At 39.5% G+C, this 72,089-nt stretch overlaps 2 protein-coding genes across 2 annotated transcripts; one reads left to right on the top strand and one right to left on the bottom strand.

The window, feature by feature from the left end:
• The first annotated feature begins 5,559 nt into the window (after positions 1-5,559).
• LOC121739180 (TAR DNA-binding protein 43-like) lies at positions 5,560-6,860 on the top strand. Its single transcript, XM_042131529.1, has one exon. The coding sequence runs from the start codon at positions 5,760-5,762 to the stop codon at positions 6,657-6,659; it is 900 nt and encodes a 299-aa protein (XP_041987463.1). The 5' UTR covers positions 5,560-5,759; the 3' UTR covers positions 6,660-6,860.
• Positions 6,861-29,675: 22,815 nt separating this feature from the next.
• LOC121738347 (serine/threonine-protein kinase dyf-5) lies at positions 29,676-71,568 on the bottom strand. Its single transcript, XM_042130329.1, has 6 exons — positions 71,500-71,568; positions 70,352-71,194; positions 67,965-68,033; positions 49,181-49,297; positions 43,054-43,286; positions 29,676-29,832 (listed from the first exon to the last, which is right to left on the bottom strand). Exons 2-6 carry the CDS (start codon positions 71,188-71,190, stop codon positions 29,771-29,773), a joined length of 1,320 nt encoding a protein of 439 aa, XP_041986263.1. The 5' UTR covers positions 71,191-71,194; positions 71,500-71,568; the 3' UTR covers positions 29,676-29,770.
• Between the last annotated feature and the right edge of the window lie 521 nt (positions 71,569-72,089).

Here is a 72,089-nt window from a genome sequence, read left to right as displayed (position 1 = left end):
TTATTATGTATCTATCTATGTTTACATTGTACAATTTTTAGTTACAGCATTGTAAATTTTATTTTAAAAGATTATTTTTTTTCTCACTTTTTTTGGTAAAAAGTGGACCCCGTGCGAGTTTCTTACGCCGGTTCTTCTCGTCGGCTTAGTTCCCGAACCGGTGGTAGGCACCATGTATTCTGAAAATATGTTTTACTAGCTGTTGCCCGCGACTTCGTCCGCGTGGACTTTAGTTTATAGCGCGCGGTGTCAACAAAATTTGTGTCAAATTTAAAAACTTTTTAAAACCCTGGTAAGTGGTACCCCTCTTAGGGCCGCGCTACACTGGAATGGCAGCGCTGAAAGTGCTCGCCTCGCCGCTGCCATTCCGGTGTAGCGCGGCCCTTAATTAATCAAAATACCCAAAAACAGCTGTGCAGTGTGCACATAATCTATACTAATATTATAAATGCGAAAGTATCTCTGTCTGTCTGTCAGTCTCGCTTTCACGCCAAACGCCAAAACTACCGAACCGATTGTAATGAAATTTTGTATACAGATAGTCTAAAGCCTGAGAAAGGACAAAGGCTACTTTTTTACTGGAAAAAGGGGTTGTAAGGATCGTAAATTTGTTCAAAAAATTCATAATAGATGGCGCCGTGCGTCTTCTACATCGCGCTGACGCTTGCTCAAAAGTCTTTCTATAAGAGGTGGTATCATCTTACATTTAAGTCTCGATTTTTTTCGATTGTCATATCTATTCTACGGTATTAAATAACTCAGTACTTTATCTGTGCAGGCAGTGACGTAACCTTAAGACCAAATTTCACCAACGACTGTTAAAGTTAATGCTCGAATTAGTATCACGTTAGCTGTTTCGTTTTTCATATGAATGAAAGAGAAGACAGGACATTTTAACAAGCTGTTAACACTAACAGACATTGGTGAAATTGGGGCTAACCCTATCAATGATAAATAGTTTATGGGTAAAGTTGTGTAATTGGGGGGCTAAATAAGGTTTAAAATTTGGCATAAAATATAAAGTTTAATATAAAAAATGAAGTACTTATTGTGTGCACACTGCACAGCTGTATTGATTTAAGGGGTACCAGGGTTTTTTTTAATAAAAGCTTTTGACACCAATTTTGTTGACATCACGCGCTATAAACTGAAGTCCACGCGGACGAAGTCGCGGGCAACAGCTAGTTTATAATATATAATAAAGTAGGTATGATTAGTTCTGTTACAATAATGAAGTAAAAAATAAAACGCCATCTGTTTTCATATATTAGAATTAAAATGTTGATTGCATTGGTATATTTTCTGGATGGAATATAGGCCAACACGGTACACTCGAACTCCTTAGAAATGCAGTAGGAGTTCTATAAGATAAGATAGATTGATTATTATTATACCAAGTGATAATATTATTAAACATAATATTCTAACGTATTAAAAACTATAAACAAAAACATAATAACTAATAAGTATGATTAGTTCTATGTTACATTGAAGTAAAAAATAAAACGCCATCTGTTGAATCGTATTAGAACTAAAATGTTCAGTGCATCGATATATTTCTGGATTTTTTATAATATTATACATAAAATATATTTAAGATTTTTGAAATATTATTTTAATACACATCCAAGACCCAGGAACATTGAAAACTTTTTGTTCCGCCTGCGGGACTCGAACCCAGGACCCCCGGGATGAGCGCTGGCCACGCGCAATGCGAATTAATTTTCATCGATATTTTCATGGAAATAAGATATTTTCCCACATCAAAATGTAGCCTATGTCCTTTCTCAGACTCTAGAATAACTGTGTACAAAATTTCATTGCAATCAGTTCAGTAGTTTTGGCGTGAAAGCGAGACAGACAGACAGACAGACAGACAGACAGAGATACTTTCGCATTTATAATATTAGTATAGATTTTAGATTTGTTCAGAAATAATGCAATTTTGATTTTGATTTTTTAAAACACCAACTGTAAGTATAGAATACCTTAAGGACAGCTAAAAAGAGTAAAATTATTATTTTTAAACAAAAAATTAAAACCGACTTCCAATGTAATGACAATAGTAATATTATACTTAAATGAACTAAAAAGTATTAAATAATTCTTATTCTGTACTCAGTATTAATTCTGTTCTCAATTTTCATTATTTTGCAATCCGTACCAGCTAACCTAATCGCCAGTTCTCTGACAGAATAGGTATAACTGCAACTTATATACAGTTTAGGACTGGTACCGACTTCAAAATTATGAAGATTGAGTACAGAATAAGGATTATTTAATACTTTTTAGTTCATTTAAGTATAATCTTAAATGAACTAAAAAGCAATAATTGCTTATAATTGCTTATTTTTAATAATTGCTTCAGTAACAAGTGCAACAGTATGTCAAACTTACTGGTACAAATAAAGTTGGGATAGCTCCATTAACCAAAATAGTATTTATTCTAATTTTTCTTTAAAAAATCTAAAAATAAATTAAAAAAGTTTGTTACATATTGTTGATTTTTTCTTGGGATTCCAACCAACACGCCCAATTAATTTCAGCCATTTTCCTCTTATTAGAGGATCTTGAGGGAATCTGTAAAACAAATGATTATGATATATAAATATAAACCTTCCTCTAGTTTTAGAGTCACTCTATATTATAGTAGTTATATTATATTAGCTATTATATTAGCTATATTATACTTTACTATATTATATTAGTTAAAATAAGATAATATGTCCTTTTTAGTCCGGCCGCACATTATCCGAATTTCTGATCACAAAAATTCGGACGCCCCGCCCCGCTCATACATTTTGACACGTCAGAAATTCTTTTAGTATGATGGGTCTACAACAAAATGTATGAACTGAGTGCATTCAGCCGGGCGTCCGAATTTTTCTTATCAGAAATTTCGGATAATGTGCGGCCGGGCTTAAGGTGATAAGTATAAAGGTAAATGATTTTTATTTTAGATTTATGTTATTGTAAAATATCGATAAATTTGATTCAAGCACTAGCGTATATGTAAAAAATTTTGATGAAAAATTTTTCTTCAAAATTTGTGTAATATAAGAACAATAGTACCTTTAGTTACGCAAAATATGAAAGTAAAAGGCAGGATTCACAATATTTTATTTGAAATAGAGAACTAAAGACAGAATATAACAAAAATAAACACATCGTAGCAATTAGGACACGAAGATTAATTACCTGTGAAATGTATATTTTTCAGGATTATTCTTATGATTTACACTGCAAACAAAAGTTGCCGACCGGCCAGTTGCCACTCGACCGCCGCTGCGTTAGTTTGTGTGTACTTGCAGTTATGAGTTTCTCAAATACTAGAGCAGCAATAGCAACGTCTTACAAAATATTCTCAGAAATGCGTAACCACTTGATAGCTCAAAAGACAATGTCAATTCATAATGTTATTGTGTCATTATGTAGGTCAGATATGCCTGCAGACATCTTCGAAGTGGCAACGCGTTGCTGCCGTAAACTGCCAATCTAGTAAGATTCTGCACAGTTCATCGAAACTTTCGACACTCATTCTAAAGTAACTAAAAAATTTTTTTGGGTATGCTCTCAATTTCATAAAACTAGTATAAAATTTCCCGAGAGTCAGCCGATCGCTCCATAGTGGATGCACCCAATATTCCATTTTTCGACGCTTTCTTCGGTTTTTTATAGCGAGTGCAACGACCACAGCCTTCTCGACCAAATCCATGTTGATGACTGTCAAGAAAAAAACTGAAAAAAGTCGGGTTGCTGTCGCTCTCGTGCGTGCACCCCGGCGACATGGCAATTATTTTTTCGAAAGAGACAAATAAATCGCCGAGCAACTAAGTTGCCCGTGCGCGCATGGTCTAAAGGAATTAGTTGCCCACAAAATAGTATTATTATTCGCCAAGAGACGTCAGGAAGAGTCATATTTTTCAGATTATCGATAAAACACGAATAAAAAGACATTTTATAAAAATGATTCCTAGCTAGATCGATTTATCGCCCCCGAAAACCCCTGTATACTAAATTTCAAGAAAATCGTTGGAGCCAATTCCGAGAAAAGCGTGTAATGTTATGTCCTACTTACTAGGACATAACAAGCAGTCGGTCTGCATATTTCATGTAATAAAAGTGTTAATAAAGGTTTTTAGTGAACATTTAATGCTAGATATTGTTGAGTTTTGTGGTTCTGCTAAATAATAAACCATAAGAATGGTTAAAGAATGCCTCAAACACGTAGATTTAACATTAAATATGTAAGTTTTGAACAACGTTTTTTGGGCTTTTCAATCAGTATTTTTGTAAGCTAAAAAGATAACTTATAAGTTTATTAATCCCTTATTCGTGTTATATAAGGCATTAGTGCTAAAAATGTCACATCAATTAATAATTTAGCAATAAAAATTGCATAGCATTTTACGTGTGTTTACTGATTCTCATCACTTGAACTATAGTTAATCGATATCATGAACTAATTTACTTTCTCTCCTGTGTCATATTGTGCTTCGAAATAATCGACAAATAGAAATATTCAAGAAAATAAACGAACACTACTTGTATGAAAATAAGCACAAAATGGCCACGCGATGACGGGCTAGACTACATCTATACTATAATACTTTATCTATGGTGTGGGGTATCTATGGATAGAGATTTTTTTTAAATTTATTCATGACTATGGATACAGGTTCTTCAGTCGTACACGGTACATTATAATAATAGTGTAATGAACTTAAATTAGAATACAATGAATTCAATATAAACTGAAAGATACATTTCACATACAAATTACTCACGGAGACACAAACCCTCAGACTATTATGGGGATACTACGTATCACAAACCTAACCTAATTTAACATAAACCTTATTAGGTCATTTTGATTTCAAATCAAAATGACTTTAATGATAAGGTTAGGCAAAGGTTACGTAAGTTAAAGCAAAAAAGTCAAAAGGCCTATCTATTTCCAAAATGATTTCTGGCAACTTAAAAACATTGCTTAAAAATTACATACTCTTTGCGTAGGTATCTCTACATACTTAAAAAAAAAGTAGGTAGTCACTTGTCAGTGTTACGTCTTGCGTCAATTTCACTGACTTCTGAGATCTGTGGTCAATTTTATCTCTAGACTCTACGCTACGCAGTGATGCCAGATTGGGGGGAATCCCCCCAAATTTGGGTGTTTTTTTAGGTGATGGGGGGAAAATTGGGGGGAACAATTTTTTGGGGGGATTGTTGGAGGAAAAAATCTGGGAACAGACGGCGAAATCTATGTACTATGGTCCCGTTTTTACCCTTTGGTTACGACTTACGGAACCATAAAAATGATCAAGGAGCTCGCAAAGATGCTGATTCTGTAAAGATTGGACGCTATTGCAGAAATAGTGTACATTCATCGTATCCATTTGTGAAATTCCCATTCATAATGAACAAAAATTTTCTTTTATAATTTGTGGGGGGATTTTCCTTGAAATCCCGAATTTTGGGGGGATTTCGGGGAACACTTGGGGAGAAACCGAGTTGGCCGTCTGGCAACACTGACGCTACGTCAGACATGAGACGTCAGTCGTCACTCGTCACAAATGCAAATTGCAATTTGCAAAGTTCGTCAAATGACCATAACGAGAACTATTAATATAATCTTTATTCTTTGTTGAGTTGAACTTCGATATATATAAAAATATTACGGCGTCGAGTTATGTTCTAGTGCCTAAAATAATGTAGACGAAGATGAGGCATGTGATGTTGACAGCGGTCTGGTGAACGAAATGTCGATAGAGTACGTAGTGGTAAGCGAGGGCGAGCAGGATGAGCCCATCGAGCTTCCCACAGAGGAGGACGGGTCGTTGCTGCTGAGTACGATCTCCGCGCAGTTCGCCGGCGCCAGCGGCCTGAAGTATCGCGCCGGAGGTCGCCTCCGCGGGCTGCGACTCGCGGACGACAGAGTTCTGCCACCCGCAGAAGGGTGGTCGGCATACAGATATTTCTGCGCGTTCCCGCGCGTGGACACGCGGTGCGTGTCGCCCCGACCCCGTTGCTCCGACCTCATAGTGTTGGGGCTACCGTGGAAGACGGGCGAGGATGCTGTCCGCGATTACTTCGCGGCATTCGGTGAACTGCTGATGGTGCAAGTCAAGCGAGATTCCAAAACTGGCCTGTCGAAAGGATTCGGTTTCATAAAATTTGCCGACTACGAGGCACAAATCCGCGCCCTGGGTAGACGGCACATGATCGACGGGCGCTGGTGCGACGTGCGGATCCCCAACAGCAAGGACGGCGGCTCGGCGGCGCACCGCAAGGTGTTTGTCGGCCGCTGCACGGAGAGTCTCACAGCCGAAGATCTTAGAGAATATTTTGGTGCATTCGGTCAAGTGACAGATGTGTTTGTGCCCAAGCCTTTTCGAGCGTTCAGTTTTGTGACGTTTTTGGATCCGGAAGTCGCCCAATCCTTGTGTGGACAGGATCACATTATAAAGGGAGTGTCTGTGAATATCTCCACGGCATCCCCTAAACAGGAGCGCGGGGCTCGGTCTCAGCTCCTGGGCTGGGGAGTGCTGGAGGGGGGTGCTCCCCGGGTGTACAGCTGGCCACCCGATGCCTGGCAGCACTCGGCACACTCACACTCGGCCGCTCTGCCGGAAGCTAAGCCCTACCTCAAGTATGAGTGACATGCCTTTGCTCCTATTGTTGGAAATTGACAAATTTTTATCAAAAAAGAATGTGTAAATAATAATATAATACAGTATAAAAGTTGTTTATATGTGTGAAATTTTTATTGTGTCCGCCCATATTAGATAAATTTGTTATTTTAAAAATGTAATGTCCACAAATATCTATATTTGACATCTACTTTAAGAATTTAAAATGTCTTGTTTGTATGACTCTTGAAAATATTTTGTTAATCATAACAATATTTTAAATATAAAAATAATGATACTAAAATATACAGACTCTGGTAACTTTATTCCTCTAAAGTTGAGATACAAACACACCTTCAGCATAGTTAATGGAATCAGGCGTTACTTTATGGAAATCCATAGCTTAAAATTTAGTTTGTTAATATTATTTTTAGCGATATTCCGCAAAATAAATTTCCACCTTAAAGTAAATGAGCGAGTGTACACCTAAAGCACCTCCCGCCTCCCACACTGAATATGCATACAGTCGCAAGCAAGAACCTGCAAACACCACCACCACACAAGCAATAATGTTGGCAAATCCTTTGTTCGTAGAGTCGACATCCTGAGGATGCTCCGGTGTTGGGGCGAAACGCACGTCGAGGTTTTCAACCTGCATGGTGGTGAGGGGCCTTGCTCGGATTTGCTAACATTATTGCTTGTGCGGTGGTGGTGTTTGCAGGTTCTTGCATGCAAGTGTACGCATAGGCAGTGTGGGAGGAGAGAGGTGCTGTACGCATGCCTATGCATTAGTGTCCGACCGAAACTGATTTTACAGCCGAAACCGAAACCGAACCCGAACCTCGGCCTTACTCTTAGTTTCGGCCGAAACCGAAACTTGATAAAACATTTAAAGTTACGATTATTTACTGAAAGGGCATTGGGCAACTTTGTATGGACCTGTGGCGTCATTTTTTTTTTCCAGCGGCCAGGGATAAAACCATAACTATTTTGTAGCACTACATTAGAGAAACATATACTTAATACTTATTACTTAGTAATAAAAATTGTTCCAAGTAATATCGGAGCTGAGCTACGATTATTTTAGTATATTTATTTCCCTCAGGGTGACAACGACAACTTCCCAAAACGACAACTTCCGAAAATGCCACAGATTACTAGTATATATTTGGAAAATGCCAATTTCCGAGAACGTGTATTCTAAACTCGTCAACTTCCGAAAATGGCAAATTCCTGAAATGGCAAATTCCTAAAATGTCAAATTCCTAAAATGTCAAATTCCTAAATTGACAAGATTCCGAAAAAATAAATTCCTGAAATGACAAATTCCGAAATTTATTTTTGCATCTTATGTTCACAAAATCAATAGTAATTAACGTTACTTTATGGAGCTATCCTTAACAAACAGGCGTAGAAAGGGTGTATTAATCTGTTGGATATATATTTCTCACTAACTATTGCGAACGACTTCGTCCGCGTCAAATATGAAAAATTTTTCATACATATTTTCACTTTATTTTCAGATACTAAATGTAATCAAAGGGCAAAATGCTATCTTGTGTTATAAGATTTTGTAAAAAATATACAAATAAATCAAATAAATCTTCAGGGATTACCTTTCACAGGTAACTATCATAGTTGTTCACAATAGATGAATAATTTTTCCCTGACTACAGCAAAGCAAAAAGTAAGAGTTATGTGTCTCACAGGCTATGTATGTATGTACTTATATGTTACCGTTAATTTGAGTAAGCCAGTTAGAGTGCAGATTAACGCGATATTCTGCAGATTATCTGGGTGAGTCAGTTAAAGTGCAAAAATTGATTATATTCTTATATTACTAGATAATCTGCAGAATATCTAGGTAATCTGCAGACTACTGACCATGCATACGGTAAATTGCATAAAACAGGTTCTCGTTTAAATAAATCATATTATTTAGTTGTAGGTATAGGAATTATTGAATTTAATTTTTAAGGACATTAACAAAGGAATAAAATATTAAAATTTAAGTAACTAAAATATTACTGCTCTGATAAAATGTAACAGATCAAATTAACTAGAAAAAAACCAATAATAAACAATTAAAACAGTCTAATGTTAGCCATACACGCAACGGTCTACCGGAGAGGTCTACCTGTGCATATGTGGTATGCCTGCGCAAGTAAATCGGAATGTGTGTGGGAATAGACCTGTGCAGATGCTTGGTCCTGCGCATTCGACCAGCGCAAAATCGAGAATCAATTCTTTCGAGTGACACCTACGCAGGCATACCTGCAGGTGACCTCTCCGGTAGACCGTAGCGTGTGTGGTAGCCATAAGGTGTTAACCTTATGGCTACCACACTGGCTGGCTGGCTGGCTATGCTTGAGTCAAAAAATTTTATACGTGGGGGAGCCATGCTGCCGCACGAATGCCGGCTCGACCGGAGAAATACCACGTTCTCACAGAAAACCGGCGTGAAACAGTGCTTGCGCTGTGTTTCGCCGAGTGAGTGAGTTTACCGGAGGCCCAATCCCCTACCCTAATCTCTTCCCTACCCTCCCTTATTCCCTTCCCTTCCCATCCCTACCCTCCCCTATTACCCTATTCCCTCTCAAAAGGCCGGCAACGCACCTGCAGCTCTTATGATGCTGCGAGTGTCCATGGGCGACGGAAGTTGCTTTCCATCAGGTGACCCGTTTGCTCGTTTGTCCCCTTATTTCATAAAAAAAAGGACATAAACGAAGGAAGAGTTTAGCTTAGATTGTGAAAGAGTGACGTTAATGTGTTTTATATTAATTTTCTAAGATTGTTCTGGGTTTTTAATGTGTTTTATTGGTAGAATATTAATCATTAGATGTTTATTATCATTTATCATGCACAAATGTAGGCCAGTGAAACAACTTCCAGAAACGCGCCTTTTGTGTTCCCTCCTAAACTCCATCATTTTACTGAATCGACCAATTTGAGTCCTTGACTGCATTTACTTTTACTTTGACTTTGACTAGACTTTGGACTTTACCAAATAGAAAATCGATGCTAAAAATTGTTACAAGAACATAGTTTTCCCGCCACTTATTTGACACTATTATATATTAAATATAATAAATATATATATTAAAGGATAAAATATTCAATATTAACTTCAATGTTGTTGTTGTTAATGTTACTCCACTGATAAAATATAACCGACCAAATCGTGGAACATAGGAACAGAGGGGTGCAGTCCCAGCGAAGGAGCGTAACAAAAGTGTTTAGTTCACTGTCTTCTGCAATTCAACGATGTACCATTCGTTACCATGCAAACTAGTTAGTTTGCATGGTAACTAATTTTTGTACTTTACCTAGTTAGGTAAAGTACAAAAATTAGCTTTTTTGATTTAAATTTCACACGTTACTGGATGGTATCAGGAAATCTGCAGATTACCTAGTTAATTTGAACATTAACGTATTCCGCATTCTAACGGTAACATAATATTATATACCTATACAATGCATTCGACACCGCTTCACACTGACCTCACCCGCGCACGCCCTTTGCAGGTACTATTAAATACCAGTTAATTGTAAGTTGTAGTTTATGTTTAATTAATATTATTATAAAAAACAATAAACTTAATAACAAAAAAATCTTAATTTGTAATAGACTTTTTTGCAGTCAGTACTTGCGGGCGTTTGATCTTTCGGGGAGTTACGCTTGCGTTCGGTATGACCGAATGTCATAGGCCTGCATCCTTGTCACTCTTGTTACAAATAATATTGGCATCTCGCACTTAACTACGTAGATATACTTTTAGTTTCTGTGTGTAAGTAATGTTTTGAGTGTATTGTTTTAGGATTGCTTTTCAAATGACATTTCTTAGAGTACACCACTTCTACCTCAGTTTAAATAGAATTCTTTGTTTTCAAAGGGCCGGCCGGATGCAATATTAGGCAATTATAATTATTGTTCTTGTGTATTAATGTGTTGTGGGTAAAATGACTCTAGGGTGTTGTTCCCATAATATAATGTCGATTATTTCCACTATTTAGCGAATTTTGCAGTACGCAAAGTAGTATGATGCCCGACGCCACCTGCTTTCGGCAGAATTTTCAGTCCAGCTTTTAATCTACTTCCCGACTCATTATAGAAGTACCTACAGCTGCAGGAATGTTTTATAGAATACTAGCTGTCCCGGTGAACTTCGTGTCACTTTAAAACCCTTCCTGGACTTCTACGAATATTTTAAGACTAAAATCAGCCCAATCCATTCAGCCATTTTCGTGTTTTAGCGCGACTAACACATTTAAAAATCCATTTTTATTTTTTACTAGTTATCCCGGTGAACTTCGTGTCATTTTAAAACCTTCCCTGGACTTCTACGAATATTTTAAGACTAAAATCAGCCCAACCCGTTCAGTCGTTTTCGAGTTTTAGCGCGACTAACACATTTGAAAATCCATTTTTACATATAAGTCTAGCTGTCCCGGTGAGGCCGGTGAACTTCGTGTCACTTTAAAACCTTCCCTGGACTTCTACGAATATTTTAAGTGAAAAATTGGCTTTCAAATATTTTTTTTCTGTAATTTTTGAAAAAAAATTATATAATAATATATAAATAATATAGTAATATATAATAATATATGTAAGAGATAATAAATAAATTTAAAATTAATTGTACCGGAAGTACTGTACAGACTTCAGCTGTCAGCTGTCAACTTGACAACTTGTCATTTGTCAACGTCATTATAACTGTCAGTGGTGCGTTTGTTCATAAGCAGGGTTGCCAGATTGGGCGACAAGTAGCCAATTGGGCTATTTTGCGGTCCTCCGCGGCTACAAAAAATTTGGAATGGCGACTTATCGCCTGTTGGGCGACACGGTTTTTTACTTATCGCCTATTGGGCTACTGCCTACTATTGTATTTTCGTGAACGCGGCCATAATATCAACGAACGCAGCGATGCGTTGTCTATGCGCGGCCACTTTCACTCATAATCTGTGGTTCGCCGCGTGGGTGGCTGTTGAATATCATTCTGTTCAGGAGCAGAGAGAGCTCCGGTAGGAGTGTTAGTGTTCTGTGAGAGAGAGGCAGTAGATATCATAGATAATCTATACTAATATTATAAATGCGAAAGTATCTCTGTCTGTCTGTCTGTCTCGCTTCACGCCAAAACTACCGAACCGATTGTAATGAAATTTTGTATACAGATAGTCTAAAGCCTGAGAAAGGACATAGGCTACTTTTTTACTGGAAAAAAGGGTTGTAAGAGGGTGAAAATACGAAAATTTGTTCAAATTAAGTTAGTTCCAAAAATTCATACTAGATGGCGCCTTACGTCTCTTACATCGCGCTAACGCTTGCCCAACATCTTTCTATAAGAGGTGGTATCATCGTGAATTTGAGTTTCGATTTTTTTCGATTGTTATTTCTTTTTTACATTATTTAATAAGTCAGTACTTTATATTATATTATATATACAGTGACGTAACCTTAAACCTATCAATGATAAATAGTTTATAGTTATGTTGTGTAATTGGAGGGCTAAAATTTGGCATAATATATTATAAAGTTTAATTTAAAAAAATGAAATATTATGTGCACACTGCACAGCTGTTTTGATTTAAGGGGTACCAGGGTTTTTTTATAAAAGCTTTTGACACCAATTTTGTTGACATCACGCGCTATAAACTGAAGTCCACGCGGACGAAGTCGCGGGCAACAGCTAGTACATATATATACTGAGTAGATATGTTGGATCGTAATTTGCTCGACACCATCCAACTTTTTGCAGCAGATGACGATTAATATGCATAAAACATTTTTTATTTGTAAATACATAATTTTAAAATAAATACTATGAATTATAGATTTTCATTGCTAAATTTCACTTTTATAGTTGGGAAAAAAACCCCAAAAAATAAAAACAACTCGTTACCACTAATGCAAATTTACAAGTATCCAATTAAACCAAGAATCTTATGTTATATTATATAAGCTTCTTGAATTAAACGAAGCAAGTCTCCTTAAAATATTGATAAAATTACATGTAAATACATAACTCTAATGTAATAGAACAGTAGCATATAATATTATTCATACGTTTAATTACCGTGTTTCTTTTTTATTGGGCTACTTTGGGCTATCTTTTTATCGCGAAGTGGCGATTTGATCGGTCTTTGATCTGGCAACCCTGTTCATAAGTCGAGATTTCACTTGCTCTGAGAACATCGCCTGCGCCGGGTGTGCGCACTGACTGTGTTAAAAGTGTTCAAACTTCAATATGTCTGACACCGATGGCGACCGTGCGGATGTTCATCCATTTGAATCTACGACAGCAGCGGTGGGATTGATCTCAAATTCATCCCACGTGCCTACCGCAATGGCTACTACTCAAAATGAAGAATATTTTCGGCCTGAACGCGAAAATCAAGGTGACAATATGGCGGGCCCCTCAACATCGGAGAACAAAGGAAATACGGTCCCTTCATCTGAAAACTGGGCGGTGTTCTTCCAAAATATGATGGCGGGCTTCCAAAACTCCATGTCGTCTCCAACAAGCGCCGTAGAATATAGAAAACTAAAAGCTAGCGAAATTTATCTACCCTCTTTTGATCCGGACGAGTGTCAATTTACTGCGGCACAATGGTGCGACGAGATCGAGAACCACAAACAGCGCAACTCGTGGACGGACTACGAAACCAGGAATGCGGCTTTTATTCGCCTGCAGGGCCGTGCCAAGAAATGGGCAGCACGTTCGTATCCGCTGTGCAAGACTTGGGAAGAATTAAAGGAGCGGCTCACACAGCAGTTCATTTCGACAAGGAGATTCTACGACTTGTTTCGCGACATGGTGGAGTACACGAGCGACCAGGCGGCGACGTACATCGAGCATTCAACTAACAAGATGGCGCTGATAGACAGGTTGGATACCGGTTGGGGTGAGTCTAACAAAATTGAGGTGGTGATCTCCGGCATCACAGACGCTCAGGTACGCACTGATTTACTTAAAAACACGCCAACCAATTTTGTGGCATTTGATAGACATTTAAATACGTACCCTAGAATTAAGAATTTAAAACGTCAATCCGTTATGACGCGAATTGATAATGAAATTCCCAAGCGTTCTAGACTAACGGCCGTTCCCAATATTTGAACTATCTCTGGTTTTGACCTACTAGAGATAGTAATAGCTCACAATTGACATCTATATAATATTATAAATGCGAAAGTATCTCTTGTCTGTCTGTCCCGCTTTCACGCCAAAACTACCGAACCGATTGTAATGAAATTTTGTATACAGATAGTCTAAAGCTTGAGGAAGGACATAGGCTACTTTTTTACTGGAAAAAAGGGTTGTAAGGGGGTGAAAATGCGTAAATTTGTTCAAATTAAGTTAGTTCCAAAAATACATAATAGATGGCGCCGTGCGTCTCCTACATCGCGGTGACGCTTGCCCAGACTTCTTTCTATAAGAGGTGGTATCATTTTACGTTCGGGTCTCGATTTTTTTTCGATTGTTATTACTTTTTTTACGTTAACTCAGTACTTTATCTATGCAGTGACGTAACCTTAAAAGTTAAATATAAATAGATGATATAAATAGTTCCTATCAATGATATAAATAGTTTATGGGTAAAGTTGTGTAACTATGGGCCTAAATAAGCTTAAAAATTTGGCATAAAATATAAAGTTTAAATTTAAAAAATTGAAATATGATGTACACACTGCACAGCTGTTTTGATTTAAGGGGTACCAGGGTTTTTTTTATAAAAGCAACAGCTAGTAAAATATATGTCTCTAATGTCTAATGTGAGCTATTCCTATCTCTAGTAGGGCCAAACCAGAGATAGATCAAATATTGGGAAACGCCCTAAGCGAGCCACTTACTGAGCGTCGCTGTCATTATTGTAATAAGACCGGCCATTTGAAGCGACTTGCGATTGTTTACAGTTGCGTAATAAAAATAAGCGTGAGGAACCCGATTCTTGCATTTCAGTCGATAAGTCTAGTAATAAGCAAAATGTTACTCAATGTTCTTATTGTCATAAGACTGGACATTCTGAATCTACTTGCTTTACTAAACAGCGCGAGAAAAATTTTAAAGATTCTAAATTACAGACTAAATCGGTTAACATTTGTTCATATTCCAATTAAATGACTCTTTGATTTAAATAGGCAGGTAGAGCGTCTAATGTCTGTTTTAACTAATTGTTTACTGTTGCTGAGAATCATGAAAACAAACCCTGGAAATCTGTTATCGGTGAAGTTCAACTAGCTTTAAATAGTACTATTTCTAAAAGCACTGGCAAGTTATTTGGATATAATAAATCGTAGAGTCCCATGATACAAACGAAAATTATTTATCTGGAATAAGACAAACGGCTAAGTGTAGGATGGACGAGCAAGCGTCAAAAGATAAAAAGCGTTATCACTCTAGTAAAGCTGTTATTTATCCTTTTGTTTTTGATGATCTAGTTTTAGTTTAGAGAATAATTAATGAGCTAAGTGAAAAATTTTGCGCCCATGTTAAATTACTAAGGTTTGTCCAAATAAGCGCTACACGGTTGAACCATTATCTGGAGGACGGGCACAATACGCGTGCCATGAATGATTGTCAGAATGTCTTGATCTCATAGAACTCATAGTAGATTAGTTTTGTTTTTCTTATTGTATCTTAATCCTTTGTTCATTTAACATTATGAATTGTAACGGTAATCCCTTAATAAAAGACGTAAGTCCGTTGCTGATTTATAAAATGTTTTATTTAAACTGAAAGCTGCTACGCTTTGTTGATGGAGTACTGAAAGCTCAATTGCTTTGTCTGGTCGATGTGTTGAAAGCTACCACGCTTTGCAGTGCAGTTGGGCTTGGGGTTGAAAGCTACAACGCTTTAAAGAAAAGTGGATTGAAAGCTCTTGTCTGACGCTTTGTCCTTCTGATTTGCTGAAAGCTACTACGCTTTGCAGTGAAATTGATAGTTGGGACTGAAAGCTACAACGCTTTATAGAAAAGTGGACTGAAAGCTCTTATCTGACGCTTTGTCCTTCTGATTTGCTGAAAGCTACTACGCTTTGCGGTGAAATTGAGTTTGAGAATATTTGATACTCATAGTTGATGCTGAAAGCTACAACGCTTTGCTTATGTGTTACGAGCAGGTGATGTTATAAGCTCCGAGGCTTTGCTAGATGCTAAAACTAAAACTTGATGAAAGCTTTTACGCTTTGATCTGTGTGCGTATGTGTGTAAGTGTGTGCTATGTGCGCTTTGCTTTCTCAGCATATCAAACGTTGATGGGAAACGCGAGAGCGCGTTTATGCGCAGAATGGCCGTGTAAGAGATAATAAATAAATTTAAAATTAATTGTACCGGAAGTACTGTACAGACTTCAGCTGTCAGCTGTCAACTTGACAACTTGTCATTTGTCAACGTCATTATAACTGTCAGTGGTGCGTTTGTTCATAAGTCGAGATTTCACTTGCTCTGAGAACATCGCCTGCACCGGGTGTGCGCACTGACTGTGTTAAAAGTGTTCAAACTTCAATATGTCTGACACCGATGGCGACCGTGCGGATGTTCATCCATTTGAATCTGCGACATATATATATATAAAGACCGAAAAGGCTCAGTGAGCGAAAAAATGGCTCGAGAAAAGCCATGACGCGTTCTGAGCATTTAAAAACAGCCACGACGCGAATCCGTGTTGTGGCCCTAATGAAAACGGCCACGACGATTCTGAAACCAGGTTATTTACTCAGGAGTAATTTTATAGCGCCCAAGAGTGTGCGCAATACACAAGAGCACTCTGATTTCAATGAAACTACACAAGAGCACTCTGGTTTATGTATTAAACAAAGCTAAAAGACAAAAAGGAAATTTTCAAAAAATTCTCACACACTCGGCAAAAGCTCATAACTTTTTTAATTTTTAATTTAGGGTAAAAAGTTCAATCAACATATTTGTAGGCCGCAAGATTATTTTCAAACAAATTATGTTTTCAGAAATTTTTTGTAAGACGTATAGTTTCCGAAATATCGCGAAAATAGTGTTGTCACCCGTTTTTCAAGATGGCGGCTGGGGGACAAGAGTGGCGACCCCACAAACTTGAGGTTAAGCTTCTATTGACCCTCCCTACATGTCCCAAAAATAAAATTGCGTCCTCTAATAAATGCAATATTCTGTCCTTAAATTGTAACATTTCAATGGACTAAACGTCTACATGAGGCCTACCACCGGTTCTTTTTACTTATGACTTATGAGTTATCGGGGTCGCAAACCGGGATACCGAATATCGAAAATACCGGGATACCGAGCCAAATTTAGGTCTAAGTAATACCGGTATTTATTTTACAAAAACCGGGATATTCAGTATTTTCGGTTTTGGTAAAATAAATAAAAAACAAAATATGCTAATAGAATACAAATTACGCTCTTTTTATATCAGCCACACTTTATACTACGACGTCCCTAAATGCCGAAATGTTCACGTGTCTATCTTTATAGTCTCAAGAGTTATGTTCTTGTACAGTAACTTAGGATTCAGGAAACAACTCATGAACTCATATAAAGTTGAAATTATATATTTCAATTTTGCATATTATTTATTTAAAAGCGATGCCAAAATTAAAAATTCAGAAGATCCTTTCAGTGACTTCGGAACCAACAAACAACTTTGAATGAAAACTCATGACAAATACAAATGGCTGCATTAATTTATGCAACGCCAAAATTCTCAAATACCTTTATTTAAAGACTCGGAAGTTCTGTTGACTTTGGATCCAGAAGCGCCTTAGCTTTATTTAATTCAACTTCTAATTTTTAATTCAAGTTTCTTAAAACAACATCATTGTCACAACATACTTATTATTTCGAAAAAAAAATTTAGGAGTTCTTTCGATACCTCATGGTATTTTCACGACTTTGTTGGCAATACCATCAAGGTCAGATTATATTATACAAGGTCAGATAATACCATAAAGGCAGATTTTGAGCAGAACGGGCAATTTTTCGATGCCGTTGGTCGAAAGGACTTCGTTTGCGTCGCGAGTACAGGGCGATTGTAGTACATAGGCTGCCTATGTTTCTCGTCCGGCTTTGCTCGTCCGGCTATGCTCGTCCGTGTGGCACCGGGTCGGGTTTTCGGTTGTCTCGCAGGTGAGTAACTCCGACTGTTGAGGCCACAGTAGCTTCTCGTTTTAGAAATGTGGCCAGTGGCTGCAGTTTTGGTACGCTGCTAGCTAGCTTGTCGTAAGCGTAGTCCGACCACTTACTTATCAAAACACTCGGCAGTTTGGTGACGATTGACGTCAGTAATTCAGGGCTGCATAGGTAATCGTGCTGATTGAGTGTGTTCAGCGTCGCAACACAATTATTCACTTTCATGGAAAAGTTAATAAATTCATTGTGATAATTATTCGAGAGTGGCGATAGTTTTCTCATTTGTGCAGTGAGCTGTTGGACGATTAAGTCTGGGTGTCCAAATCTGAGCTCTAGCGCCTCCATTACAATAGCTGGCGAGGTGCCGCCGATTAGCAAGTCGGTGACGGCTTCCTTGGCCTCGCCTCAGAGCGCTCTGCGTAGTCGCCATAAGTTCTCGGAGTCGCTGAAATGGCATACCTGTGTAGATTCCTCGTAGGAACTTTTGAAGTGTAGCCATTCGTTACATTCACCGCTGAAGATCGGTAATTCTCGTGGTGTGCCTAGGCGTGAGAGTAGTCGTTCGTCTTGATGTTGTTGTGACGAGATCATGATGTCTTTCAACGTGTGAGCGAGTTGAATAATTCCTCCGGCGTCTGGAGCAGTAGCCCGACTAGGTGCGCATGCGTTTGCGCTAGGTGCCGGCGCCACCTCCCCTGCCGTTGCTGCCGTTGCTGCCGCCAACGGCTGTTCAGTACGTTCCAGCCAACTCTCAACGTTGCATTGACTCCCGTCGATGCTAGCAGGCTCACTACATCTGGTGGAACTCTCGACCAAGGCTAAGTCACATTCGAGCCTCTTGTCGATTAGTTCCATGGCTATTTTAGCCTTTTCTTCGGCTGCCGCTAGTTCCAACTGTTTTCGCCTCAGTAGAGACGATGACGATATTGACACATTAGACTCACTTTTCACATTGTCCGACTTAGATATTTTACGCGATTCTGATTGTTTGTGACACTCTCGCGACAACACGTGCTCCGACGCGCTTTCGAACTTTTCTAACAATTTAGCGCGGGATCTAGTTGTACGATGCATTATACTAGTTCAAGATCCGACTCGTATGGACCAGAAATTATAGGGAATTTAATAAAACCACGAGTTAGAAAATCTATGGTGCGTCGGAGCGTTCAATAAGTTGAGTGTCACTTCGCGTGCGACTTGCGTGCGGCTTTGGTTGCGACTAGGTTGCGACTGTGGGTCCCGGCCCGCAGGGAGTCGGGCTAAGGGCCTGAACCTTTTCCTGTGGGAACGCTCTTTCAGCACCTAATCTTTATTTATCGAAAGCACACAAATCACAAAGTGTTAGCAGTATTTTAAAACCAATACAAAGAGCTTATTATGAAACTTAAGTATAGACCATACATTCAGCAGTCAACACTGTTTCTTACACAGAACTAATTCTAATAAATTATCATAACTTATGGCCTATGGTGTAGTGCGTCGCCTACAGTGATGAATGACTTTGCCCAGGAAGTCAGCACTTCAAAGGAGCCCCTTCCTTTGCAGTGCTGACCGACCGCGCGCAGAAGAGAACGGGAGGCGCTCGACCCCTTGAGACGCCCGAAAAGAAGAGGGAGTGTCTTAGTCGGGATACTCGGGGTGGCAGTGTGGGGACACCGCCGCCCATTGCACCGAGTTTCAGAAAGAGCCGTAATGCGCATGGTGCTCCTGCACATCGCGGCCTCCGTGAGGGCTTTTCTAGGCCACCCCGCTAGACGACCTAGAAATGCCTGCATGTTTTGATGAGTCTGCGAAACGCGGACAACCGTTGGTAGAGTTGGGGTGGGTTGATCGTGCCCATAACTATGCCTAAACGGGGAGTGAAGCACCATGGGGTTTTAGTGGGTATTTCCTCGGAGAGTGCCATACATACCCTGGCCGATGCCCCAAGGATGCGCAAAGCATTTCCCCATGTAAAACAGGGCATACCTTGGTATAAATATTACTTTTTGGTAGTATTTGCTTGGATTAGGTACTTCATAAATAAAAAACTTAAAATCGACATAATATGTTTCTATATTTTCGAAAATTTCTCTCGATTTGACATGGGAACCATCATTATATCACCACTTTTGTGAGCGTGGTGCCAAATTCGACTTATAACTTATACCCTACAAACTAGTAGCTTTTTAAAGGTAAAATAATTCTTAAAATCAGTTATTTTTTTTATTTTAGAAGATAAATTGATTTAGGCATACTTATTTAGGTTAGGAGCCTACTTACTATTCCTCCGCAAACTAATTTTATTGTACTTAATTTGTTAACTTTAGGTTAATCCCAGAAATACCGAAAATACCGGTATACCGGTATTGGTCTGGAGCCAATACCGAAAATACCGGTTTTGCTTAAATGGTTCGGTATTGCGACTTATGAACTTATGACACAGTATAATTTGCCATAGATTACACTTTATAACATCTGGTTTATTTAATATGAAATCTTATCTTATTTATATATCTTTAAATATCTTTAAACGAGCAATTCTTGTATATATAATATATATTAGCTATTTGATCGAGCTTTGCTCGGTATTCGATAAAACACGAATAAAATGACATTTTCTAAAAATGATTCCTAGCTAGATCGAGTTATTGCCCCCGTAACCCCCTATATACTAAATTTCATGAAAATCGTTGGAGCCGATTCCGAGATTCCAATAGGCTACTTGACCAATTTTTTTTCTTCACGCTAATCGCTTCTTAAAATCATTCATTTTCCCAAAAAAAAACTAATATTTTAATATTTTACACAGTAGAAACGCATAATAATGTTGATTGAAAAATATGCCTTAGGGGGGTATTACATTATCATTTATATATGATCATTTCTATGATCATATACATACATATAGGATCCAATATAATATGATCATTTGATAATATCTGCGTATTACATTATCATATTTCATTGATCCTATTTTACGTCATATGTGGTTTCAATAGCCAATGGAGAGCGCTAGTAACCAGTCAGGGTTACTAGATCTCAGAGAATTCGATTTTTCAAAAGACATCGTCATTTTTAATATGGCTTGTTTTTTGTTATTTCAGCAAGATTATCCAAGTATATAGGCCTTGGAGAGCTCTAAGTGTAATGAGACCAAAAGAAAGTTGCGCGTTGTGGGATGGAACAAGCATCTCCAACCGGCTCATAGGGTAGCACGACACAACTATCATGTTTGGTTATCTCATGGCAAACCTCGCTCGGGTGAAATCTTCGAAAATATGTCTTCGTCTCGGAGAATATTTAAGTCTAAACTGAGGTGGTGTCAGAATAATCAAGAGAAAATAAAAATGGATATTCTGGCATCACATCACACGAAAAAGAACTTTAAATCTTTTTGGAGGCAAACCAATAAGCTCAATCCAAGGCCGTGCATTCCTCTCAATGTTGAAGGCATACAAGAGCCAGCTGGTATTGCCAATATGTTTAGGGAGAACTTTTTGATAGAGCCCTTATCCAGGCCGAACTGTGTGTCTCAGCCGCTCGAATCTAATAACCACTCGCCCAGCCGGACATCTGCTCACCCGATACGTTTTACTGCGAAAGAAGTGTCTAACACAATACGCGCTATGACGAAGGGTAAATCTCCAGGTCATGATGGAATTAGCATTGAGCATCTGAGATACGCTGGCTCACACTTACCAAGGGTTCTGTCTTTGTTTTACACCCTTTGCATTAGGCACACTTATTTACCTGGCGATTGTATGAAGACGGTTGTTGTACCAATAATCAAAAATAAAACTGGAGATTCCTCCAGTAAAGCTAATTATAGGCCCATATCGCTAGCCACAACAATCGCAAAGGTCCTAGACAGTCTGCTTGATCAATATCTAGATAAGCATCTTAAGTTGCACGATGCCCAATTTGGCTTCAGAGCAGGACTATCTACAGAAACTGCAATTCTGTCTCTCAAGTAGACTGTCAAATACTACACCGATAGAAGCACTCCAGTATATGCATGTTTTCTGGACCTTTCAAAGGCTTTCGATATGGTGTCCTATGAGATACTACGCAACAAGTTGCTGGATGAGACGGACCTTCCAATTGAGGTTATTAATATTTTTGATTATTGGTACAAGAACCAGGAAAATGCTGTAAAGTGGTCTGGGGCTCTCTCTAACCTGTACAAATTAAGGTGTGGAGTTAGACAGGGTGGATTAACTTCTCCTCGTCTCTTCAACCTTTACATAAATAAGCTGATCGAGGAGCTGAGCAACACTAATGTCGGTTGTTCCATGGGCGGAGTGATGCTAAACAACATTAGTTATGCTGATGACATGGTGATGCTCAGTCCCTCGGTCAGTGGCCTCAGAAAACTGCTAGGCAAGTGTCAAGCGTATGCCGAGGCCCAAGGACTCAGGTATAACTCTAAGAAAAGTGAACTACTTGTTTTCCAACCCCGTGAACATAAAGTTAGCACAATACCACCCGTGTTTCTTAATGAAGTTCCACTTGCTAGAGTCCATAAATTTAAATACCTGGGTCATTGGGTAACTGATACGCTTTTTGACGATGTAGACATTGAGAGGGAGCGAAGAGCGTTGGCCGTGCGTGGGAACATGTTAGCTCGTAGATTTGCAAGATGCTCTGATGAGGTAAAAGTGACTTTATTTAAAGCTTACTGCCAGTCCTTTTACACATGCAATCTATGGGCGAGCTACACCCAGCGCGCGATAAATGCTCTTCGTGTTCAATACAATAATATCTTTAGAATGCTGTTAGGACTACCAAGGTACTGTAGTGCCTCAGGCATGTTTGCAGAAATGCGCACCGATGGCTTTAACGCCATAATAAGAAAAAGAGTGGCGTCATTGATGCAGCGTGTCAGAAGTAGTAATAACAGCATTCTAAGGGTATTGACTGATAATCTTGATGGTTTGGTAAGGCATTGGATAGAGGTTCACGTTAAATAGGTTAATAGGCTCATTAAAAGTTCCAACGCCTCACCATTCCTAATACACAAATTGTTGCTATTGTTATTTGATAATGTGATGTACTAACATAGTTTGTCTCAATTATATTATTTACTAACACTATGGATTTTTGTTGTGATCCGAAATAAAAGTTATTATTATTATTATTATTATTATTATTATTATTATATAATTAGAAAAATAATCACATTACATTATTTGAAACATATTAACGAACAAGAAATTAAAAACTCTTTTTTATATTAAATAACTGGCAACACCTATTTCTATGACCGTATTGGATCCAATCTCTCAGCAAATGTCAAAAATCTATGATCAAGGAAGAAATGAATCATATGTCTATATTACATTATCCAATATCATTGACTCAATGATCTCGGATCCAATATATATGGTAATCTAATATCCCCCTTACAAATAGCGCCGAAAACACTGTCCGCCATAGTGTGACGTCATACGTTTGAAGATTTTTTATGTCCTAAATGTACGAGTCTAAAAGTGCCCAAAAATTATAAAAGAATTAAATAAGAAATTAGAAATCATTTGTAACGTTGAAAACTTTTGGAGAAAAGTTTTGGCCATTTCATTTCCGTCTACAATAAATGGAGATAATATAATATTATTAAAAAAAATGTATTTTAGAAATCTTTATAGGCTTATTCTAATTATTTATGTACAAATAAACTTACATCGTATCCAACGAAGGGCCGTTTGAATTGTTGACTGCCATATTGTTTCAAACAGCTTGGACCCCTTGGAATTACGCCGAGATGTAGCTTCACTCTGCATCCTCTATCGGTTGTATCTGAGGAATTGTTCGGAATCATACCACCTGCAACTTTTCGCTATCGTCCCACGCGAAAAACATACCATCCTCATCACCTTGATGAGTGGCAGTCTTCCACAGTGCGTTTTTCGCGTAACTTTCTGCCGCGCACTGTAAAACTCTGGAACGAACTGTCACCAGCAGTATTTCCGGACCTATACGACCTGCAAATCTTCAAGAAAAGAGCGTATTCCCTCTTAATTGGCCGGCAACGCACCTGCAGCTCTTCTGATGTTGCGAGTGTCCATGGGCGACGGTAGTTGCTTACATTCAGGTGACCCGTTTGCTCGTTTGCCTCCTTATTTAATAAAAAAAAAAACATATAACGAGCGCGATAAATAAAAGATATTAAATTAGGAGTCTGATGACGTTACATCCAAATCGGAAGCACCGCAAAAGCGTTTCCGTCAGTACAAATCCTATTTTCATAAAATCATATTTTCAAATCGACTTTATTTATCAATCATAAGCTTTTATTTGATGATAAGGGTGAAATACGGTTTCCTAGGCCAAGTTCTACTGGGGGTGATACCGGTTCCTCCGCATTGGTGTCCCTGGGCCCCTGGGTGCGCCACTTCGCCCTTTACACGGAATGAGGTACTCAGGGTGGCTGATAGCCGGTGGATGTTGCTGTGAAGCAAACGTCTTGGCGTCCAGGCCTCCACCTCAATAGCCTCGCTCAGTGCTTCCGGGTCCAATTTGGTCAGTGACCATCGTTGGAATTCTGATGCACTTTCTAGTGATCTTGGAACCGTCCGGGTATGGTTTGGGGAGGAGACACAGAATCGAATATATAAGTGGTCCGACAATGTCTCGACTTCCTCCTCCACTCTCCAGTTCTGGTCCAGTCTATAGCGACGGATTCCGTCAAGTCTCCAACCCAGGTGTTGCGGGCCGGGACCAGATAGGGTTCCGCCACTATTGGCGATTTCTATTTGCCACTGCACCAGCGCTTAAAAAAACAGACCTTGGGCGCCAATACAGTGATTCAAATTCAACTGGAGCACTTTGGGTCTACTATACATTATGAATGACCATGTCTTCGCCATGTCGGTTTTGTGGCCGACCCGCCGTAGGGGAATTTTGTCTGGTTCTGTTGCGACCCTTCTTCGGGGGAGCGCACCCCTTTCCTCCTATTGTGTGGTTGGCATTTCGCCCAGCACAAACTGCGTAGTGGGGTTTAGCCGTGCAGGACGACGATTTGTGCCCGTCCTGTCCACACCGGAAGCATAAGCCACTCCTGTCCACTTCCGAGGTGCATTGCTGCCCGGTGTGACCGATTTCCAGGCAGCGGAAGCACTTCATGGCCTCCGGTTCCATAGCCTGCACTCGTGCTAAGCTCCAACCAATGAGTAAGCGACCCGCAGCCACCAAGGTGTTGGCGGCAGCCACGGGGCACCTAACCCACATGGTACCAGTTCCTCCAGGACCCTGTCGGACGTCGCCCCCCTTGATATGTTGCAGGGAGCAACCCGTCTTCGTTCCAACCGCTGCCCAAACAGCCTCACGAGTGACCGAGTCGTCAAGGCCGGATACGCGGATATCGGTGCACTTGACAGACCTGGCCACTCGGGCAACGCCAGCAAGAACGTGCCTCATCTTATCGGCGAGACGATCCGCCGATTCACTGGTCGCACCGGGTGGGAGTTCCATAATTTGAGCCCCCGTAGCCGCCCGCCTAACACGAACGCCTTCCGTCAATCCTAGCCCCGCCAAGTTAATCTCTTGCCGGGCCTTCATGATGACGTCACTATAGGTGGCACCACGCGCGACCGCATCATGCTGCAGTGTAATAACAACTGCAGCCGTAGCGGGAGCTGTGGGCCTCCGTCGTCTCGTCCGCCTTTTTGGTTTTGGCTTTTGGGAGATTTTTTCAGTCTTTTTTGGCAGTGCCCTTGTCGCATCCGAGTACGTGGGGTTCGTGTTTGTCACATTCGGTAGCGCTTTCTTCTTCCCCTTCCTCCGTACCACAGTGTTCCAACCCTCAGTGGGAACTGCAGCCGCTGGTGGAGCCGGCTGTTGATCTGCCGGTTTCTCCTTCCCTGTTCTTTTCTTCTTTTTAGCTTTCTTTTCAGATGCTGGTGCAGATGTCGCCGCCGGAGTAGATGCCACCGTCCTAGAAGGCCCTGCCTGAGGGATGGCGGGCCAGTACTTTGTCGGGTGAGTATCCTTTTCTTTGTTTTTGCCGTCTGCTGCCAGTGGAGGACGTAGCTTCTTGGCTGGGAGCAGCTGGTCCTGAATGCCCTCAATGCGTGCATTGATCATATTCGAGGTTCACTCCATTATCGAGCGAGAGAGTTCCTCGAACATGACCCGCAGATTGGCGACCGTTATTACGGAGCCGTCATGTTGTACTGGGTCCTCCGCATTTGCTGGAGGAGGTGGTCTTAGTGGCGCCTTCTGCGCCCGACTCATCTCTTCTCGCAACCTCGCTAATTCCTCTTTGAGGATAATGTTCTCCGCCTCGAGTCGCAGTGTGTCTTCTTTTAAAGAGGCAAGGCCGCTGACCAACTCCTCGATCTTGGCCTCACCTTCCCTCAAGGCCTTTGTAAATGTGCCCTTTAGATTGCCGCTTTTGGCGCGGACCATCTTGGTCAGCTCAAGGCCCTGCTCGCCAATGGTCTTGAGCTTGGTAGCCGCCGGGAGTTGTAGTTGTAGGTCCTCACACTCCAGCTCCAAATAGTGCTCCCTCATGGCAGCCCTACCCTGTGATAGGGGACGTCCACGTGCTCTTTTGGCGGTCTTCTTGCGCCGGTTGTCCGACCGGAAGGACCGCCCAGACCCACCTTCATCCGAGCCGGATAACGAGAGCGAGAGCCTTCGTTTTCCAGCCGTGTTTCTCTCTGCTCGATCGCGTGATGAAGCGCGAGAGCTGTCTGCGGTTCTCATGGTGTTAAGAGAACCATCCGAATCGTCTATCCTTTCCAAACGTACTGTCGGAGTCCGTGTGATAAGCCTAAGTATGTCGTCGTTTTCCGTATTCCTGTCCGTTGCCGTTGCGGTAAGGAGCACCGGCCCCGGACCATCGCGCGTCATCGCGCCTTCTTCCTCACTCCTCGCCGCAGCAGCAGCCACCTCCCCACACGCAGTGTCAGCACCCCCCGTATACGTGGGCCAGACTCCTGGTGGTGAACCAGGAGTGCGGGATTCTCCAACATAGTTGGTACCCGCCCGGGGACTTATTTTTACATTGCGCTTCTCCATATTAAATCACTAGCTGTTGCCCGCGACTTCGTCCGCGTGGACTTCAGTTTATAGCGCGCGATGTCAACAAAATTGGTGTCAAAAGCTTTTATAAAAAAACCCTGGTACCCCTTAAATCAATACAGCTGTGCAGTGTGCACACAATAAGTATTTCATTTTTTTATATTAAACTTTATATTTTATGCCAAATTTTAAAGCTTATTTAGCCCTCCAATTACACAACTTTACCCATAAACTATTTATCATTGATAGATTTAAGGTTACGTCACTGCACAGATAAAGTACTGAGTTATTTAATACCGTAGAATAGATATAACAATCGATAAAAATCGAAACTTAAAAAGATGATACCACGTCTTATAGAAAGACTTTTGAGCAAGCGTCAGCGTGATGTAGAAGACGCACGGCGCCATCTATTATGAATTGTTGGAACTAACTTAATTTGAACAAATTTACGCATTTTCACCCACTTACAACCCTTTTTTCCAGTAAAAAAGTAGCCTATGTCCTTTCTCAGGCTTTAGACTATCTGTATACAAAATTTCATTACAATCGGTTCGGAAGTTTTGGCGTTTGGCGTGAAAGCGAGACTGACAGACAGACAGACAGACAGACAGAGATACTTTTGGCGTTTGGCGTGAAAGCGAGACTGACAGACAGACAGACAGACAGAGATACTTTCGCATTTATAATATTAGTATAGATTATGTGCACACTGCATAGCTGTTTTTGGGTATTTTGATTAATTAAGGGCCGCGCTACACCGGAAGCACTTACCAGGGTTTTAAAAAGTTTTTAAATTTGACACAAATTTTGTTGACACCGCGCGCTATAAACTAAAGTCCACGCGGACGAAGTCGCGGGCAACAGCTAGTATTATACATAAAATATGTTTAAGATTTTTGAAATTTTATTTTAATACACATCCAAGACCCAGGAACATTGAAAACATTTTGTTCCGCCTGCGGGACTCGAACCCAGGACCCCCGGGATGAGCGCTGGCCACGCGCAATGCGAATTCATTTTCATCGATATTTTCATGGAAATAAGATATTTTCCCAAATCAAAATGTAGCCTATGTCCTTTCTCAGACTCTAGAATAACTGTATACAAAATTTCATTGCAATCGGTTCAGTAGTTTTGGCGTGAAAGCAAGACAGACAGACAGACGGACAGAGATACTTTCGCATTTATAATATTAGTATGGATAGTATGGATAGTATGGATAGTATGGATTAGAAATGCAGTAGGAGTTCTACATAAGATAAGATAGATTGATTATTATTATACCAAGTGATAATATTATTAAACATAATATTCTAACGTATTAAAAACTATAAACAAAAACATACTAACTAATAAGTATGATTAGTTCTATGTTACAATAAAGTAAAAAATAAAACGCCATCTGTTGAATCGTATTAGAACTAAAATGTTCATTCCATCGATATATTTCTGGATTTTTTATAATATTATACATAAAATATGTTTAAGATGTTTAAGATTTTTGAAATTTTATTTTAATACACATCCAAGACCCAGGAACATTGAAAACTTTTTGTTCCGCCTGCGGGACTCGAACCCAGGACCCCCGGGATGAGCGCTGGCCACGCGCAATGCGAATTCATTTTCATCGAAATTTTCATGGAAATAAGATATTTTCCCACATCAAAATGTAGCCTATGTCCTTTCTCAGACTCTAGAATAACTGTATACAAAATTTCATTGCAATCGGTTCAGTAGTTTTGGCGTGAAAGCAAGACAGACAGACAGACAGACAGACAGACAGACAGACAGAGATACTTTCGCATTTATAATATTAGTATGGATTCTGGTGCTTCCGGCCTGACCAATTAGGGGTGGTTCCGCCCCAGTGCCCTTGCGACGTAGACACCTCTCGTCACGCCCCACAGCCGAGCACCAGAACCCTGGTTTGGGGACCCACAGGTCCATCCATCACGCAAGCACTCACCGATATATGCACACAAACACACACTAATGTATAGAAGGAATAAATATAATGAAATATAGAGGAGAAAAGACGTTGAAGAGATATAATATATAAAATATAAGAAGCAAGACAAGATAACTAATAAAAAGAGGGAAAGATGGAATAGACCGGCGATCAGCCACCCTGAGTACCTCATTCCGTGTAAAGGGCGAAGTGGCACACCCAGGGGCCCAGGGACACCAACGCGGAGGAAGCGGTATCACCCCCAGTAGAACTTGGCCTAGGAAACCGTATTTCACCCTTATCATCAAATAAAAGCTTATGATTGATAAAATAATAAAGTCGATTTGAAAATATGATTTTATGAAAATAGGATTTGTGTTGACGGAAACGCTTTTGCGGTACTTCCGATTTGGATGTGACGTCATCAGACTCCTAATTTAATATTTTTTATTTATCGCGCTCGTTATTATATGTAAGTTTATTTGTACATAAATAATAAGAATAAGCCTAGAAAGATTTTTAAAATTTATTTTCTGGAATAATTCAAATAAACCATCAGTTTTATATATTATCTCCATTTATTGTAGACGGGAAATGAAATGGCCAAAACTTTTCTCCAAAAGTTTTCAAGGTTCCAAATGATTTCTAATTTCTTATTTAATTCTTTTATAATTTTTGGGCACTTTTAGACTCGTACATATAGGACATAAAAAAATCTTCAATAAAGATAGTTAAAAATACAAAACGTATGACGTCACACTATGGCGGACAGTGTTTTCGGTGCCATTTGTAAGGCATATTTTTCAATCAACATTTATATGGGTTTCTACTGTGTAAAATATTAAAATATTAGTTTTTTTTGGGAAAATGAATGATTAAGAAGCGATTAGCATGAAGAAAAAAAGTAGGTCAAATAGCCTATTGGAATCTCGGAATCTGAAAGTGTTTTATCGAATACCGAGCAAAGCTCGGTCAAATAGCTAGTGTATATAAAATAACTAAAGATGGGGATGAGTGAAGTACAAACTTATGAGGAAAAATAAATAGACCACAGCCGTACAGTACTTAACGCAGGTACTTCGCAGCCCAGTCCACACGAGGAATACCACTGCCCACTGCAGTGGCTTCTGAAATCAATGAAGTTACATTTCAATCGTCAATATTACCATATTATACCTCTATTGCCAATACCACCATTTACTTTAGCCAATTGAATTCAGCTGCTTGCGGGAGTTGCAACTTGCAGGGGGGGGGGGGCGGGAGATGGGAGGGTGTTTCCTACTGCCCGCTGCCGCACTCGGGACATTTACCCCGCGTTCCACTTGACGTTAAAAAGTAAAAACGATCAAAACGCTCCTATTTTAACGCGGGGTTAATGATTACTTAACAGTTAACATTTACTTAAGAGTTTGATATGGAGATTAAGGTGAAACAAACCTTAATTGCATAATTGAATGTAAATAATAATAATGAATGTGTCCGATAATGGAGAATGTTACCTAATTTTGATTATTAGCAGTCCATATTCTCTGTCAAAAATAATAATTATACTAGTGAACGAATTACTTGGATACGTTAATTAGTTTCCGATTTATAAGCAAAACAAGGGCGGGCGGCCGGTTACGGTGTGACGTCATATCACAATTGCACCGCGCGGGACTCACGAAGCAAGACTGTCGGCCGCAATGGAGAATGTTACTAGGTATGCCAAATTGCTTGAAATTTTGTCACAGTAAAGCCTGTATGTATACAAATACACTAGTTGTAGACTGTAGTCAAAAATACCTTTTTTTTTTTTTTTTTTTTTTTTTCGCCAAGAAATGCATTTACGCATTCCGCGGGGTATGGGGAGATCCTGACGCGGATATGTGGGACTCACTCGAAAGCCCTACCCACTAAAACTTGGCGGTGCGCCCTCTCTCCGACGACGGAGCCACGGGTACGACACCGCGACCGCAACTCCACCAGCGGTCGTGCCGCCGCCTGGTGGTCGGCAGACCCCTCTTCGGAGGGGCGATTACTCGCCCCCCAGGCTAAACAGAGGCCCCAGTGCGGGCTTGTCTAGGCCATTCCTCTCCTTTTGTCGCGATGCGCGGGAGCACGTTGCGCATCACGACTCTCGCGGGGGCTCGGTGCAATGGGTGACGGCTTCCCCTTGCCGTCACCCTGAGCTCCCCATCTATGGCGGGAGGTTGTCGCCGTTGTGGGCGCGACGTCTCCGCCTGGGTCGTCTTCTAGAGTCGAGCGCCTCCCTTTCTCTCGTGCGCTCGGCCTCTTCCTTGGCAGTCATCACCTCCTCTGCGAAGTGTTCGACCGCCCTCCACTCCTCCTCACCGCACAGCATCGAGCGGATCAGTGCTGGCAGTGAGATGTCATTGCCAATGACAGCCCTGAGGGCCGTCCGTTGTCCACTCCAGGAGGGACAGGCTGTCAGGGTATGCTCAGCCATGTCCCTATCCGCGTCGCAGTGATGGCAGCTTGGTGTTTCCTCTCTTCCAACGATCTCGCAAAGGTACCGACCGAAGCATCCGTGCCCGGTCAGTACCTGCGTCAATCGGAAGGAGAGGGCGCCGGTCTCTCTGCTGATCCAGTCCCTTAGCACTGGGCGGATGGCCAGTACTAGGTTGACACTCACTTGCGGCTCTTGCAGCCGTTCCTCCCATAAGTCTATGACACGCTCTCGTGCATTGTCCCTCCACCGACGTACGGCGTCCGGTAAGGGGTTGCTGCCCCCCGCGCGAACCGCTGCGCAACTCCAGTATACGTCGGCGAGGGCCGAGGTTCGGGAGCAGCGAAGCCAGAGCGCCGGCCGACTTGGTAACCTTAGTTTGAAGCCGCTTAAAATGCTCTTTGAAGGTCCATCTACTGTCTAAGACGAGACCCAGATACGTCATAGTTGGAGTGACATTTATCCGGGTCCCGCCGACCTCCACAGCCAGTCCAGGTGGCGGGCGATTCCTAGGCCCGTGAAAACACAGGGCCTCGGACTTTTCCAATGCCACTGTCAATCCTAGCGCTCGGATCCGTCGTACGACCTGGGCGACAGCAGCTGTCGCGCGAATGACCGCTTCTCTGTAGGTTTTCCCTCGACTGACGGAGCACGTGTCATCCGCGTAACATAAGTTTTCGGAACCGTCCAGGGTGTCGCCGGAGAGCACCGTGTCATATCCAATGTTCCACAGGCCCGGCCCCAGTGCCGATCCCTGTGGAACTCCGCAATCAACATCCTGCTCCTCCCAACCGTCTTGGGTTGGGAACTGCACTGAGCGTTCCGAGAGGTAACTGCCTATGGTTTTGCGCAAATATCTCGGAACGCCGTGCCGCCTAAGTCCCTCCTTGATGACTTCCCAGGGCAGGGAATTAAAGGCATTGGAAATATCCAACGACACTGCCACTACTACCCCGCCCCGGGACACCTCCTCCTCCACTATATCGCGCAATCGCGCTACCGCGCCTATAGTAGATCGGCCTGAGCGGAAACCAAACTGATTTTCGCTCAGGTTGGGCCCGACGTTCTCCAGGTGCTTAGTGAGGCGCGCCGCAATAATCCTCTCAAGCAACTTGCTTATTTCGTCGAGCAGTACTATAGGGCGGTACGCCGACGGCTGGTCTTCCGGTCTATTGGCCTTCCGCAGTAGGACCAGCTTTCCTCTCTTCCAGCGCCGCGGTATCCTACCCTGGACCAAGCAGTTGGTCAAAACGGTGAGTACGCGCGGCTCTAGCTCCTTCATAGCAAGAGCCCATGCACGGCCCGGGATTCCATCTAGACCGGGTGCCGTGTTTTTGCTGCTCATCTTTTTGACCGCTACCGCCAGCTCTGCCGAGGTGACGTGCGGTATTTCCTCCTCACTATCCGGAGAGTCTTCTTCCCGTTGAGCCATCGTTGGTAGCGTCCACTCAGCCCCAGATGGAAAGAGGGCTGCGATGACTCTATTGCGAAGATCCGGGTCGATTGTCTGTGTCAGTGGTGGGGCAGCCGGGCGCAGTTTTTCTCTTACCCACTTGTACGGCTTGCCCCACTGGTCGTCTTCAAGTGTATGTATCCACTCCTTCCACGCGTCGGCCTTCGCCTGTATTATGGCCTCGCGTAGAGTGGCACAAGCTGACAGGTACTCGTCGTACAAGCGATCCTCTTCTGGCTGGTGCCTTATGCGTCGCCTGCGGTATCGCTTGTAACGGCGCCGTGCCGCAGTACATTCCCGCTTCAGTTGGTGTAGCTCGGGACGCCACCAATACGTTTGTCGCCGAGGTCTCCACGGGCCTGCTCGAGGCATCGAAGCGTCGCACACGTTGAGCCTCATCATCACTTCATTGAGCCATTCCGCGCCAGCCTCGACGTCATCCGACGGTAGTGACACCCAAGATGCCACCGCAGCAGCCTCTTTGAGAAGCTCACAGTCCATTCGTTTCAAGGCCCATCTGGGGCCGCCACTAGATGGAATTGTGCGGCCAAGCTCTGACGCGCGAGCTGAGACGTCGAAACGAATGTACTTGTGATCAGAAAGAGTCTCCGTGTCCTCCTCGACCCGCCAGTTGGTGATGTGGCGGGCTGCCCACGAACTGATCAGGGTCAAGTCCACGATGGACTCGCCCTGTCGGCGGACGCAAGTGCTTACTGCGCCTTGGTTTGCCAGCACAAGGTCAGTGGACGCCATCCATACCTGGACTGCTCGGCCTCTTGCACTTGTCGCCGGGGAGCCCCATAGCGTTGACTTCGCATTGAAGTCCCCGGCAACGATCACAGGGCCGGCCGCTCCGCTAATGAAGCTGGTCAACCGTAGCAGGAAGGCTTCAAACTCTGCCAGCGGCCTGTTTGGGGAAAAATATACCCCAACCACTGTCAGGGACCCCAGTTTGACTACCGCGAAACCTTGACCTTTAGTCGTGTCTCTGGCGTTCGGTGGCACGATTTTAGGCCCTAATATCAACGCGACCAGCGAGTCGGTGTCCCCAATCCAATCCTTTCTAGGGAGGACCCGATACGGCTCCGACACTAGCGCGATGTCTATCGACCACTGCGCCATGCACTGAACCAGTAAATCCTGCGCCCGGGCGCAGTGGTTCAGGTTACACTGTATTATTCGATGGGAAGCCGTTGTTGAGCTTGTATCGGGGCCTCTCCAGATCCAGGATCCGCCGAAGGTGTGCTGGCGGGCTTCTGGGACGCTTTACTCTTTCTAGAGCCTTTCTTCTTCGGTGCCGGTTTTCCGCAGGACCTGCTGCCGACACTGTGGTCCGCCGGTTTGCCGCTCGCTTCGCAGAGTGCGCAGTGTGGTGCATTTTTGCACTGCGCAGCTGCGTGGTCCGGCAGACCACAGCGGAAGCAGAGTCTGCTGCGGTCGTTCTCGCTGGTACAGGTCGCGCGGGTGTGCCCGGTCTCCTGGCACTGGTAACAACGCATGGGACGCGTGTCAAGGAGCACCACGCGCACCACCGTCCAACCCACATACACTCGCGTGTTAAGCGACGTCACCTTTTTGGCGGCCTCAACCGGGCACTTCACCCAGGCCGAGCCGCATCCGTTTCTTTCACAACGGATTTCTCCAACCTTAATGTCTGTCGCGGAGCAGCCACCATGTCTAGCGATGGCTTCGGCAATTTCCTGGGCTGTCGCCGTATCATCCAGCCCCTTGATGCGTAGTTCTGCGCATTTCTGGGGCCTGGAGATCCGTACGTCCTGGACTCCGAGGACCTCCCTCAGTTTGATGGCGAGGGCATCCGCCTTTTCTTTGCAGGCTGCGCCGGATATCTCGTACATGCGAGCACCGGTCACGGCTTGCTTGAATTTACAGGACGGGATGTCCATAGCCACCAAATCAACCTGTCCTTTCGCCTTATCTATCACGTCCTTATAGGACAGGCCACGTTCCGCTGCGCTTTGCTGTAACGTCAGGACGACTGCTGCCGTTTTGGGAGTTTGCAGCCTTTCCCTCTTCTTTCTCTTTTTCTTCTTTTTGGTGGGCGCAGACTTTACCGGTTGTTCGGGCTTCTTCTGCGCCTTCCCCTTCCGCTTTACCACTTCCGTCCACTCTTGTGGACGACCGGATCTCAACGCTGTGGATGTTGTTGCAGCGTCGCGTCTCACAGCCGCGGCCTCAACGGCGGCAGCGGTCTTCTTGACCTTCTTTTTCTTCCCTTGTGCCGGGCCGGGATTCAACGGTGGCATTAGCGTTGTCACCACTGGTTCCGGTTCCGGCATGTCTATCTGATGTGACGGTGCTGCGGATGGCGATGCAGGCACCTCCCGTCTCTTTTGTTTCAGGTCCGCTGCAAGTGGAGGGCGCAGACGCGGCGCCGGAAGCAGCCGAGCCTCCAGGCCTTCCAAACGCGCGTCCAGCCGGGCACTTGATAGGGCCACTGCCTCTCGGACTGCTCGCTCCAGCATTTCCTCCATGGTGTGCGAGGGGGCCGTGGTGGCGGCCTGTGGTCTCAAGTTATTGAGCTCCTGCTTGACAGCGGCGAGCTCTGACCGCATTTCTGCGAGCTCTCTGGTAAGGCGTTTATTCACCGCTTCCAGGGCCCGAGTTTCCGTGGAGGCTGACCTGTCTATGAGCGCTGCGCACGCGCTGTTGATAGCGGCGACAGCATCCTTCAATGACTTCAAGTTTCCTCCTTTGAGGTTCTTCGCCGCAGTGGAGATGATGTTCAAGCTCGAAGAGATGGTCGCTCCGAGTGCGGCTGAAGTCACCTCATTGTCGTCTGCCATTGTCACGTCCGAGGAATGGTAGGATGCTTCCGACAGCCGGTGGGACCGTTGCTGTGGTAGCCTCCTTGTGATCGCCTGGATTTGTTGCTGTGCATCTTCCTCCTGGGCCTTCCGCTCAGTGGCGGCAAGATCCTTTCTGGTTTGATGCAGGCCCACGTATTGAACGGTGGTGGGCGGCCGTCCCCTTCCGCGCTTGTTGCACTTCGGTTTGGCGGCACCCTTTTCTTTGTCCGAGTCGTCGTTGTCGACTTCGCTCCCACGTCTCTTGCGGAAGCGACGACGCATTGCCTCTCTTTCGTTCGCGTGACGTTGGGAGACGTTGGTCTCATTTCCGCTCTCAAAGTCATCCGAAGTTCCTTCAAAGCTGAAGAACTTGCTGTGCTCTCTTTCTACGGATACGGGTGTTTCACCCCATAATCCGTTTTCCACATTCGTCATCCTTTCCAGTTGCACAATCGGCGTCTGAGTCGTGTGCCTAGGGTCGTCGTTTTTAGGGACAGGGGTGCCCCCGGTGATCGTCACTACAATGTCCGCCACCGGCGCGGTTAGGTGCGCTGGTTCCGAACATTCGCGCGAAGTCGCGCCACCATTTCCACTCGCCGCCACTGCGGCCTCCTTACCCTCCAACGCATTTTGTGCTGGCCCCGTATACAACCGGCAGACCTCCTCTTTCGAGGAGGTGTGGGATTCTCCGGTGTCCACCGGACAACCAGAACCCACCCGGGGAGTACTTTTCAGAATGCGCTCTTCCATCATGTTGGTCCCCATTTAAGGCTGGGTCGACCCTGTGCCCTAACGGTCTGGACTCACCGAGTGACCATGCAGCCTATCGCCGGGCACAAAACTTAGGCTTCGGGGCCCACGGGCCCATCCATCATCAAACACACACAGACTTATACGATACAGACATACAAATGTGTAGAGAAGGTATAAATACAAGGAAAGACAGAGAAGAAAAGATGGCGAAAGACAGAATATATAACTAAAATATGATGTGCAAAACAAGAAAGCTAATATACAGAAAGTAAGATAGAAGAAAGACCGGCGTTCAGCCAACCTGAGTACCTCACCCCGTGTAGAGGGCGGAGTGGCGTACCCAGGCGCCCAGGGACACGAACGTGGACGAACCGGTATCGCCCCCAGTCAAAAATACCTAGTAGTTTTGATTTTATAGGCATTCAAAGTTTCGAAAAATATCGAGTCCCGCTAACAGTCCCGCGACCGCTTGTGATGTCATATCACAATTGCACCGTGCGGGCCCCATACAATAAACGTGATTTTTTGGCTTGAAATACTTCAGATTATGTATCGAAATCACAATATCATCCAGATAAATGTGTGTGTACTTTACGATACAGTTGATAGAAGTACTTTACGTTACTTCTATCAACTGTATTGTAAAGTACATACACACACACACACACACACACATATCGTCGTATCCTACGAATAAGGGCGCCCTGGTCACTATGGCTTTTTATTTTTATTGCATAATCGAAATCGGCAGCTCATTATCTATAACCTTCAGTTTAAAAAAATATTAAAAGTTAACTTTTAGAACCAGTAAATGAAGTTTTAAAAAATGCCACACTTGCTAGCTCTTAAATTCTCCGCCGAAAAAAGCAACAAAGGCTTCCGTGACCGTTTTCTTTGAGTGCGTGAGAGGACGCGCGGGCCGGGGACTCGCGTTAAGCGTCATTGCACTGTTCCTTGTTTAAATTACGTTGTGTTAACCGTTAAAGGTAACACACAGTAAGTACAAAATATGTTTTACATTCTTTACAGTAATTACCTGGAAACAAGACACTATTGCGTCTGTGTTCTTTTTCCACGGAATCGTCTCTTAGTACTAGTACTAAGGAATCGTTTGCCCTAATGGCTTTTGTGGCCTTTTTCTATGTACGAAAATTTCTTTAATTTTTCTTTAGTGAAACAGTTATTATTGGCAAAATTATTACATGAATTTACCTTTTATTTACTAACCATTTCGAAAAGTATATAATTGAAAGTTTATAATGTTTTGTTTTAATTTTCTTAAAAACCCGCAGTGAACTTTGTGGCTTTTTCCGTAGTATAGATATAAATAGTTAAAGGTAGTGTGCTACAAGAATATTTACGTAGAAAATAATATTCCACTATACAATTTGAGTTTATTTTTGTATTTTTAGGTTCTAGGAAACGAAAACAGTCCCCGGTGCCTGAAGGAATAGAAAAAAAGTTTCGTTTTTATTAAAACATTTAGGAAAAGCGCTTTTGGTGTATCGAGAGTGAGTGTAACGAAACTTTTTTTGTTACTATTTTTTTTTTTGGTTTATTGGACGAACTGTTAGTAACTGAACGTACCCAAAATTTTAAGTACATCTCTTGAGCTGTGCTGATGATGTAGCATAGGTCATCACACTCTTGCAAAGGGACACGAGGGATGTCGTTTATCGTCTCGTTTTAAAAGAATTTGATTTAAAATACAAAATATTGGCGTTATCATGCTAAGCTGATGTTGAAGTAGAATAGGCACCGCTCCGTCATATTGTAACTACTCATAAGCTAAACTAAGACCAGCGACAGCCAGGCTTTTTCGTTTTATAAAAGCTGAAAGTTGTTCTTTAACTTAATTATGCTATACTCGTATTATAGCCTATACTTATATTATAAATGGGAAAGTACGTTTGTTGGTCCTTCCTTCACGCCCTAGCGAAGCAACTAATGAACATGATTTTTAGCAACGACTAAATCGAAAGAATGAAGAGTAACGTAGGCTACTTTGATTTTGGAAAAATATCATGTTCCTAAAATACTCGTGTTTTTACGCGATTTTCGAATTCCACGCGACCGAAGCCGGGGACAAAAACCAGTATATCATAAAGAGGTAAGAACGGCAAGCAACTATTATAGAGCTTCGGTCGCGGATACTTTAGGAGGTATCCAGTTTTGAAAATCTACCGCACCTTCAATAAAATTTAAGGCAATTTTTTTCCCTGGGGATAGCTGTGTGAATCTCGTCTCCCACTGACGGAACCTTATGAAAGTTGCTCCCTACAGCTGCCAGATAACTTATGCCAGTTACTTCTCACTGCCATACCACCTTAAAGTGTAATAGTTTTGGCAACTTAGGGAATAATTAATAGTGTCTGAGATGAGATTCCTACATTTCCGTAAGAAGTAAGAAAAGAAAAGCGCTTTACATTGTATGGAAGGCTAGGTAGACCTTCAAAACTGGATATCGCCTAAACGCGATCGAAATTCTGTAGTTGTTGTTCGTTCATACAGGAAAACTTTCAACTTTTATAAAATGACAAAAAACTGGCTATCGCTGGCTCTTGGATAATCTAATTATCATAAAAGTTAACCAATATTATAATAGTCGTTAGTTATAATTATATTTGGTCATTTAAAATAACTGTCATAAAACTGCGAAGTCTTATCACGTTATACGGAACCAATAGTTATTGTGATTGCTTTCAGGGTCGAGAATTAATATAAAACGTTCCATATTATTAACTTTATTTTATATTTTTTCCATATTACTTTTTATACAGTTTTTTTTGGTTTACGTATCCAAAGCGTAAAGACGGGACCCTATTAATAAGACTTCGAAGTCTGTCTGTCTGTCCATCTGTCTCCAAGCTCTATCTCAAGAACTTTTCACAAATTGAGTATATCTGCTGCCACTATAACAACAAATACTTACTGAAAACAAAATAAACTAAATATTCAAGGGGGTTCCCATACAACAAACGTGATTTTTAGCTAGTTTTTGCTCTGTCAATAATAGCAGCGATCTGTCAATAAAAGAGGTTTTGAAAAAATAGTTCGTTGTATTTATACTTTAATAATAATAATTGACGACAAAATTAAAATAAATTAAAAAATTAAATGGGACTCTCATGTTTTTTTGCTATTTTTACTCTATAACGGTACGGAACCCTTCGTGCGTGAATACAACTCGCACTTGGCCGATTTTTCAATGTAGTTTTAAAAAGAAAATTCTTTGATAATGATTAGTAAAAAGACATAAATGCGCTTAAGACCCCGTTGAATCCGTACAAAAAAGGCATAACGTTGCTTGTGTCTGATGAGACTTATTTTACCCCGACGAAAAAAAAAATAAGGGACAAATCTACCCGAAATATCAAATTAAGCGTCTCATTTAAAATTTCATAGCAACCGCTACGTAGTTGTGTGATAATTTCATAATTAATTTCTAAAAGTTGTTTAACAATATTTTGAAATAAACACAAAAAACCTTCTCCTGTAAAGTAGGGTTTTGGCAATAGCGCCTTTATTCGTAGGATACGACGATATACCCACTAACACACACACACACACACACTCTTAGACACACACACACACACACACACACACACACACACACACAAACACACACACACACTTTAGACAACCATGATAAATATGGCTTATAATTAACTGATCACCAGAAATAGTAACATTTCACAGACAAAAATAGTAAACGATCACCAAAATACAGACCACCATTTTAATGTAAAATGATAACCAAAGATTTAACATCTTAAAGCCAAAAATAGTAAATGATCACCAAAATAAGTAAATGATCACCAAAATTAGTAAATGATCACCAGCATTATACTAGCATTTTAAAGTAAAATTATCACCAAAATTAGTAAATGATCACCAACATTATATTAGCATTTTAATGTAAAATGATCACCAAAGATTTATTATCTCGCTATCGTATTTATGCAAAATGACTCCAAATAAATCATTGTTACTTAAACCAAAAGGAGTAAACGATCACCAACATTATACGTTAGCATTTTAATGTAAAATTTTAACCAAATTTATTTTTATTTAGCAAATATCCTATTAAAGAGAAGAAGACAGATAGACGGACAGACATAGTACATCGAAGTCTTAGTAAAAGAGTCCCGTTTGTACCCTTTGGGTACGGAACCCTAAAAACGGGACTCTATTACTGAGACTTCGATGTCTGTCCGTCTGTCCGTCCGTCTGTCTTTCTCTAGGACTAATATTGCTATACTGTGTCTAGGGCCTAGGCTGTATCTCAAGAACCACTCTAACTAGATTTCTAAAAATTTCACAGTTATTAATATTATTTGTTTCCGCTATAACAACCAGTACTAAAACAAAATAAAATAATTATTTAAGGGGGGCTCCCATACAACAAACGTTATTTTTGGCCTTTTTTGCTCGATATCAATAATGGCAACCGGTAGGCACGTTGATATTTTCGCAAAGGCCTTGATTATATTATGTTAACTCCAATAATAAGTTAATAATAATAATAAAATAATTTTTTAAAAGGGGCTCCCATACAAAAACACAATTTTAGGTCTAATTTTGTTCTATAACGGTACGGAACCCTCCATGTCCGACTCACACTTGGCCGACTATTTTGTTAATAATATGCTTACATGTTTTGTCAATCGTATTTATTTGGACAGAAATATCGCATTGATTTGTTCACATTGTGGTGATCATTTACTATATTTGGTGATCATTTACTATATTTAGTGATCATTTACTATATTTGGTGATCATTTACTATATTTGGTGATCATTTACTATATTTGGTGGTCATTTACTATATTTGGTGATCATTTACTTTATTTGGTGATCATTTACTATATTTGGTGATCATTTACTATATTTGGTGGTCATTTACTATATTTGGTGATCATTTACTTTATTTGGTGATAATTTACTATATATTTGGTGTTCGATTACAATTTGAAGTGTTGTCATGACTAAAATAGTATTGTAATTTTAGACTTTATTTTTTTGGTGTTGTCTTTTTTTGGTAAACAAGTTTAGGGTATTGCGATAAATATTAATGTTAAGTCCCTCTCATATCCGCGGGTGAGACCTGGAGACCTGAAACACAGGGTATCCTAACTTAGGCTCCAGTTCACACTCCAATTTAATATGTTAAACTAGCTGTTGCCCGCGACTTCGTCCGCGTGGACTTCAGTTTATATTTATAGCGCGCGATGTCAACAAAATTGGTGTCAAAAGCTTTTATAAAAAAAACCCTGGTACCCCTTAAGGCCCTGTATTCTCAAAAACGGTCGATTTTCAAGATTTAAAAGTGACAGTTGACACAAAAATATAGTACCTAATTTAAATTCTGAAATAAATATATGTGTTAGTTAAGGATCTAACACAGTGGAATTTATATTCCACTACCCAATATTACTTCACTACTAACTTCACTCGATAGAAAAAAATCCCAAACTTACCTCTTCTTTTAACGAATTTTCCATACTATGTCCAAATTATTTCGAATTATCAGATAATTTTTGCACTGAATTAAAGACAAAGAATACCTATCTATATCTAGGGCGATTCGTTTTTTTGACTCGATTTAATTGATGTATAAAAAAACGACGATCAAAAAACTATAAAATAGCAGGCGCAAAGGTTCGGCTGGTACGCTTTCAGTCACATACTTTGCGCCTGCTATTTTATAGTTTTTTGATCGTCGTTTTTTTATACATCAATTAAATCGAGTCAAAAGAACGAATCGCTCTAGTTCTAATTCTTTGTCTTTAATTCAGTGCAAAAATTATCTGAAAATTCCAAATGATTTGGACATAGTAGAAAATTCGTTAAAAAAAGAGGTAAGTTTGAGTTTTTTTTTCTACCGAGAGAAGTTCATGATATTGTGTAATGGAATATAAATTCCACTGTGTTAGATCCTTAACTAACACATATATTTTTTTTTAATTTAAATTACTATATTTTTATGTCTACTGTCACTTTTAAATCTTAAGTATTGATACCTACTATGTTAAGTTGTGTAAAAAATAAATATTTTATTTTTTATTTTTTTATAAATATGCGGTTTTGATATAAATAGCTAGGGATTCCCTCGATTACCTATAGATCCCATCATGAAGTCACCTTTTTTATGAACATGGTATCAAAATTGGATTAAACCCGACACAATAGCGAAAAGATCTTGAAAATCGGTCCACAAACGGCGAAGTGATCGTTGAACATACAAAAAAATATAATATATAAGCAGACGAACATATTATAACCTGCTCCTTTTTCGAAGTCGGTAACAAAAATATAAATAAATCGGCCAAGTGCGAGTCGGACTCGCGTACGAAGACTTCCGTACCGCTACATAGCAAAAAATAGGCCAACAAAATAGGCCAAGGTGACTTTTGTATGGGAGCCCCCCTTAAATTTTTATTTTATTTTAATAGTATTATTAATTATTAAAGTACACATATAATTAAGGCCTTGGTGAAAATTTCAAGTGCCTACCTATTGCCGTTATTGATAAAGAGCAAAAAAAGACAAAAAAATCACGTTTATTGTATGGGGCCCGCACGGTACAATTGTGATAATATGACGTCACAAGCGGTCGCGGGACTGTTAGCGGGACTCGATATTTTTCGAAACTTTGAATGCCTATAAAATCAAAACTACTAGGTATTTTTGACTACAGTCTACAACAAAAACTAGTGTATTTGTATACATACAGGCTTTTTTTGTGACAAAATTTGTAGCAATTTGGCATACCTAGTAACATTCTCCCTTAGATGAATGATTGGTCTCACCAATCATTTATCTAAGCATTCTCCATTGCGGCCGACAGTCTTGCTTCGTGAGTCCCGACTCCCGACGCACTCACCTCGGTGCGGGCGAAGCGGCAGCGGGCGGAACAGCGTGGTGTCGATGCGACCGCCGGCGACGTATCGCGCGGCGCCCAGGTACGCCGCCGCCGCCCCGGCCTGCAGCGGCGCCAGCACGCGGCGCCCCACCTCTCCGCCGCCCGCCGTCCCGGCCTGCAGCGGCGCCAGCATGCAGCGCCCCACCTCCCCGCCGCCCGCGCGCCCGCGACGCGCCGAGTGCACCACCTCGCCTCTACGCATTACCATGCATTACATACCGACTTGACACCCCCACCGGCCACCGCCCACGCTAGCGAGGCCATCCAGGGGCGAGTCTTATTTAGTCGGCTAAAGCATAAACCACATAATATTATTACATTACTAAATTGTGATAAAAGGCAGAGACGTTGAATGTCTTTTCATAAAGTTAACATCATAATATTATTCGACTGGCCCATATATTCTCTACTAGATGTCCCGCGCGGCTTCGTCCGCGTAAATTAGGAATTTTACAGTAACCGTACATTTTCCCATATCCCAATAGCTATGTATAGTGTATACTCCCTTCACGTGGTCTACTCTATATCTGTGTCAAATATTGCTATAAGTACTTACTTAATTATTATTTTTAACAAAAAATTAAAACCGACTTCCAAGGTAAAAACAATAATAACATCTGTACGGTGCGCACAATCTTTTTATGATAGTTTGATATTGATTTGATAGAGAGCGAGAGAAAGTCCGTTTTTGATACTAATGTCATTTATTGATCGACTTATAGAATGATATGAGTACGCGCGGAATGATTGATGACCGAATGCGAACTGAAGTTATTGCTAACAATTACTTAAATCGTGTAAAATGCTGATGATACAATTCTGTGTACGCGCTTGCCCGTACAACATCCATAAATAGACATACAGACAGACAGGCATGACGAATCTATAAGAGTTTCGTTTTTTGCCATTTGGCTACGGAACCCTAAAAATGAACTAAAAATTATTATGTAAATAATTTTTCTTACCGTATCTAATAGTGCCTTTTTCCGAATTCGGCTAAACCTCAACTATTTCTGTACTCAATCTTCATCATTTTGAAGTCGGTACCAGATAGCTGAATCTTCAGTTTTCTGACAGACTATTTGAAACTTTTGTAACTGGCACCGACTTCAAAATAAATTATGAAGATTGAGCACAGAAATAATAATACTCCCCACACCGGTTTCGGTGACGGTGGCCGGTTTCATTGAAACCAGACCAGGTACGCAGGAGTAATTTTATAGTGCCCAAGTGTGTGCGCAGTACACAAGAGCACTCTCTATTCCTTTACTCTCATAACCCAGTGGGACGGAAGACCGACATGTTATGTTCATTTTCTTATGTTCAACGATTACTCCGCTGTTTGTTAACCGATTTTCAAAATTTTTCTTTTGGTATTATATTCACAAAAGTGGTGATCTGATGAAGGATCCATAAGTAATCGAGGGAACTCCTCAAAATTTATAGGGAAACATGTGGTGACTTCGGTTTCGTGAGAAGTATTCTAAGCATATGCTACCAAAAAGTAAGATTTTGCACCGCGGTATGCCTGGTATAACGTCGTTCGGAAGGTGCTGAGAGAACTCCTGATTCTTTATAGATACAAGTTTGGGAGTTTCGGCGTTGTTTTAAGAACGGAAAGCATATACTACTATGCAAATTAAATTCACCATCATCATCACTACCATAATTATTATAACATGCATCGTCCCATGGTTATGACATATGAGCCTATAATGACCCTGTTATTGGTACTTTTCATAGTCTTTTAGATCGAGACTCGAGTTTGTCAAGCAATAATTAAAAAAATCTATACCTACCTAATATTATAAACCTGAAGAGTATGTTTGCTTGAACGCGTTTATCTCAGGAACTACAGGTCCGATTTAAAAACTTATTTCAGTACTAGTTATATTCAGTAATATTATAAATGCGAAAGTATCTCTATCTGTCTGTCTGTCTCGCTTTCACGCCAAAACTACCGAACCGATTGTAATGAAATTTTGTATACAGATAGTCTAAAGCCTGAGAAAGGACATAGGCTACTTTTTTACTGGAAAAAAGGGTTGTAAGGGGTGAAAATACGAAAATTTGTTCAAATTAAGTTAGTTCCAAAAATTCATACTAGATGGCGCCGTGCGTCTCTTACATCGCGCTAACGCTTGCCCAACATCTTTCTATAAGGGGTGGTATCATCATACATTTGTTTTTATTCGATTTTTTTCGATTGTTATTTCTTTTTAACGTTATTTAATAAGTCAGTACTTTATATTATATACAGTGACGTAACCTTAAACCTATCAATGATAAATAGTTTATGGGTAAAGTTGTGTAATTGGGGGGCTAAATAAGCTTTAAAATTTGGCATAAAATATAAAGTTTAATTTTAAAAAATGAAATATAATGTGCACACTGCACAGCTGTTTTGATTTAAGGGGTACCAGGGTTTTTTTTTATAAAAGCTTTTGACACCAATTTTGTTGACATCGCGCGCTATAAACTGAAGTCCACGCGGACGAAGTCGCGGGCAACAGCTAGTAGGCTATATATTATCTCGCTTAGACTAATACGACCGAAGAAACTCAAGAAAATGTGGGAAAAAAGGGGGAAATATTAGAAATTACGAACTACTGGAGCAATTTTTATGGCAATATTTGGCATAGATATAGAGTAGACTAAGTGAAGGGAGTAGGGACATAAGAGCCCATACTTCAACAGTGGTTGCCACCACTACCCGGACACAGACGATGATACGGCGCAGCATACGCTCGTTGACTGCCCAGCCTGGGTCGAGCAGCGCGCGGAGCTCTGCGCCGTACTTGGACTTGACCTCACTCTCCCGGCCATACTATCATCCATGGTCCGGTCGAGAGAAGCTTAGGAAGCGGTCTCCATCTTCTGCGAATCTGTTTTATTGCAGAAGGAGGCTGCCGAGAGGGATCGGGAGGCCCAAGAGGACGTCGATCCCATGAGAAGAAGGCGAGGAGGGCGTAGGCGTGCTCAATAGAGCGCCAACTCCCACCTTAGATGGGCTCGGGCGACGGATTGGGGAATCCGCCGCCCATTGCACGAGCTCGACCGGTTGAAGAGCGTCCGGTGCCTCGAACTGCTCTCCTGGAGGCAGCGACAGCTGTCGTAGACAGGCAGTCGCACGGTGGATGTTGCTGTGAAGCAAACGCTGCTAACTGGGCCGCTGCAGTTTCGCCCCTGGCGGGTCCGGCGGCCCAGCAACAAACGGAGAAGGAGGCACCGGTGGGTTTTAGTGGGTAAACCCGGGTGCTCTTCCTTACCGCAGTACCTGGGGAGTCCCACATATGACGGTGGCCTTTCCCCCGGGCTGTCGGGAATGCGTAACGCATTTCCGACTGTCAAAAAAAAAAGGTCCCTTTTTTGAAGAGCTATTTTTAATGGGAAAATGTACGGTTTCCGTAAAATTCCTAATTTACGCTGACAAAGCCGCGCGGGACATCTAGTAAATAAATACTTGTAACTCTATTTTCAAGATAAACGACTGATGTATTGGCCTTGTTTGGAGCTGTGTTCCTTGCAAGGCCATTTGGAAGAGCTTAACAAAATTTAAGTTTATTAAATGGCTATTCAAGCTAGGTTAAAAAGTGATTTATCATACGATACCTGATAAAACAGAGCATTACTTGATAATTTGTTTCTTTAATAATTTATTTTGTTAGTTAACGATTTAAAAGAATTTTCCCGTTAAAGTGGCTTTACATGGTTAAAGCTTAGGCCGAACCTACGCGACCAAAGCGACTGCGAAGCGGTAGCGTCTACCGCGCGGCGGACGCTGCCCATGTAATCTTATGGCGCCGCGCCGTGCACACCTACGTGACTGTTCGCGTCGGCAAAGCAAAACATGCGCGTCAAGTTTTCAGACGCGTGTTTTGAAGTGTACTTAACTAGAGTTGTTTTTTAAAACCTTTTTATATTATTTTGTACATAGATTAAGTATTATAGTATAGACGTAGTCTTAGGCCTTAGCCCGTCATCGCGTGGTCATTTTGTGCTTATTTTCATACAAGTAGTGTGCGTTTATTTTCTTGAATATTTCTATTTGTCGATTATTTCGAAGCAATTTATGATACAGGAGAGAAAGTCAATTAGTTCATGATATCGATTAACCATAGTTCAAGTGATGAGAATCCGTAAACACACGTAAAAAGCTATGCAACTTCTATAGCTAAACTAGCTGTCCCGGTGAACTTCGTGTCACTTTAAAACCTTCCCTGAACTTCTACGAATATTTTAAGACTACAAACAGACCAATCCGTACAGCAGTTTTCGAGTTTTAGCGCGACTAACACATTTGAAAATCCATTTTTATATATAAAGATTATTAATTGATGTGACATTTTAGCACTAATGCCTTATATAGCACGAATAAGGGATTAATAAACTTATAAATTATCTTTTTAGCTTACAAAAATACCGATTGAAAAGCCCAAAAAAACCTTGTTCAAAACTTACGTATTTAATGTTAAATACACGTGTTTGAGGCATTCTTTTGCCATTCTTATGGTTTATTATTTAGCGTAACCACAAAACTCAACAATATCTAGCATTAAATGTTCACTAAAAACCTTTATTAACACTTTTATTACATGAAATATGCCGACCGACTCCTTTGTTATGTCCTAGTAAGTAGGACATAACATTTCACGCTTTTGATGCTTAAACACCGATATAAGGCTCTCTCCAGTCTATAGTACCTCAATGATTTTGTACAACTCTTTAGTTTATGATTTTTTGATTTGTTTACGTTTTGATAGATTGTGTCATGATAGGCACCTACCACATGTGCATGCTTGAACACAGTTTTTCTAGCGCATGCTTCTCGCATGAAAAGATGTAAGACTGACTTATCTACCACATGCATGCGCAAGCCACATTCTTGCCGAGATCGTCGGCGTATAAAAATGTTTCTCAATGAAGAACTATTTCTTCTGCTTTAATTTTTCCAGTGTTTGCTAGTGACAAAATAGATAATGCATAAATCAAATATTTTTTTCATATAATGCGTATTTTTTCTATTCCTGTCAGAATAATCTTTCGATTTGATCTTCCACAGAGCGAGCAGAGATTTTTATAATTCAATGAATTCAGTTGCAAACTGACGTTTATAGTATTATCTAAATCTGCCATTTTATAGCAGCGTGCGCGCATTTTAACACCATATTTTGACTGACAAAGAGCGGCTTGAACACTGAACTTCCAACCACACGCGCAGACAAGTCTACACGAAGGTATACCTGAATTTCAAGCAAGTTTAAAAAACAACAAGACAAACTTTGGGGCTTGGGCGTAATACAGTTTTATACGTGGGAGAGACATGCTTCGGCACGAATGGGCCGGCTCGACCGGAGAAATACCACGTTCTCACAGAAAACCGTGAGTGAGTTTACCGGAGGCCCAATCCCCTACCCTATTCCCTTCCGTACCCTCCCCTATTCCCTTCCCTACCCTCCCCTATTCCCTTCCCTTCCTGTCCCTACCCTCCCCTACTACCCTATTCCCTCTTAAAAGGCCGGCAACGCACCTGCAGCTGTTCTGATGCTGCGAGTGTCCATGGGCGACGGAAGTTGCTTTCCATCAGGTGATCCGTTAGCTCGTTTGCCCCCTTATTTCATAAAAGAAAAAACCAACTACACGCACAATGTTCAGTGTTCAAGCCGGCATGCGCAAGCAAATCTGTATTCAAGCATGCACGTGTGGTAAGCACCTAAATTAATTCAACTTGACCATTGTGGACGTGTTTTATTCCTCTTCACCTTCCAAATCAAAAGCAAGCTTAGCACCTCGCAAGTCGCAACCCTCATGTCCGTCCGTCCGACGCATCGGACTCTGATAGTAAGTATGAGGATATCATTACCACAACAGTTAGCAATTAGCATACATCAGATAAAGTCGCGCGTTTTCAGTAACTGTTCATTAACAAATGAAGTTTGACAGTTCGCGCCGTAGTCGCGCAGGTGTGCACGGCCAGTTTCGCGTTGCAGACGCTCCCGTTTCGCGTACCGCGTCCCGTCACTGACGCGTAGGTTTGTTCTAAGCTTTATGGTCCTTACTACCTATATTTTAGGTACGAGCAACATACCCGAGTATGTCTGCAAAACGGTCCCTGTGTGTGGCGGGCGCGAGGGGCGGGGGCTGCAGTCCCGGCCGGGCGGCGGCCGCGGGCGGAGCGTTCTCCACCTCCAAGCGAAGGGCACTCCTGCGAAAGTATATCAAAATGATTTCTATAACGATGCCATGGTACCATCACTACCAGTATCGTTAGAACAGAGACAGCTACTCAGGCAGCAGGCCACGGGAGTCGTTTTCATAATGCCCAAATGTGCTTGCAATTAACAAGGAGTCAAGAACAGAATAGATCAGATCAGAGGCAGGTTTCAACTTTTTGACACGCCCTACCGACTCATGAATCATATTATTAATATCTTATCTTATATCTTTAAACGAGCATTTTCATGAAATTTAGTATATAGGAGGTTTCGGGGGCGATCGATCGAAATCGATCTAGCTAGGAATCATTTTTAGAAAATGTAATTTTCATCGAATACCGAGCAAAGCTCGGTCAAATAGCTAGTTTTTTATTATCAGACGATCAGCTGAGCCTGAGTAGTCAAAACTGTCAAACCTAACTTCAAATCTACATGGGATTTGGTACCTACTACCTACACCCCTTTAAGTCGAGAGCCTACCGAAAGAAACATGCACATGATTTCTCGATATTATGCACTAAAGCTAACTAATAATAATTAATATCTATGGACGCTTCACACCACGTCAGTCTGGCCCCGTGCTAAGTACCTGAAGGACTTCTGTTACAGGTACCAGACAACGGAAATAATATATTTAATACTGTTATATCATATACACGACTGCATTGGGCGCGCCATGCTTGTTCCTATCCTCGACACAGTTTCTCCAGTCATTACCCCTATATTAAACTTTTCACTTACCTCCAAAGTATTCCCAACCTCCTGGAAAGATGCAAATATTATCCCTCTGCCAAAAAAACTAATCCTCTATCCTTTTCCGATTACCGACCGTTTTCTATTCTTCCTTTCTTATCCAAAATCCTAGTACGTTCCGTACATCAGCAGCTTAGCTCCTTTCGGAATAAACACAAACTCTTTAACCCAATGCAGTCGGGCTTTCGGCCAGGGCATAGCACGACCACCGCGCTCATAAAAATTACTGATAACATTCGACTAGCTATGGACAATCAAAATTTCACCATCCTTACTCTTCTAGAATTTAGCAACGCTTTTAACACTGTAGATCACGTCGTCCTTCTTCTATTACTCAGTTCTTTAAATCTATCAGCAGTCACTAGAGTGGTTTAAAAGTTTCCTTTCTAGACGCCGTCAATGTATAAAAATCGATAATACCACAACATCTTGGTGTGAAATACTCGCTGGCGTTCCGCAGGGCAGTGTACTGTCACCACTCCTTTTTTCAATTTTCATAGCTCCTATTGCCCTAATAATTTGTTCCTTCTACCACATGTTCGCAGATGATTTACAGATTTACAGACATACTTCACTTACCTCATTACCTCACGATATTGCCCAAACTATCATCGAGAAAATACACTAATGGTGCAAAGATTATGGCCTCAAATTAAATACTTCTAAAACACAAAGTATTAACATTGGAAGCAGGCAATTGATAAGCAAAGTGGACCTCGCTCTGTTGCAGAGCATAAACATTTCTTTTTAGCTCATCGGTAAAAAATCTGGGGGTTTTTATGGATCAAAATTTATCGTGGAACATACAAGTTCAAGCGCTTCGCAAAAAAGTTTCTGCCGCCACCGCCTCTCTCAGGCGTCTGAGTAATTTCTTTTCCATCCCAACTAAAATCACTCTAGCACAAACCTTACTATTTCCAATCCTGGACTACGCTGACGCTTGCTATTGCGACCTCAGTGAACAACTTCTATCCTCTTTCGAACGCCTACAAAACTTATGCATCCGCTTTATTTGGCCCGCATTTGGTCTCCGGAAATATCAGAATTGTTCGGATTCTAATAATCATACTGAAATAAAAGCAAGTCAGACTTCTCACAACCACAATATATTTTCAAGTGACACAATACAAATTTTCTCTTTGATAGGTAGGAAAAGTGTAAACATCAGCTCCGCAATTATTCGATAAATAAAAATATAAAATTAATAAAAAATCAAACAAAAAGTGAAAAACTAAGTGTATAGTGAAGTGATAACTATGTATAATTGTTTGTGAAACACTCAATAAGTCCTAAACAATACAAACTCAAAGTGAAAAATTTCCCAGATATCCATCTGAACTTTTAAATTATTTTATAAATAAACAGTGAATTTAGTAATATCAATACTTACGAGAAACTATATATCTTGAAGTAACAATTCAATAATAACAAAGTGAAATAATCTCTCTTTATAAACAAGCAATGAAATATTAAAAATATTTTTATAAAGTGTGTTACCCACAGTTGAATTAATATTCAGAAACGATAACTGCGACGTCACATAATACAACGTAGAACACAAACAGTTCTTTAAATTAGTCAACTACGTAACACATCGGAGAGCGCAGCGGTTAAGTTACTCCATGGTTCAAGACCTCGTCATAATATCACTTTTTGTACGAGAAATATACTGGTATAAACCAACAGAGGGCCTACTACTTGTAAAAAGAATTTCTTATCTAATAATATAACATTTAGAAGACACCAAACAAACACGTCATTACATACAAATGAAGATGAGTGTGAACCCGATGGAATTCATTCCTTGAATACAAGTGCAAACAGTTTACATGGTGGATCGGACGCAGAATCCACTGAAATACTCAGATTACGAGAGCTAGAAACGGAATTATACGATGCTTTACAACAAATTGAGGCCTTATCGGAACAAAACAGGAATCTTAAACATTATAATGAAACCACGAAAAATAAAAACATTGTTTCTAAAAATGGCAGAACTAAACATAAAATATCATGTTCCCCAACAAATAAAACTGATGACATCTGCACTAATGGAGAACTATGTCGTGATCAGATTACAATAACTAAAATTCCCGTTAACGAAAACAAGCAAATGATACAGAGAAAAATATGCATTCTTAGCACAAATAAACATAATAAAATTTTACCCATCGCACAAGATTCTTTAAAAGATTATACAAACATATGTCATTATATTAAAACAAATTCTAAGATAAGTGAATTGTTAGAGGCATTGAAAATAAATTAACAGATTTTACATCCAATGATTTCTGTGTCATCTTGATTGGCGATGAGGATTTTAAAGCAACGAATGATTACTTCAGCCTAATAACATTTAACAGAGAGACACTGAATAAAATTCAACATACAAACGTTATTATTTGCCTACCTACTTATAAATATGGCTATTACAAAGATATGTTCAACTGGAGAGTCGAAACATTTAATAATCTTTTATACTTAGATATCACAACACATGAAAATGCATGCATATTGGACTCAAATGAGAATTTGGAATACAATTTTCGAATGTTTCACCGTCGCTCTGGCTCGATTAATAATTATGGCATAAGCAAAATATTTGATAATCTACAAACTCAGATAAATGATATATAAATAATCGATACCAGAAGTATCAATTAATGTAAGGGACAAAACACTGTTTTTCAGGAGAGCCAAAAAACGATTTTATTTTTTTAAATCTCTCTATAACTTTTTACTGTTGCTTCCAATTTCAATTGTGTTTAGAACAAAGTTTCTTAGAATTTTCTCTTCTTTCATGCTATAAAGTAAATATTTTGGAATACCAAACGGCTTAAAATATAGCATGTCCCTTACATTAAAAAAATATGTTTAGTTGTCCCTTATGTTACTAATATGTTATGTGTAAAGGGTGAAGCATACCGTAAGCAGCAAAATAAATAGAAAATTATACGAAATTCTATTGTAAAGAACTCTTATAGTATTGCAGTTTAATGTAACTATAGATTTTCTACTAAAATTATAGTATTTTGATACCATCAAAATAGGTTCATTGCATGATTAATGTTAGTTTCAGCTATCACAGATTGAAATGAAATTTAGAGATACAAAAATGAAACGATTTACAGTCTAATTTATTAAGTAATGGAATGAATGTACTGGAAACAAAAGAAAAATGAAAAAATATGAATTGACTGAAAAAAATTAAAAAAAAAATATATATATATATATATATATATATATATATATATATATATATATATATATATATATATATATATATATATATCACAGGATAGTCCTTCTTTTGTATGGTTTAATGTATACAAAACGTAAGCTTGGCTTATATCGAGAGTCTTCAGTATAAATTGTTGGCAAACCTGTCTCCGTCCTTCGTCTTCGTTTATAAAGTACTCATATGTTAAAGAACGTCTACTAACTGCGTTTTTAGTCTTCTGACGTTTTACACTGATTGGTCTGGAACATTGGACAATCCAGTCCCGTTTTTTTTTCGTCATTAAGTGCCCAAAAATAATCAAATATACATTTCCTCCTTTCTTCTGAAATTTCGTAACATTTCCTACTACATTTACCCTCTTTACAATATGGATTTTCTTGTAACTTTCGGGCTTCTTTCACATTACCAGATACTGTCTCGTAGGATAAACCTTTTTCTTTAAGCTGTTTTCGTGACTTACGTTTATTTTCAGGTTTTTTTTGTTTCTTGGGTACGATTTCTATTTGGTTTGTTTTTGTATTACTTTTTTTTGACTTGGTTTTCTTTCTTTTTCTATTTTTCTCATGACCTTCTGAATCACCTGAAGATTCTTCTTTGTCTGACCAAAGATTAGAACTTCCCGAAGAAAAGTCTTTATCCTCGCTATCTGTTAAAAAATCCATACAAGATTTCATGAATCGTGATGTTAAACGACGTTTTTTGTTTGAATTAACTTCAGTTACGACTTCCTTAAGAGATGCGTTGTTATCGATTTCGCTTGATGTCAAATCATTACAAGAAGCATTAAAATTTGTGTCCAAAACATCATCATGATGTAGGCCTTCAACCATCATAGTGTCTTTGTTTGTAGTATCAATTGCTATTACATCTGTAAGTATTGTTGGAGATAAGAAAGTTTCACGACTTCCATTTTTCGAGAAACATTGAGCAATCAGCGGAGTTCTCTGTTGTCTCTGTTGGCTTATGCATGACGTCTATATAATCATTAGCCAATGATAGTGGCTGTATATTCTCGAGTTCTACGCCTGTATCATTTAACTTACGTAATGAATGTGCGATCACAAAGGCATCACAATTGGATGCATCAGTTTCTGTTGCAACGTTTAGAGGTGCTTCAATCGGGTCATTCATAACATCGGATAATACGTTTAAAGGATTTTCAATGACTTGACTGCATGGGTAATTATTAGTGTTTTCAGTAGTACTAGTTAAACTTTCATTAGGTTTATTAAAAAAAGAATGCGTTCGACACAATGAAATAGTTGATGTGTTTATGATTTCCATGTCATTTTCAACAGAACACACGGAGTCATTACTGCTATTAACAATAACATTAGGTCTATTTGAACTTCTTGTGATAAACTGTGTTTCTGAATCTACATCACTATTTTCTATAAAGCTTTCTGAAGAATCTTTTTTGTTTTGAGTAGACCTAAAAAGGAAACATGAATACGATTAGTACAGTATTAGATTTGAGACTTAAGGTAGACTTATTGTATGGGTCAACTCGAGTAGAAATCCGTCAACACTTTAACGTAAGGGACATAACAACTAAGTATAGACTTATATTGTTTATAACGTAAAGATCAATTATTATTCTTATAAATCTTCAAAAAATATTTCATTATAAACAGAATATTATATTTATAAAATTTAATTAATTTTTATTTACACTATTAATTAGAACGACTAAAATAAGCTTACTTTGATGAACGCTTAAATTAATGTAAAGTAAAAGAAAGTAACGAATGTCCCTTACCTCAATTTGTTGTAAACTTTAAATAATGCTAAATGAATAGTGTAAACAAAATCTAGGTATTAATACGCATTGTTAAAACCATTAAAATAAAGCATAAATCACTATTGCGTAAAAAGCATTTGATGACCAAAATTGTTGCTTAACCAACGACCTTTAAGCATCCTTGGTCGGGAGCGCATTTCTCGACCAAAGACGAACAGTGGTTTGTTGAATCCGATCTTGTAGTAGGCGCTTTAGGACGTATGCAGAAAGAAAGTCGGCAGCCTGGGCCGCACTACCAGTGCCTATCGGAATCGGCCGGCGCGGGTAAGCTGCGCAAGTCATAAGTACAAACTGACGACGAGTTTCTATACCTTCAATGCACAAAACCAGTACCTAAAAGCACCGAACGTCTCCGACACATTCATAAGCGCGGGAAGATCGACACAAGCTACCAACTTTCTTTCTGTTATATACGGCCTTACTTATCCCTTTTTATCGGTACAGAGCGAGAACTAGTTTGTACAGGATTACGCAAATAAATGTCTAAAACTTCAACCAATTAACCTATTCTCTAAATAATTAACAAGATCGTAACATAATGCTTAGTACACAAAAAGTATTGTCATCGTAAAATTGTAAATAATACATACCTTTCTATAGTTATCTTCATGTTCATTAATTTTTCCCTTCGGGCAAGTAGATAACTTAACTTATCAGTGATATTACTATTGTTTTCACACATTATTTATTTAAATTACTTGTAGAACACTTTATTACATTAAAACATCACTTAATCCAAATATTAGCGTTGATAGTTGTAGAGGTAACAATAACAATCTTGAACTGCGCGCGAGCCGCGAACACGTTACGTCGTCGCGTCGCTGTCTTACCCCTCCCCTGATACACCCGCAACGTCTTTACGCTAGTCGCGCGCGCCGCCGCGCCGGAGGGATAACCATTAGGAGAATCAATTAATTAATGTAAGTACTCGGTATTTTAGCAACAATCTCACAAATAAATAAAGTAAAGCAAATACGAATTTGATTTCAAGTTATTACATAATCGGCATATTGTAGTAAGGAGCTGAAATTAAAGATAGTTTTGTGAGATAATAATGTAAGAGAATAATTTAAAAAAAAAACTATAATCATGAATTAAAGTAAGGGACATGTTATTTAAATCAACTGATTTGTGGTTTAAGGTAAGGGTGTAAATTATTAAACACTATTACTTACTTTATTTTTCAGAGAAAAAAAAATGTAATTGTCTGTTACATCAATTTTTCTGTCACAAATCGTTTTACTCAGGCCAAAAATTTTTACTGTAAGGGATTTTTTTAAACGATAGAATTTTTTAAATAATATCATTCGATAGAGCAGAAAATTCTGAATCCAATGATATATATAACTCATTTTCGCCAAAATGTCCCTTACGTTAATTGATACTTCTGGTATCATTATATAAATATAAAAAAATCTATTAATCAAATAAATAATGAATCTGAGGAATTACAATCAGAAAATGAAATATTTGAAGAAGCATCAGGCTCATCATTCTTTCGTCAACAAATGTATAACTATTATGCACCAGAATATTGTGGGACTATGAAATAAAATGGATGAGCTTTCTGTAAGTCTTCAAGAATTAGAAGAAGAAAAGATAAGTATTGACGTTCTCTGTATCACCGAACATTTTATAGGACAAGGTCAAGAACAGTACCTTCGTTTACAGAATTTCTCTCTAGCTGCTTCTTTCTGCAGAGCTAGCAAAAGAGGTGGAGCTTTCATCCTTGTAAAGAATAATTTTGAATGCAACGAAGTACATCATGTTCAGAAACTATCTATTCCAAATGTAATAGAATGTTGTGCTGTAGAACTAATTCTTTATAAAGTTCTAATAATTTGTATGTATAGAATACCTAATTATAATATTATACAAACATTTTTTTTTTAATTAGACTATTTTTGAATTATTATTTCCAATCTAAATTTAAAAATATTATTATAGCTGGTGACTTTAATATAGATATTTTAAAATCAAATAATACCACGTTAAATTTGGAATGCATCCTCCTAAGTTATAATTTAAAAATTGCTATAAAAAATCCGACTCGACTAACAAGCAAAACATGTATTGATAATTTTATACATGATTTTAAAAAATCATGTAGATCGGAAGTGAGAGAAATTGGTTTGTCTGATCACACAGCTCAAATAATTACACTACCAGTAAAGAAAATTCCTCAAATAAAATATTGGCGCAAAGAAGTGCGAGACTATTCTACTGAAAATATTTTAAAATTTAAGGCATGCATTAAAGGGCTGTCATTTTCTGAGCTATACAATGTAACAAGTGATGCTTCACAAGCATATCATTCTTTTATCGAAGAATTTAAATTATTTTACGACCTATGTTTCCCAAAAAAGTATGTTACAGTAAATATTCTTCGCAAACCAAAGAGGATATCACGAGGGATAAAAATTTGCAGTCGTAAAAAGAGAAAAATGTTTTTGAATCTTAGATATATACGTAGTCCTGAAAATGTTTTAAAATATAGAAAATACTGTCAGTTATTTAAGAAAATTATTTCATTAACAAAAAGAGCACAAAGCAATTATAAAATTTTAACATCAAAAAATAAATGTAAAACATTATGGGAACTTATTAATGAAACACGTTTGAACTTGCCAAATGAGACGATTATAAGAATTAAAAATAATAATAATGAATATATCACTGATCCCCAAGAAATTGCAAATGAATTCAATGACTTCTTTATAGATAAAGTGAAACCAATAATAAATGACACTTTAATTTCAAATAATACATTTATATCTTATAACAATTCAATGATTTTAGCTCCATGTATTCCTCAAGATGTTTATAAAATTATAAAATCTCTGAAAAATACCCATAGAGTTTTGGGTTTGACGGTATTTCAACTAAAATTATTAAAGCTGTTAACGAATACATTTGTCCTCACATTTGCTTTTTAATTAATCAGTGTATAACGACTTTGATTCTTCCCGATGATCTTAAATTAACGATTATTAAACCGCTTTTTAAAAAAGAAAACCGGGAGTTAAAAGTGTTTTACAGGCCAATAGCACTTGTTTCAGTGTTTTCAAAAATTTTTGAGAAGTATTTCTATTACCAAATTTATAACTTCTTAGAAAAAAAAATATCTTATGTGACGAACAAAAAGGGTTTCGAAAAAATAAAAATATTAATCTGGCTATATATGACTTTTTAAAAAACATTATGCATGAAATTGATAAAAGCACTCCAGTTTGTGCTATTTTTTGCGATATGACACAAGCATTTGACTATGTACATCACAAAATATTACTAAGAAAACTTGAATCCTACGGAATAAGAGGTAACGTTCTACAATTGATACGATCTTACTTAAATAATAGACCTCAATGTACAGAAATTTGCCGTATAAATAATAAAAAAAGAATTGAGGTGAAATATAGATCTCCGCAGCGAAATATAGATATTGGAGTACCTCAAGGGACTGTATTAGGTCCATTTTTTTTCATTATTTATATTAATGACTTACCAAAAGCGGTTAATCAACCCACGAGTTTATTTGTAGATGATAGTACAATTACAGTAAACTGCAAAGACATAATTTTGTATGAAAGTGATGAATTGAATGGTTAAGTAGAAATAATTTAATAATTAATTTAAATAAAACAAAAATAGTTCATAACAAAATAGAAGAAGTACATACAACACGATTTTTAGGTCTAGAAATAGACAAACAATTAAATTGGAAGAAACATATACAAGAACTATGTAAAAAAATAAGCAGTTTTGCATATGCACTAGGTAAGCTATCCTTATCAGTCAACGTTAAAACACTTATTACTGCTTATCATGGTTTAGTTGAGTCAGTCATGAGGTACGGCATAATTTTTTGGGGAAATGCCGTAGATAAGGAATTTATATTTAAGATGCAAAAACGTTGTATAAGAGCCATGTTTCAATTGAAAAGTACTGATAGCTGTCAACCATATTTTAAGCAATACCAACTTCTCACATTTCCATCTTTATATATACTTGAGGTTGCATTATTTGTAAAACGTAATTTACATCTCTACCCACGACTGTCAAATAATGTAATAAGAAGGATACGGTGACAAACTACCAGTAGAAAAGAGATAATGGCAAAGAGTGCTTTCTGCATGGGCCCGAAAATTTACAATAAATTTCCAAAGAGTATCAGTGATACTAATGTAAATATTTTTAAAAAGAAATTGAAAAAATTGTTACTTACCAAATGCTATTACTCTATAAATGATTTTTTATCTGATGACCACTATAATGTACTTTAGAATTTTAATGAATTGAATTTGACTGATAGATTTGTGATATCAATATAATTATTAACTTATTTTTAAATTTCAATCAAAGACTTTACAGAAATCAAAGTATAGAACGTCCACTTGATATCCTGCGTCAAGAGCCTTAGAAATTATGTCGACGTGAGCTAGAAGATTCGTACTGACAGAGATAATATTCACACCTTAACACTCCCACTTAAATATTATAATCAAAACTGTAGTAGACAAAAAAAACTAAAGGCACTGAAACTAATTAGTAAAACACATAAAATATAAACACAAATATTCAAGAAGTCAATGTCCTATCTCTATTATTTACATATTTAAACCAAATGCTATATCAGGCCGCGATACTATTAATACCAAAAAGTAAAAACGTAAAAACTCCCATTGCTTCCCTATACGGAAACTTTTTTCAATAAATCATCTGATATGTGTTGCAATATTTCCTCAGACTTTGAAAAGAAACTAATGCATTGTCTACATACAAAACTGAAACAACCTTTCAATTATTAAAATATCCTACAAATATACAACTATAAACCTGACACATATTAAAACAATAATTAATTATTCAGAAAAGAAGAAAAGTTCTTATTCCATTCTTATTGAATCCTAATTCCTATACTTACCTCGTTGTTGGTGAAAAGTTTTCTCTGTATTTTATGTCTTTGCCTCTTGCGCATAAGCGAGCTTTGTATCTTTTGATAGTGCCGTCCGGGTTTTCCTTAATTGTAAATATCTGTTTTGACGTAACAGTCTTTCCATCATATTTTCTTTTAACAAAGGGGTTTGGGTAAAACTGGTACACCACAAACCATAACTTTTTTACTAGTACAATATTTGCTTAAAGCTCAATATCATATTATGCCTCGTCTCGTATGTTGACGCATCAAAAGAAGGTTCATATATTGTATTGTTATTCGGATCTTCGTATCTTTGATAACTCTCATTACTTTCATGGCTTTCACTCCCATTATTCTTCGAATTCACTTGTGGCGTCGGTGGTATTAGATCAGATGTTGCTTGCACTTGTTCTTCTTTTTCAGAGGTTTCGATATCAACCAAAGGAATGTGGACGGTATGTTTTCTTATAAGTGGCACGTTATTTTCATTAAAGTTCACATTTCGACATATAGATATTTTTCCAGTTTCGCCATCATACATTCTATAATTTTCATGATCATACCCAACAAGCATCATTTTTATACTCTTTTTCCCTAGTTTATTTCTTTTTTCATCTGGTATATGAGCAAAACCCTTGGATCCGAATATTCTAATGTCATCTAATGTCCAAGATAGACATCACACATCACACCACACAGATTCTGACTGGACACAGCGGATTCGCCTTCTACTTGTACAGATTCAAGTTGAAGGAGGATCCGTCGTGCCTGTGTCAGCCAGGAGTTGAGGAGACGGTTCCTCACCTGTTACTCGAGTGTCCAATTTTTGCTAGCAATAGATATGATATTGAGCAAAGATTGGGCACATCGTTGACGGGTGAGAATCTGCCTGCCATCCTGGGGGGGGGGGGAAAAAGAGGGATTTGTGTCTCTCTTTTTGTAAGAGAATAGTGTGTGCTACTAATAAGAGAAATTCGAGTATGTTATTGTGATTCATAAGCTGTGATATTAGGGTAGTTAAATGTTGTGCTGTATTTTTATTGTTTTTAATTTTGACATTGATAATTATTTTTAATCGGAATGTTATTTATTTGAATTGTTAATTATAAATCGTTAGTTAGTTTAATTGGAATGATTTTATAAGAATTTAATATTTCAATGTACTTAATTTTTAATTGATTGTTATGTTGCAAAAACTTAATTGTGAACAACAAACCCTGACACCGTTAATATTAATTAAAAAAAAAAGTGATCTAATGACGGCCTTCTGACATTCCACAACTCAAATGGAGATACATTATTTGTCTGGCTCGAAGAAGTACGATTTTGAAGGTAGACAGAACAGTTTACGGCTTCCGCCCATAAATCCAGCGGAATATCTCTGGAGTACAACTCGCACTTTCCATAATAGTGCGCATTTCTCGTTCCGCTCTCCCATTCTGCTCCGGGGTGTACGGAGCAGTGCGTTCATGTACAATACCTTCCTTATTGTACATGAACGCACACGTACGTAACGAACGTAAATTTTAAATTAGTTGCTTACATATTCACCTCCATTATCCGTGTGCAATATTCGCACTCCATGTCCAAATTTATTTTTAACAATCGCGTTGTATCTTCTAAAACAATCTAAAACATCACTCTTATTTTTAATAAAGTGGACAGTTTTGTAACTCGTAGCGCCATCTTTAAAAAGTACAAAATACCACCACCACCAGACGGTTCAAATGGCCCGCATACATCACTGTAGATATCACCTGGCTCGTTGTCACCTCTTTGCGACCTGCGAAAAGGCAAACCACTTTGCTTACCGTACTGGCATACTTCACATATGAATTCTTTATCATCCATTAATTTTCCAGGTAGTGCACCATATTTGTGCATATTTTTAATTTCTTTAAAATTCAAATGGCCCGACCTTTCATGCCAAGTTTTTAAGCTCGCCTGGACTATATTGCAATTATTGTCATTTCTAATGGTTCTTATATTATTCAATTCATATAAATTATTGTCATTTATATTTCCTGTCATAACAATCCTACTATCCTTTTTTATTAGTGCAAAAGTGTCCTTCTTATTTATTATATACCCTTTCCTTGTTGCCATGCCTTCTGAGAATAAATTCCTAGTTAGTTCGGGTACATACAAAACGTTTTCTAATGTACCCTCTTCCCATTGATCATTAACGTATCTTTTGAAAACAATACTTCCATGGTCGCTTACAACAAACTCCTTTTGGTTTCCCAGCCTTACAATATTATTATTCTCGTTACTGTTTTCATAGTGAACATACTCATTAAAGAAATCTCGCCGGTATGTCATGTGTGCCGAAGCCCCACTATCTACTATCCAAATATCGTCTTTATCATCATTATTAATCATCTGTGGGTACTGTACTGTGTTAAATGCCAGTCTTTTCGAATCATCATTGTTTAAATTTTGGTACAAATTTTTCTTTGGAGCTCTACAGTCTCTAGCGAAATGTCCACGTTTGTAACAGTTGTAACAGACAAACCTGTTGTATTCTCGTGAGATGCTAGGACGTGATTGAAATTTATTTCCTTGATTCATATTTTTATTTTCAGAAATGAGAGCATTTTCACTCTCTTCCTGGTTAGTGAGACTTGCCTCCTCATCCAACAGTCTAGCTGTTAAGTTATTTATAGTTTGACATTTGGAATCTAGCGACATCCATGCTTGCCTTACTGACCGATATTTAGACGGTAACGTGCTTAAAATCTTTGTAATCACAGCCATGTCGCTTATTTGTTCACCGTTTTCTTTTAATTCCTTAGCTAGACTTTCTACTTTCGAAATATGTTGCGCAACTCTATCTGATGACTGCATTTTATACTGATAAAACCTTGCATGTAGCAGTAATTTGCATAGTTCAGATTTCTGTTCATATATTGACTCTAGTCTTTTCATTACATCCTGCGCCGTCTCACAGTTCTCGACAAGAGAGATTTGATTGAGGTTGATCGATGATGTGATGATGAACATGGCCATGCCATCAGCCTGTGACCACACTTTAAACTGATCATCATCAATAGCTCGCTGAGGCGCAGATATGTCGAGACCTTTTGCCTTTAATGCGCACTTAATTTGGAATTTCCATAGCTGAAAGTTTTTACCGTCAAATTTATCTACACGCATTTCTATTTCTGTGGTAAATATATAAATCTCGAAATACCTCTGTCCAAAAAAAGTTTTGTATTAAGTATGTAATTTTTCAATCTTTTATCAATTCAGCTGCTCTTTACTCTGCTTTATATTTCTACTGTCTGGGCTCCATAACCTGTTCGTATTCTAATAATTATACTGAAATAAAAGCAAGTAAGACTTCTCACAACCACTATATATTTTCAATTGACACAATACAAATTTTCTCTTTGATTATATACATTAAAGTATAATGTGCCAGGAATGTAAAACAAGTAGTTTTACATTCCTATTATAATATTTACACCTTAACAAGAATACCGGACTCAACTAGAGTGGCTCCCTGTCAGAATGCGTCGGAATTCTCACATACTTCATCTTTTATATAACATTCTCTTTAATCTCCTCACTATTTGAAAGATAAATTCACTTTTCTTGGTCATAATAACCCTATTCTTCGGTCGTCCTAAAAACTTACTCTTGCTTTTCCCTCTCACAATACCGCTCACTATGACTCTTCCTTCACTATTTCTGCTCTACGCCTATGGAACGCTCTACCTGAAACTATCCAAAAGTCACAAACAATAAATATTTTTAAGAAAGTACGAGTTAAGGAATAATTAAATCTAAATCTGTCATGATAGTTAACTATATGAATGTACTTACCTTCTTTCAAATATTATATTTGTGTAAATTTTATGTAGTTTATATGTATTATAACATGTTATTTATATGTAGTACCTACGTTATATTATGTAGTATATAATATTTATTATTTAGTCATAATATTAACTAAGTATACTCTTACTCGTATTTTTGTATTTTAAAATTAAAGGTTGTCTGGCAGAAACTGCTGCTAGCAGTAAGACCGCCTATTTGTACATATTTTAGTTTTAAGTTGGGGGGGGGGGGGGGGGGGCATCAAAATTCTCATACATACAAAATCTTTAATCTTAATCTTAAATTTTCTCATACGAAAATATTTAACATGTTTGAGTTATTTTTCAGCTTAAAATAGTAATTACCTAGGTTCTTACAAATTTTTTTTTACAATATATTTAAACACTAAAAAATAATTGGCCAAGTGCGAGTCGGACTCGCGCACGAAGGGTTCCGTACCGTTATAGAGGAAAAATAGGCGAAAAGGGCATTGGGTAACTTTGTATGGACCTGTGGCGTCATTTTTTTTTCCACCGGCCAGGGATAAAATCATTACTATTTTGTAGCACTATATTAGAGAAACATATATTAGTAATAAAAATTATTCTAAGTAATATCGGAGCTGAGCTACGATTATTCTAGTATATTTATTTTTGCACCTTATGTTCACAAAATCAATAGTAATTAACGTTACTTTATGGAGTTATCCTTAAAGCCCTGGCCTCACTAACGTCAAACGCCGTTAATTATCGCATTGTTGGACGTTAGCCGTAGGTGTAGCCACAATTTTAACGCGTTAAAATTATCGCGATAATTGTCGCGTTGTTGGGCATTGACGTTAAACGTTAGTGTGGCCCGAACAACGCGATAATTTTCAACGGCGTTTACAATGCCGTTTTCCGTTTGGCGATAGCTCTAGTGGCGGTACATCAAAGAGATTAACGCGATAATTAATGCGATGAAGCGGCCACACTGCGTATCGTCACTTTGCGTTGAGAGCCCGACGGGATCACACGTGTTGGCTTCGACTTGTTTGCATTTAAATCGCACGTTTTTTAAATTTAAATACGTACTTTGGTAATGGAGTCTTCACTCCACTCTAGTTACTCCTAATGAGAAGGTAATTGCTTTTTTTTGAGATTTTGCAAACCGAACCATGTTTGTGGGATCTGAAACTCAAAAGTTACAAGAATCGTGGAATGCAAAGTGATGCTTGACGACGAATAATAGAATTATTACCTTTTGAAGAAATGAATTAACATTATAAAAAGATAATAGCAACTTCAAAATTGTACGTAATTTAGAATTAAATCGCCCTACCTCCAAAACTACTGAACCAATTTTGATGCAACTTGCATTATTCCCTAAGTTATATCTAGTATATATCTAGTACAACAAAAAAAGATTTACTGAAATCGCAATGGTAGTTCCAGAGATATGCGAACACAAACATAAAAACATACATACATACATACCTACTTACATACATAAATACCTACACTTTTGAAATATTTTGGCACATTTGTTCAGACGCTGATATATGAAAATTAGGCAGTTCTGGAATGTTACATACATACGCGTCGAATTGATAACCTCCTTTTTATGAAGTCTGTTAAGTAAAATCAACGCCGTTTTCAACGCCGTTTATAACGCCGTTTTCAACACCTTTAACAACGCCGTCTACAACGCCGTTGGGCATTAAACGTTGACCGTTCAAGTGTAGCCACCCACTTTAACGCGTTAAAATTATCGCAATAATTGTCGCGTTGTTGGGCATTGACGTTAAACGTAGTGTGGCCCGAACATAACAAACAGGTGTAGAAAGGGTATATTAATATGTTGGATATATATTTCTCACTAGCTATTGCCCACGACTTCGTCCGCGTCAAATATGAATAGTTTTTCATACATATTTTCACATTGGGTTTAACTCTTGTCCGACTAAAATATAGCCAGAATTGAGACTTTTTTCTCATGTCTTTCATTAGACAGTGGTTTTCAAAGGGCCGGACTCAATATTAGGCAATTGTAATTTTTGTTCTTGTGTATTAATGTGTACTGGGTAAAATGACTCTAGGGTGTTGTTCCCATAATATAATGTCGATTATTTCCACTATTTAGCGAATTTTGGCCATAGTTTGGTAGTATAATATATTCTGTGCCATAGTGCACTATAAGTCATACCTGCCGAAAGGTGCTTCTCGGCTTCCCGGCTCATTATAGAAGTACAGCTGCTGCAGGAATGTTTTATAGAATATTAACTATTTACTTACACAAAATATATAAAAAGAAGCGTTATTTCCTTTTCTCGCCACGTTCATATACAGCCTTGTCGAACTGTATGTTGAATGGTTAAGTAATTTTTCTAAAATGTACGAATAACTAAAATTAAAAATAAATGATGTAATGAATAATTATTATGCTTGTATCTATATTATCTACAGGTTATAACAAAAGTAAGTGATAATTCTTTTTTTTATATAAAATAAGGGGGCAAACGAGCAAACGGGTTACCTGATGGAAAGCAACTACCGTCGCCCATGGACACTCGCAACATTAGAAGAGCTGCAGGTGCGTTGCCGGCCTTTTAAGAGGGAATACGCTCTCTTCTTGAAGGTTTGCAGGTCGTATAGGTCCGGAAATACTGCTGGTGACAGTTTGTTCCAGAGTTTTACATTGCGCGACTGAAAGTTACGCGAGAAATGCACTGTGGAAGACTGCCACTCATCAAGGTGATGAGGATGAAATATTTTTCGCGTGGGACGATGGCGAAAAGTTGCAGGTGGTATGATTTCTAACAATTCCTCAGAGCACTCCCCGTGATACAACCGATAGAGGATGCAGAGCGTAGCTACATCTCGGCGTAATTCCAAGGGGTCCAAGCTGTTTGAAACACTATGGCAGTCAACGATTCGAGCGGCCCTTCGTTGGATACGATCTAGAGGGAGCAGTTGGTATTTTGTATGTGGCCGAACCTGCTTCTTTTTTTTTAAACGGGCTTTGGCCCACCACACATTCCCACCGCTGTCCTGTCCTGTGTCACCGGGATCGACAGCGGTATCTAACCACGAAAACCCTTTGATATGATCTCAGGGAGCCCGAGGGACATGCTAAAACTGTCTTGAGACCCGTAACGAAATTAATTAGAAGAAAATAGGAGGAGTAGGAAGATAACCTGCGCCTTGTAGAGGTGTAGACGTTGGTCCGGACTGAAGTACTGTCTCGCTCTGTTGAGAACACCAAGCTTCTTCGAGGCTAACTTGGCCTTACCCTAGAGGGTCAATATCATCTAGAGATGATATTGGAACTGGACTTCGCTCGATATGCTAACGCCAAGTCTTTCAATGATAGGGGAGATGTTTAAAGATGTGCCCTCAAAACGAGGATGTTCAGCCGTTTGTGCGTGAAGAGGTAACAGACAGACAGACAGACAGACACACTTTCGCATTTATAATATTAGTATGGATTTAATGTAAGTATATAATTAATGTAGAAGTCGCTAAAGAGATATTATAAATAATTTTCGAGTCACAAGCAAAAACCTTGAAAAAGAGACCTTTCCCCCCTCCCCCACCGCCGGCTCTTGTCCCACCCTCGGGGACTTTTAGTATATTCATCTGGACACCTTTAGGGACAACTGTACCAACTTTCAAGACTACACGAACTATTCGGTCTGAATTCCTTAATTTTCACAGGCTATAACTTCTTATAGCAATGGAGCGCAGTATGTTAGGAGTAAAGCTTCTCGATAAAATAAGAAACACCATACTGCGCTCCCAAACGGGCATCAAGGATGTAGGTGTCAAGGCGGCCAAGCTGAAATGGGAGTGGGCGGGTCACGTTAGCCGCATGCATCCCGACCGCTGGGCAAGGGTCTCAACAGAGTGGGCACGCGAAGATGGACACCGCCGCCGAGGCCGGCCTAGAAAAAGGTGGCGTGACGAGCTGGAGGCATACCAGCCAGGCTGGCTATCGGTGGCGCAGGAGCGAGAACAGTGGAAGATCCTGGGGGAGGCCTTTGCCCAGCAGTGGGACACTATAGGCTAACGAAAAAAAAAACTTCTTATGATTAATGGTGCATAGGTATTTAGGTGTAAGTATTAATAAGAATAAAGTTTTGACCTTCTAGCACGAGACGCTGGCCGGGGCCGGGGAACGACGAGAGCTGTCCCCACCGCGAAATATGGAAACCTTGAACAAAACCATTTACATTGTAGGTACTTAGTTACGTCGCATCAAAAAAAAAGGAACATGCAACATTATAACACCCATATAATATACTGGGTGTTACCGGGTTAAACCGTATTGTGATTTACAATTAGTCAATTACTTATTTTCAATTATTATTATTATTATTATTATTATTATTATAAGCCTAAACTGTCCCACTGCTGGGCAAAGGCCTCCCCCAAAGACTTCCATCTGTCTCTCTCCTGACCTATGTGAAGTTAGCAACCGAGTTCAAAGTAAATGATTTTTATGTATGTCATTCGATTGTACCCGGAGTGTACCCGATTGTACCGCAATTAAAATCGTTTGTACCTCAATAGGGTAGAAATGGGGGGGTGGTAAAATTTGCTTAGCAACCGACATAAAGATACCGGAATTTCAATGATGCCATCTGGAAGAGTATCGTTTGTACCGGATTGTACCCGTTTTTAAAGTTATTTTTTTTTATTTTACGAAAAAAAAAACAAAAAAAAATTTTCCCTAAAAATAAGGCTTTGTATGGAGTAGAAGGAAAGAAAGTATGTAAAGCAGTTCAAATGTGTAAAAGAAGTTATTTTTTGAGGTAGATTCGTTCGGTCTTGACGAATTTTCCAATATCTTACTATAAAAGTCGGAGTTATATTTTGCAGTTTTTTTGTCGTTTGTACCTCGCCAAAACAGAAAGATTATAAAAGAAGATACTATTCACTTTAAATTAACACAAAATTTTTTGAGGTACAAACGATTTTTCATATAGTAACAACGTCAGAAATTCGATCGGTCTTGACGAATTTTCCTATAACTTACTATAAAACTCGGAGTAAAATTTTGCAACTGTTATCGTTTGTACCTCGCCAAAACCGAAAACTTATTAAAGAAGATATCGGTCTTGACGACATTTCGATTATCTTACTATAAAAATCGTTTGTACCTGAAATTTTTTTGAGTAAATATAAAGTGAATAGTATCTTCTTTTATAATATTTCGGTTTTGGCGAGGCACAAACGATAAAAGTTGCAAAATTTGACTCCGAGTTTTATAGTAAGATATTCGAAATGTCGTCAAGACCGATAGAATCTCTGACGTTGTTACTATATGAAAAATCGTTTTTACCTATAATTTTTTTTTGTTAATATGAAGTGAATAGAATCTTCTTTTATAATCTTTCGGTTTTCGCGAGGTACAAACTATAGAAGTTGTAAAATTTAACTCTGACTTTTATAGTAAGATATTGGAAAATTCGGCAAGACCGTTCGAATTTCTGACGTTGTTACTATATGAAAAATCGTATGTACCTGAAAAATTTTTTGTTTAAATATGAAGTGAATAGTATCTTCTTTAATAATGTTTCGGTTTTGGCGAGGTACAAACAATAAAAGTTGCAAAATTTAACTCAAAGTTTTATAGTAAGTTATAGGAAAATTCGTCAAGACCGATCGAATTTCTGACGTTGTTACTATATGAAAAATCGTTTGTACCTCAAAAAATTTTGTGTGAATTTAAAGTGAATAGTATCTTCTTTTATAATCTCTCTGTTTTGGCGAGGTACAAACGACAAAAAAACTGCAAAATATAACTCCGACTTTTATAGTAAGATATTGGAAAATTCGTCAAGACCGAACGAATCTACCTCAAAAAATAACTTCTTTTACACATTTGAACTGCTTTATATACTTTATTTCCTTCTACTCCATACAAAGCCTTATTTTTAGGGATTTTTTTTTGTTTTTTTTTTCGTAAAATAAAAAAAAATAACTTTAAAAACGGGTACAATCCGGTACAAACGATACTCTTCCAGAAGGCATCATTGAAATTCCGGTATCTTTATGTCGGTTGCTAAGCAAATTTTACCACCCCCCATTTCTACCCTATTGAGGTACAAACGATTTTAATTGCGGTACAATCGGGTACACTCCGGGTACAATCGAATGACATACATAAAAATCATTTACCTTGAACTCGGTTGCTAACCACATATAGGTAATTCTGTCTAGTCTACTCTGGTATTGCGCCGCGCCGCGCCGCGCGCCGGTAGAAGCCTGCATGGCTACAGCACGCCACTGTCAGCACTCGTTCCCGTTTTTCATTCGTTACAATCATAATAATTAATTACTTATTATTATTAAAGTAGTAGGTAAGTAGCAAAACAAAGCAAACTTCCCAATAATCGTTGTTTGCTTTTTGTTTGATTCTCCGATCACATACGCATGTGTAGGTACTGAGGAGATCGGAGGACGGAGATGTAATAGAACGAAGCTTTATCCACATAAATAAGAATATCCACAATAAAGTATTGGAACCTGAGGGCCTGTGGCGCGGTAGGTCGGTCGCGAGGCGGGTACCGCAGCAGCGCGGCGAGCAGCGCCAGCGCAGCCGGAGCGGCGGCCGGCAGCACGCGCTCCAGCGGCACGCCCGCGCTCGCCGGGAACCGGAACCGCAGCGCATCCGCCAGCGCGTAGCCCTCAGGCCACGCGTCGCGCGCCGGCGTGCCCAGCACCGCCGCGATGCGATGCAGCTGGTCGATCTCCGAGCTGCCCGGGAACAGGGGCCGGCACGTGTACAGCTCCGCCATAATGCAGCCCAGCGCCCACAGGTCTATGGGCGCGCCGTAGCGGGTGTCGTGCAGCAGCACCTCGGGGGCGCGGTACCAGCGCGTGGACACGTAGTCCGTATAAGGCGGGCGCGAACGCACCTCCCGCGCCAGCCCTAGGTCCGCGATCTTCACCAGCTCGGGGCCGCTGCACAGCAGGTTCTCAGGCTTGAGGTCGCGGTGGAAGAAGCCGTGGCGGTGCATGTGCGCGAGGCCCTGCAGCACCTGGTACAGGATGTTGCGCAGCACGGGCTCGGGGAAGGGCCGCTCGGCGTCTCGGATAAGCTGGTACAGGTTGCCGCGCATGAACTCGAACACGAAGTAAAGCGTATCGTTCTCGCGGATCACCTCGCGCAGCTTCACTATGTTTGCGTGGTTCAGTTTCTTGAGGGATTTCACTTCACGGAGGTTCATGGCCTCGTCCCACGAGTAGTACTTGCGCTTCATCCTCTTGATGGCGACCTTCTCCCCTGTGTCCCGCCGCTGTGCCAACGACACGGACCCGTACGTGCCGTCACCCAGCTGTTGAAGCATCACGTAGCGGTTCATCCTGCTAAAATCGATGGCCTCGTAACTCGATATCGACGATAGTATACAGCTACATAGGCATAAAGTGTAACAAATGCGGTAAATACGTCATAATATATATTATTTTGCTTAGTACCGTACTTCATAGGAACTACTTCTAAAAGCGTGTCCAGGATTACCCTATTCCTTCGGGATATCCATTATGATTTGTTTAACTTAAAATGCTATTTTCATGTTAACTATTTAAACAATTAGATAATGATAAACAATTAGGTACATAATAGTTTCGTTTTTAAGGCTATTTTACTTTATATAATATACGGTACTTACTTTTAGTTAAGTTATCCCACAATTTAACAGATGTTAATAAATTCAGTAAGTACTGTATTATTTTGCTCTATGTTATAAAATATAATATTATTATCACGCTAATGAAAAATTACAAACAAGTTAGCAGAACGCGAACGTTAGCAGGTATTAGTTGTCATAGCAACAGTTTCAAGTACAAACAATATGCTATCAAAGCTGCACAGAGCTGCCATCTGCAAGTTGTTACGTCCCTAATTTAGCACATAATCAGAGTAGACCATAGTAGACCAATAAGACAGAATTATATAGTATGCCGACAGAAGTTAGAACTGATGTTGAAATTAAATTTGACGTATTATGACGAAAATCCTCGCTAGGGTTGTTATAGTTTGTGCGTTTTATGATGATATGCGAGATACCATAGACTTATTTATATACTAGATGTCCCGCGCGGCTTCGCCCGCGTAAATTAGGAATTTTACAGAAACCGTACATTTTCCCATAAAAAATATTTCCCTCGTTTTCCCACATTTTCCTGAGTTTCTTCGGTCGTATTAGTCTTAGCGTGATAATATAATATAGCCTATAGTCTTACTCGATAAATTATCTAT

Source organism: Aricia agestis, chromosome Z, assembly GCF_905147365.1.
Source record: "Aricia agestis chromosome Z, ilAriAges1.1, whole genome shotgun sequence".
NCBI classification, from domain to species: Eukaryota; Metazoa; Arthropoda; class Insecta; order Lepidoptera; family Lycaenidae; genus Aricia; species Aricia agestis.
The sequence above is the reverse complement of the archived record's forward strand: the minus strand, read 5'-3'. Positions and strand labels throughout refer to the sequence as shown.

Bases quoted from the DNA above. Each gene is read 5' to 3' on its own strand.
- LOC121739180 (XM_042131529.1), top strand. From the start codon at position 5,760: ATGTCGATAGAGTACGTAGTGGTAAGCGAGGGCGAGCAGGATGAGCCC.
- LOC121738347 (XM_042130329.1), bottom strand. From the start codon at position 71,190: ATGAACCGCTACGTGATGCTTCAACAGCTGGGTGACGGCACGTACGGG. The intron at 68,034-70,351 runs GTTCCAATACTT...GTTTTGTTCAAG, and splicing joins ACCGCGCCACAGGCCCTCAG to GTTTCCATATTTCGCGGTGG. The intron at 43,287-49,180 runs GTATGTTGCTCG...GGTAATGCGTAG, and splicing joins CGTTTTGCAGACATACTCGG to AGGCGAGGTGGTGCACTCGG.